A 72,089-nucleotide genomic window follows, 5' to 3' on the forward strand; every position below is an offset into this window, starting at 1 on the left:
GGGACCAAGCGCACTTTGTGCTCTTATGGGAGTTCAGTGAATCGCAGATTGTCCACTAGCTCGTGCTGGCCAATCGATTAGCATATGCCTCTGCCTCCTGTGGTGGTAGGTTTATTCGGCGGCGAAGACGGCGGTTAGATTTATTTCTGCGCCAGCGCCGCATGAGAGCTCGGCGAGCGTCCCATATGTGAAGAAAGTGTGGGTCAACGTAGGGGGCTGCGAGTGTGGGGGCAATGAGTTTGGTGTGTTTTTTATAGTTTTCATGATGGGAGGATAGTCAAGCATCAGGATTTCTGGGGTCCAGGGTGGGAGTTTCTTCGTCGCGAAACCTTGTCCAATTAGTGAGCGAAATGCGGGCTTGTGATCGCGGGTCTGACTTATGAGAGGTAAGGGAAATAAAAAGGAATGCGTGGTCGCTCCCGAGGTTTCCATGCAAGTGTTCCCACAGAGGTGTGAGAGTGCCGTAGTAAAATGTAAGGTCAGGGTCACGCTCGACAGAGTTCCTATCCTACGCTCCTATCCTACACGCGTAGGATAGGAAGTGTCGTTGAGGAGAGAGCAGCGGCCTTGGAGAAATGCGTCTACGAGCTTTCGACCCTGGGAAGTATGGATGAGTAGCCCCCCGTTGTGTGCTGACAGTTGAAGTCGCCAATGATGGGTAGTCCTGGTGAGGATAGCGAGAGCGATTTAAGAGGGATTTAAAAGGAGGGGTTTGTTTCCGAGGATTGTGGTATACGTTGCTAACTCTGAGGGTAACAGATGAGTGAATATCGGGTTTTACAATAATGGCATGAGTGTGAAAAAAGGGTGTGTTAAACTGTGAGGTGTCAAGTGCCGTGTACGTGAGGTGTTTCGCTATTAAAGTGACAAGATTAATGAAATGTGGGTCTTCAGGGTCGCCTGCGTGATTCGTGTTGTAGCCCGATGATTTGTGAGCTGTGCGGGAGGAGCTTGCATTGCGACGCCGGGGCCTAGCTGTTAGGGAACGGGCGCGTTTGTTAGGGTTGCGGAAGGTGTGGCATAGTGCCTCTTCTAAGGCGCGAACTCGCCGTTCGAGAGCATCAAATTTGGCGCTTATATAGAGAAGAGATCCTCGATGGTGGTGGGGATGGGTACAGCGTGTTGGTTAGTTGCATTTGTAACTAGAGTTGGGACAAGCGCATCGCTGTATGAAGCTGATGCAGTGATAGGTGTAGAGACAGGCTTTAGGCCTAGGGGAGGAGGGGAGGCGGAGAGTGGCTGGCTCACTGCTTGATGTGGCGGGGCCTGTGCTGCTGGTGAGTGAGCTGTGTCTAGGCGTTCGGTAGGCTTGGTCTCGTTGTGCTTCAAATTTTGTAGTTGATGTTACATTGTGACCGTAGTGCTTGGATGGCGATGACGAGACCGGTATATGGAATGGTGGTTGTCCTGTACTTGCAAAGCAGGAGGTGGTTGGTTGTCGGTTTTGCGGGTAGCGAGTCGGTGGCACTAACCTTGTTGGGTGACCCTGGCGTCGGCTTTAAGTTTCTCGGGGCACTCTGCCCAGGTGCTGGGATGAGAGCCTTTGCAGTTGTGGCAGGTGACGTAGCAGTCATTCTCCTGGCCGGGCGGAAGCTTGCTGAGGTCTTGGGAGCAAGTGTGGCTTAGCTCAGTAGAAGGGGGCAGAGAGCACACATTCTTGCGGTGGCCTATCTGATGGCACCGTTCGCAGAATTGAGCTTTCTGGCGTTCTTGGTGGCATAGGTATTCGGCCTGATAGTACAGGACGTAGCGGGGGACGAAGGATCCTTCGAAATTGATGAGGGCTGTCTCCATGCTACCCACAATGCCAGCCCCAATGATTGGAGCCCCAGTGAAGAAGAGATGGGGTAGTAGTTCGTGTGGGACGGTTGCAGGTGGGACCCCGTGAATGACACCCCGGCAGGAGTCTGTGGGAGACACTTCGTACGTTGTGACAGGGACTTCATTTGAGGCAAGGAGAAAGGAGCGAAAGGCTAGAAGCTTCTGTTCAGCTGATGGGCGGAAGATTTTGACGGTGATCAAATTTTTCTGTGGTCTTGGCTGGAGAGCTGAGTCGGTAATTTCACTTGAGGTAAGGCGGGAGGTGGCCGCAAGGGCTTGCATAAGTTCATTGGGTTTGCTCTTCCAAAGTGGGATGCCCGAAGGGCGGATTACGATTGTTGCGAGGTCTTGGCTGCGTCGACGGGACTGGTATACGGTTTGCAAGCGGCAATCGGTCTCGGAGGACATGGCTGGTTGTTCTTGGAGGGCTGGATAAGAAACGCAGGGGCACGTTACCGTTGCCACGGCGCTCGGGTTTCCCGAAGCGCCAGTTAGACCTAGCTGGCCGTGCCGGCGTGGTCGATCTTTGAGGTGAGGTTCATAAAAAATTTCACCATCTTCCCGTAGGGAAAACCTGAATAGTATGCGAAGCAGCCATGAGGTCAACTCAAGCCGACTGCGTTTATGTTGTACGCCGACATATTGCTCACCTCGTCTGTAATCACGCATTTCCCGTTGCGGAAGGCCACGCGGAAGGTGTTCAACTCGCTGGTGCTGAGGCCTCCTTCCTTGTTGGGGCCGGTGATCTTCCGAGAGAGCTTGAAAGCCGCGTGCACCGTGGTTGCTCCCAGTGCCACAGCCACCTTTCCGGCACTCGCGCAAATGACGAACGCGTTGTAGGCGGTGTTGTTGCCGGTGTTGCTGGACTGGTTGTAGAGGTCCATGGCAAGCCGGAGGACGAACGTCTTACCGCAACCGGCCGGTTCGGTGAAGAAGACCCGTAACGGAGGTGCTGACGGCCTCGTCTGCCGGGGGATGATCTCGCGCAGAAGCTCATGTGTTTCCACGTTGGTCATCCTCATCAAGTTGTAGTATTCGTCCCAGTCCATGATGTCCTGGCGCTTCCGCACGGCCGCGCACGGACTCGCGTGTTTGATCAGGCGCACCAAGTGTTGGCTCGGGATGAGGTCCGCGTCTTCGTGTTCCGTGTGGACGATCATGGCAGGAGCAGGTGCTGCTCCTTCTTCTTCTTGTTCTTCTTGTTGTGCCCTCTTCTCGGCGGCGCTGACCCTGGCGTTGACGCTCAGGGTTCCCCTACGGGAAGATGACGACGGTGGTTGAACGCGATGCTATCTCGCGATGAATTGTTTGGTTGGCCAATCTCTAGGGGCATCCTGCCACAATCTTCATCAGCGGTGCCTGGCCAGGCATGCGCAGTGGGGGTTTCGTACTCGGAGTTCCCCTACGGGAAGATAACGACGGTGGTTGAACGCGAAGCTATCTCGTGACGGATTCTTTGGTTGGCCAATCCCTAGGAGCATCCTGCCACAATCATCATCAGTGGTGCCTGGCCAGGCATGCGCAGTGGGGGTGTGGACGCCGCACAACGGTGCCCACACAACGGCGGAGAGAACAGGCGCCACCTATAAGCTGCTTCGCATCTAAAACGGGGGCTCACCGGAGGTGGAAACTTAGAGTTGAGGGACTCTGCGTGCTCCTGCTTTGGTAGTCGTGCTTGTACAGCTGCTGAGAGGTGCCGTGATAGTTGTAAAAGGAAAGAACCCCGGAGCTCAGCGGAGGTGCGAACGTCGGTCGGCGTTCGAAGAAGCACCTGCCGGAGAAAGTTGTTACAGATAGAGGGGAAAGCCACATGACCCGTAGTGACATTTATTTTCGGCGACAAAAGTTAGTAAAATAAACTAGCGTAGTAATGAACAAAATGCTTTTAGTGTTTCTATCTACGGCAGGATTCAGGCAAACTTGCAGAGACAGCCAAGGGAAACATAATGACAGATGCTCTTTAGCATCGCTCAACAACCTTTAAACGAACCGGGTCCAAAGGCCCTGTGATGCCAACTAGTTTTAGTTTAAATAGGTAAACGGGGAAATTGCCGGGCATGTTAGTACTGTGGGCTGCACGTGCATGTGGCCGAGCTATAAAGTGCATTTGACATTGTAAAATTATTTGGTACCCCACTACCTCGCTGCAACCAATTTCCACGCCAGTTTTCTATATTAGTAGAATTTTTAACGAGAAATGTTGCGCGTGAACCCGTAGAAATTTTTTTAAAGTAAATTGTACGTGACAATTTTTTTTTGTTTTAACTGGAGACTGTCTCTTTCACAGCATTCGTATTGCATATTAGAATAAATACACTTTTCTGAGCAGATCTGCAATCCAGTTGTTTGCGAAAACAACTACTTCTCGTACAAAATTTCGTAAAATGTGAGTGCGAGAAAGCAAAACTTTCGCGGTTGTTTCGTTATTTTTGAGAGGGTTAGGTTGTTCTGAGATAAGTGTTTGGCGAGTCGGCACTTGCACAGGACACGAAGCGCACTATCGAATTAAAAAGGCAGGAGTGGCAAACAAAACCTCTTCCATTTCAGCCAAGTACAAGGAGGAACAAATGCTGTGGAGTCGTAGTGAAGCACGCATCAGGTGAAAGTCGAACCAAGTAATCCAGCTAGCCGTGCAAAAGCGCTGCCCGTAATGCAATCAGAGTGACATCGATAAGCTACGTAAATGTGCTTAAATGGGAAGCTGTTTCTCGAGTTGGATGCTTCGCTTCTTTGTTCGATAGCTCTGGAATGTTTTCTCTCATTTCCCTGTCTTCTCTTCCTCCAGCTGACTCAGTAGTTGGTGGGCCTGCAGGAATCTTCGACAGCACTTGATATCACGCTGACTGCACTAATCTTATTTGTCCACCAAACACACGAGGCAACCTCTTCTCGCAACGGCTGGCCGAATGGCTGATACACAACTCGTACTTTTTCCCGCGCTTCATTCTTTTGCAATGTCCCCATTGGTATGTTTTTGTGGACAATTGGCTGCCTCCAGGGACAAATTCTGAAAGGCTTTTCAGTTCCTGAAGCACAGTTTGTTAAGATAGCTTCACGAGGCTCACTCTGGGATTGATCCAGTGTCGTATAAAGACCCTATTTGGGAATCTCAAACTCATATGTAAATGTGAAGCTCTGAGAATTTTTGCAACCTTGGTAAGGAAGGCAGATGGGCTGAGCCTACAAGCCTCTTTTACTGCCAAGACGCACAAGGAAGGCACGCCGTTCCGCGTCATCGTGTCCGAAATGGGTTCTTGGAAACGCGTTGTGGGAAAGTTTCTGCAGAGGTCGTAATCAGCTGAAACAACGACGTTTTCCTGGTCAGTAGCCCTGCGAAGATATCTGACTACCTACAACGGCAATACCCCTCTCATGTACATGGGTTGTCCTTGCACATTCAGGATCTCTACTATTCCTTGCCGCGCGCCGAGATCATGGAGGTCGTATCTGAGGGAATAGAGCACCATGGAGCCGTCTGCTTCCATAATGCCAGTGGTGTGGACGTCAACACCTTCTTGGACCTATTGGGCCTATACCTCGATGTTCTCTTCTGGAGTTCAACAGTTAGCTCTTCATTCAAAGGAAAGGTTTATGCAAAGAGTCGTGCTTGGCTCCTATGCTGAGCGACCTCCTGCTGTCCCGATAGAGCTGGCAACTGGAGGTTATGCTTCGTGCCTCCAAAACCGTGCGGGTTTTTTGCTACGTAGATGACTTTTTAGTGCTTTTCGAGTGTGACTGCGTAGTTGAACGAGCATGTACAGCGCATCATGGACATCTTCCAGAACACCCTAGCTGGCCTAACGCTTACAAGGGAACTTCCTTCAGACAATAGGCTGCGGGTTTTGGACCTCTTCCTGCATTTGAGGCAAGCCGTGTTTGTTGTGGGTGTGCGCCCCGCTCGAGGAAAAGTCTGCTTTCGTTCTCGTCTGCCCATTCCAAAATCGTGAAGCGGTGCATTGCTTTAGCCACTTTAAGGTGCTCCCTTAATTAAGAGGTGTTGCCCGCATGAAGCAGATGCCAGTTTTGATTGGCATGTTATGAGGCTTTTGTCGGCACGCTTCTCAGCTGCCTTGCTACGTGACTTAGCTGAGGTGTTGCTAAGGTGAATTCACAAGCGCAGCGAAGCTGGGTTGATGAAAAACAGGCCAGCGAAAATCGACGTCGTCCCCTATGTTCATTGTGTTAAGCACACGTTGAAAAAGTAAAGGGGACGCGAAGGGGTAGGAGTAGTGTTTTCTGCACCAAACACACTGGGTAGCTTTTGCAGGCGAGTGAGCACAAAGGAGTCAAAGGGCACCTTTTGCGTGAAAGGCCACATAGAGCCTTATGTATATTGTAGTTGCTAGGTTTTGTATGAAGTTCCGCTGTGCTGTGGGGAGTGTTATATTGGTCAGACCATGCGCTGTTTTAGTGATCGTCTCCGCGAGTATGCAAACTCACTAGAAACAGGCATTCGCAGCAACCTCGCCACATATTGTCGCAACCACGGGTGCTCGCCAAAATTCTAAGATATGCTCGGTGAACGAACATGTAAGGGTCAGCGTGACCTTGAAATCTACGAAACATATATCTTTCACAAGGAAGGTGGCGATTGCGTTAGTAAGGCTTCTGTTGAATTACGAGTTAAAATTGCCTCCAGGATTGCCTCCAGGATTGCCTTTCCTTGCCTCGCGCCTTTGACCACGTGTTAGATCGCTGCGTTGTATCAGCAATGCTCCTTTTTTCTCAATGCACTAGTATAGGTCTTGTGCTTTGTGTGTATTGTTTGATATACTTACAATTATCATGTTACCCTCTCGCCTTCCTTCCTTCATGACATTTCGCAAGCCGCGGAATAAACCAACCTCTTACTAGTCAGCGCCGTGTGTCATCATTTCTTGTCCTGTCTTTTTGCACTGTTTTAAATTTCAGTTAGTATGCACTAACTAACCTAAACCACCGTTATAACGCAGTTTATTGTTAGCGTGAGCGCAAAGCAGAGGCCGCCATCGTTAGGTGGCGCTTCGGAGGCTATGCCCCGCCCATGAACGGGTTGGGTGTGTTTCAGTGAGAAAGGGATCTCGTTTGAAACTCGGCGCTGATTTTCAATGCAGAGATGAAGTCGCTACAATCACGGGTGCTGGTGAGTGTGGTGTATTGTTCAAGGTGGCCGTGGTGCTTACTTCGTGGGCCGCACGAACCTCTTCGCTGGAACGTTCGAGAATTATAACCACCCATTTTTTTCTATCGATCGGTACATGCGGTGGCTGTGCAGTAAGCTGCCTCGCAAACTTGTGCGACGCCTTCGATGAAACTACATACGAATGCAGAATATAAATATTTTCGATGCAGTCCTGCGGTATATTTTTAATTTTGGTGCTTGGTATTTGGGATGCATTCTTTGTACATATTTTGATATAAACGCAGTCTTCTCAGTAGTTCTAATTGAGGAATTGCATGTGTTGCCTCTCATACTAAAACTTTTCAAAGATAGCTATTTTCGGGAACATTCTGTAACGCCCAAGCCCCGCCACCTTAGCGTGTGCTACCATGGCTGGTTGCGTCACCCTAATTTTTAGTGAATGGCACGTATCGCATTTTTAAGCGTTTTACTCCGACTTTGAAATAGTACCATGAGGTTACGCGGCGTTGCCATAGGTCGGCGTTGCCAGAGTTTCGCTCAAACTCGGACATTCAGGAATAGCACTCCTGGTTTCTTTTGTGCCACCCGGCAAATGCTGTAACAAGGACAGATGATAAGAACTCTTTGGAAATCAAGGCTCCATAATTGCGTTGTCCACTCCTAGCAATGTGCTTCTTGGTCACGCTGCATGCTGTAACATTAAGCAGAGTGACAGCGCCTATTAAGATGAACCCCTTTCATCTTCATCGCAGTGTTTTTGTAGTGCCTTTACGAATTCTTGGAACCCTGTCACATAAAGAATGTATGTCTCTTTGTAGTCCCCACTTCTTCACGTTCTAAATAATGGTTTGACTATCCCTTGTATACATTTAAGGGCTCGTTCCTACGTATATCTTACCCTATCAGGTATATCCTAACTGGAATTATTTCCTTCAACGTTACAAATTATTGTTTCACTTGTGTACAAATTTTATCTTATGCTCATGAATTTTGGAAACAGGAGGCTTCAATCTCTTTAGACAACTTGTCGATGTCCAGTCAGAAAGAAAAATGAAATGCGGCAAGTGGTGGCCCCTTTGTCATCTAGCATATTTTAGATTTGTGAATAATGACTCAGGCGCACTGTTGACGAAACATAATGTAGTTGTAGGGTATGAGGAGAAACTACCCAGACTACATTAGGGAGAAAATATTTGCAGTTAGGTTACTCATGCGGTCGACTAAAGACACAAGGTGTACCTGGTGGCATAGGTGCGCGAAGTCAACTTCGTTGAAAACTGTTCCCAAATAATTAATTGAAATGTCTTTTCGTCGCAGAGCATAATGATGAGCAAGTTTGAAAGATTATTGATTTATTGTAAGGCTGATTTACCAGGGAATAAATATACATATTCTCATGTATTTATTTGGACGGTGCCACTTCTCACGTACTGTTATTTATTTGAGTCTAAAGAGGGCATATAAAGATGGCCCATTCTTCTTGTCGTTAACTAATGCGACTGAAATTACCGAGCACAGTGAATATTTCTTATAATTTGTTAATTCTCCAGTTACTCATTATCTTATTGATATACGTAGCGCTACAATAAACCAGTTGCATCGCTTCAACATACTCAGACTTTTTCTGCAGACATTGTACATTCTTGTCAAGCAGAAATTGCTTTACGAGTGAAAAACCGCAGGCCACTATCTGTAGCATCGAGACGCTTCCTGAAATCAAGCGACTCCGAAGCATTGCATAGCGCGTCACAAAAACAAGGACAGTGCAGCCATACCACGCTTTTGGCTGTGATGCATTCTATACTGCGGGATTCGCTTTATTAACGCATAAAGAAGATCGCCAAGCCAGGCAATGCCTCGTCGTGTGCATTTGCTGCGACACGTTTTACAGCACGTGCTCTGCATCCTGTAAGGCAAGGATATGGGCATACGCATTGGCGTCAATGCGATTGAAAGCGCACGCTTCGTATAATTATAACGTAAAATAGCGAGCGCTGGTAGCAACGCCTGGTGCACGGGCCACACGAGTACGTTCCGTAGTACAATACAGTCTAAAGGCCATACACCATCGCCGCTTAAAAGCGCATTAAAAGCGAAGAGGGGGTCATGCCTTGCTGTGCAACCAAAACATCCCGGAGCACAACCCAGTGACATAACTCGATTCTCGAGGCTCCAAAGGGGGTTCAAGTAGACAAAATTACTTTTGTATTAACGCCTCATACGTCTTCCTAGGTTGTCCTTCGCGTACCTCTGAGTTTCTTTATATACACTATTTGCTTTGCTTGGGTGTCACATGGTACATCTGTTAAAACCAATGCCCTCGTGAGATGGTTAATAAAAGCAGCCCAGGAAATACGCACCACAACCCACAAAATCGGCAAAGATACTGCGATGTGCCAGTGAAAAAATACGGCAGTTTATTTTGTGTATAAACAGCAAATCTTCATCCGCGGAACGTTCTCACTAATCACCTTATTCATTGAAGAACGCGCATGCAGGTGCGTACACCACAACCTTTCACACGCTTCCCAGTAATACTGCTGGCCCAAACGTTTGCTACCTGATGCATTGCGCACACTAAGCACAACAAAGAATATGGCTTGAGAGTCCTAACCAAAATTATTATCAAATACATTTGTTAAAATATTAATTTTATAACTCAGGACCCGAATATCCTGAACCGCGCATCCTTGCTAACCGCTTTTTTCGGTAGTTAAAATTGTGCTTCTCAAACCATGTAATCAAGCCGACCTCTTGCTGAACACTTTCTTCGAAGAATAAGTCATCCGTTATCACCAAAGCACCAGTTATGCAGTTTAGATAAGCATTCGGAGGTTTTCCAGACATTTATCTGTGTTTATGCGCACATGTAACGCAGAAATGCACACGCTTCGTGCGGTCGTCGGAAGTGCGTTGATTAATCGAAAATACGAAGGCGACAGCGCGGGACACGCAAGGGGGATAATGCGGCTGGATCAACACTAATCTTCTGTGCTTTTTCAACTCTCCGCTTTCCCGTGTACTTCCTGCTTTTCTTATAACACACCTTCTTTGGTTATCTTTTTCTGGCTTTGGTAAGCAAAAAAACGACAATGCTCCTGGTCCGTAATTTCTGCCGTGAAGAATTCATAACGGTCAGTGCTAAACATATTAAGGAACCGTGCGTTATATCAGTACTATAAAAAACCTCCATATTGAGAGAAATAACTAATTTGCAGATTATGAGTATTATCTGCCAGTACAATTGTCACATCACCTGTCAGTAACAGTGTATCTCTCACGTCATTCCTGCTGCCTTGGCTCACATAATTGATAAAATTACTTACTCCCTGCTGTTTAATTCTACGGCTTCAGTACTCAGAATTTTCGTCGCAGTTAGCGTTTTCTGTGTGTGAAATTATGCTCAACAACCAAGACTTTTGCTGCAGCGTACGTGCGAGAGTATGTGAAACTACACAAAAGACGTGGAGATACAACTTTCCAGAAGTTTCACCCTTCTGAAATCAGGTGTAACACGTCTGCTGTTTTATTTTTCCACCCGACCAAACAAACTCGTCTTTCTCGGTATGTTTCTCCAGCGCTGTTTATTAATTTTGTCACTATGCCCTTTACCATTTGTTCAAGAACTTCCAGTCCTTTTTAGAATCATTGTTCACGTTACAAGAGAAATGACCTGCCTACATACTTTAAAAAAACTGACGTGCGGGCTCACGTTCGTGCATAGATTAAAAGACAAGCAATGATGGAAGGTTCATGCAGCTCAATTTTCCGAAAAAAATGCTTTCTATCTTGTTCAGGAGATTTGGAGAATGGCTACGCAGTGTCCGACAGATGGCAGGGGCCTGTACCCTCGCAGGCTTGATTTCATAAGACATGCTTGCTATACCATTTAGAGGGCGGTTATCTATCTGTGTTTATTATTGCAATTACCTGGCAAAACATGCAAGTGTTAGAACAAAGGAGACCCATGAGGCCGATGTTCGCGTTTTAAGACACACACTACACATTTTATTTATTCGCTGAAAGCAAATTGGGTCGTCTTTTTGTTGTAAACACCCAACAATATGCACTCAGCATGTTGCCGTAGTCATTTCCGCATTCTTTAACTACGGTGGCAGTCCTGGATGCTGAGCGCAAACAAGGCCTCTTTTCTATAACAAAGTTACGTGGACTAGGTGTAATCCATATTGGCGATTCATCTCGACTGTCGTTTCGGGTTTGATGCAGCCTAATGCTACCTCACGCGGTTGACTTTTTCATTATAAACTTGTGATTGTGCAACTTAGCTGTTTTATGTTTCACATTTTAGGGCCAAGTTTTGTACTTAATTGTATGCATCGTATTGTACACTGCAGGCTCACAATATAACCCGGGAAGGCACTTTCCTCGTAGTTCCAAGGGCCGTTCCCACTGTTCTTGAACATCCTTTATGCAAGAATATTGCAGTTCACAGGATTTCATTTCCTCCTTAGGGCCTTGAAGTTAGCTCAACGCCAGTACTCACTTCTGCACAAGGTATGCGCCCACTCCATCTTGAGAACTTCAGGGCTCAACATTTAAAGTCACTTTTAAGTGCGAATGCACTTTATAAGCGACCCCGAACCTTCCGCCGTCCGCATAGCAACAGCTGCGGGTGCGCGCGCTTTTCGTCTTCCTTAGCAACGGGGGGAGATGGGCGCGCGCTGCCTGGCCGCTGACATGGCACATACCCACGTGGGAGATTGGCCAGGAATAAGTGCGAATGCACTTCTTAAGCGAGCCTGAATCGTCGCGCTCGCATAGCGCCTCCTCTCCCCCCTCGCCTACTCTCCTAAAGCCCCTTTACTACTCTACAGCTCGCAACACCCTCTCTCGGCGCGCCAGCCAGGCCACTACACTATATAAAAGAAAAAACAGCATCCGGCGCCAGGTTTCGATCTGCGGACTTTGCGGCCGCAGCGCGACGCTCTACCGACTAGGCCACGGACGCGACGTTGATATCAGTGTTAGTAACGCGCCATATCTCTTTAACGCATTCAAACTACGTCGTCAGCGGCGTGCGTTGGCGACTCAGCGGCGTTATAGCGGCTTGATAATTGCGGGGTGTACACGTGATACTACAAACCCGCTAGTTCTGCATTCTCTCACGTGACTGTGCCTCCTCTCCCTTCACTCCGGTCGGCCCTTCGCAGCTGCGGTGCGCTGCGGTGCGGTGCGCTCCTCCTCTCGAACATACACGTTAATTCACCAAGATTTCCGCAGAGGGACAAACGAGGCGTGTTAAGCCGAACGTGATCACGAGGGGGTGTTAATGTAACTAACGGGCAAAATGCCACCAAACTTCAACAAACTCCCCCTCATAGCATCACCCCGTGCTTCGCACTTCCTCATACTCCCCTTCGGGGAAATGCGGGGGAATTTTTTTTTCTTTAATATAATAACATTGCACGAGCACGAGCACCTACGTCAACGTTCCTCGGTAGAGAATGGTATAGTAAGAACGAGAGAATGGTACACTAAGAACAAATCCATCTTCATAACATTCATCCTCACTGTCGCCTCATTAGATTGGTCACAAGATAAGCGTTACCCTCGCCTGCATTCGTTTGAACACGGTAGATAATTTTAGTGTATTGTATACCTTGTGCTTCTGGATCAACAATTTGTTCCAGAAACCTACCATTACGGCCGCCCTTCGGAACATTCACAGCTGGAAACTGCAACGTATAGGAAAGGTCAAAAGATAGAATTTAAATTTCTAATGAAAAGGGGATTACCATTGTTGCACGGTTTCGATATATTCTCTAGCGCTGTTTTAGTTCCACATGGTTGCGAGTTTAAATGGTCGCCTGCAATAGAAGCGGATAAAGTATACACCTTCGTGTGCTTACCGTACGATGATTCGACTACATCTGATCTATCGTTGCATCCATACTCTCCTGTTTCAGGATATCTCTATACGCACTCGTTTACTGCTGGGGGTTTTATTTCGGTGAAAGTGACAGACGAATAAAAGGGGCCCATGCCACTTCATTGTTTATTTGCTAAAGCGCAATTTGTATCTTTTGCATTGCTAACCTCTACAAAGCCAACCGGTTTACGTAATTAACTGGCAGCCGCGATGGTCGCGACGGCCTCAGTGGACGGCGCTCAAGCATAAATCAACGCACTGTATTAAAAAGCCACCACACAAATATTTTCCCAACGAAAAAGAATTTTTTGTATTACTGGTAAAAAGCCTTTCATTCACTTGGGTCAACCGATGCGTCATACACTACTCAAGGCAAGAAGGTTTACAATATTGGAAAGAATGAGATACCTGAAAAACTGGAAAAAAAAGGTTAGTATGCAAGAAACTACGAAAGCAAAATTCTATACCAACAACTACTCAATAAAAGACAAAAAAAAAAGACAAAGGTAGCTGAGTCATTGTTTTTTACTTTTAGCTAGAAAAAAGACAACAGGAAGGAAGTGATCAAGATCCCATGTTCGGAACGCTGACATGTATATATGGGGTAGCGACCGCCCAAAGTGTGAAACCGCATTATTTTAGGAACAAAGGTCGGCATTGATGATTTATGCCTCCATGCACTGCCCTCCCGGGCGCTGTCACGCGCGTCTCAGCAGCAGGAGCCATTACCCGCTCTTTTCACTGTCTTTTCTGGCACGGCGTGTTATCTCAGTCGCAGCGGCCCGAGCACGTTCTTTACGGTCCTTGGAAGCGTCGGCCGCAAGAGCAACGGTGCCCTTCTTGAATTTTGAAGGTGCGCTGCCGTCTGCCGGCAATCGCTTTTCGTCTTCCCTAGAGCCGCTCCTGCAGGCAGGCTATCCTCTGGAGCTTCCTTTTTCCCCAACCGAGTCCACCAACTCGGCTTCCTAGGGCGCCCCTTCCAATTGACGTCGAAGCCAACCTGAGTACTTGCTTGAATGCATACCACTATTGGCCGCGGCCTCGATCTTCAAGCAAGGAAAAGGATTAGGTAGATCTGCTCTAATGCGCGAGTGTTGCCGGTTCTACATTTTTTCAGACATATTTTTTCTTAAACTACTCTGCGCTGCATTCACACTGCCCCTCGTAAACTTCCTTACTATGGTTCCTCCTTTACTGCGAATGCCAGCCATGGCGCTGTTAAAAAGTGTAGAAACCTATGTAGCCCTGATGTTTTTGCCTTTCCATCTTCCGGACCTTGACATTTCCGCTTACATGCATACGAGGACATTCGGCAGCGTGCTGAACGACGGAAGGATGAAGCGCCTCTGTCGGTTGTTGCGCTGACATCGCGTTCATGTTTGCAGAGGCTGTAAACCAGGACTCACACAACTGAGCCGGTTGTGTACGGCATGGGGTCTGACGTTCAGTTTGGAGATGCGGGAAAACGGTGGCGGTGCGTGAGAGAAGAAAAGAAAAACAAGACAAGAAATTTTTTTTGGTGTATTGTACTGGAACGTACGAAGTTCGCCCGGAAAAGAATAAGGGCCCTTATGTTTCATCGCGGGGCCGGCTTCCCTTCTTCTGCTTTCAAAGTGTAGTCGAGCAGTTGAATAATTTTTTCGGCGCAGCGACAGAGGCTTTTCTTAAGTAGCCGCATTAGGTGGAACGCACGTTCCAAAACGAGCGCGCGTAGAACGCGGCTTAATATGTTCTTTAAGCGGTCGTCGCCCTTCCTCCGCTAGATACGTTTTGCAGACGAGCGCTAAAGCTAAACCGAAGTGCTGTCTTGCGTCTTTTTCATTATAGCACTATGGCTGTGTGTGTGCGTGTGAGTGTGTGGGTGTGGTTGCGTGCGCGTGTGCGTGCGTGTGCATAACCGATCTGCTCCAGTTTATCTGAAGAGATTAGCTAAGGACTCGTAGATGCACAATTATACAATTATGAATGTGGTTGCAGACGTTTAATTACACATATGGAGCATTTAAACATTTATTATCTACTATTTAAATATATATATATATATATATATATATGTGTGTGTGTGTGTGTGTTAGTGACAAACTTAATTGGTAATAATACTTGTAATTCAAACAATAAAAATAAGAGAAGGCTTTGCTCCTTGAACCACAATAGAACTCGCTAAATCCGCATACGTTACTGCTTCGAAACGTTGCCAAATACCGCACACACGCCAGGTACTATTCTGTGGATATGTGATACTTTCCTAAACTAAAACAGCAATTGGGGGGCGTGCGCCCTCCTGGACTTTGGTACGATTTCCACACGTAAAAACGCTAATTAGCTTGAGCCGTATTACCTGCACCAAGACATAAGCATCAACTCTGCGGTAAGCATTTCATTTCATAATCAGTTGTTGACAACGGCCCGATGCTATGTCGTAACGACCTATTATGCGCGAGGACACAGATCTCTTGAAATGGTGTAAAATTCACAAAATAAGGAAGAGATCTATGATTATTTCGATTCGCGGAGGAGCGCTGTCTTCCATGGAAGGCTATTCTAAGCACGAGCCGCAACAGCCTTCCCCTTTTTACCGTGTGGCCAAAGGAGGGGCCTAAATTTATTCGCTCACCTTCGTTGCCGCAAGCTATTGACTGTGTTTCCACCATGGTTTCCCCACGCCCCGTGATTCCTCCGCATCAAGTGCTTTCCACCCCAGGCCTCCAACGAAAGAGGAGTTGGCTCGTCGAGCAACCAAGCGCGTCACTGGTGCAGTGCTAGTTCGGTGTCCCGAGGACCACAGTGTATAGGACCAGATGCGGATGTTCTTATTCTGCCGCGGAAGCTATGACGTTGCTAAGCAACAGTATTCGAGCCAGGACCGTATCGCTATCCATGAAGTACAGCGCACAGGATACCTTCTTTGTAAAGGCAGGCTGTCGGGAAAAGCTGTTGCAGCAGAAAGAAGAGCCGACGGGTCCTCTCTCGGGCTTGCTAACGAGAACAGATCGCCGGGCCAAAAGGCAGACCCCGCTCACAATGAGCTGCTCTACGGCCTCTTATATATACAGTTTCCCCGTCTGCCTAAAAGCAAGGGGTGGGCACGCGCCACGGGCATTAAGGCACCTCGGCCAGAACCGCCCCCTTTTGGGCGCTTTTTCGCTGCCTGGCAAAAATGAAACGAAAAACTGCAGCGATGCACGCGTGTACTTACCCGGAAAAACTTCCCGAACCATCGGGAACGTCTATTCCACTCCTTCGGCCAGGCACGTTTAGTTCATTTACAAAGTTTTCCGGAAATTCTTCGTGTACTCAGAAGATGGCGCTGTGCTCAGGTAAACCCCGGATGGGAAATGCAGCTAGGGAGTTCCGCCAAAGGAACGAGGGACGCTGCATGCGCGGTCTTTTGAATGGGTTTCCGAACACTGCACAAGCTACTCGTATCAGGTTGTTGTATTCCTTTGAGAGCATCTTCACGAATATTATTCGTATTCATATTTGGGCATGTTGTAACGGGTAAAAGGGAAGGAAAACATGTTTACTTGGCCAGGAAGACCTATAGACAGCATTCCAATTGACTGTCAGAATGAGCAACAAGAACTGCCGTGCTGTCCCCTCAACATTTTCATCTTCTACTTCCTGACGTTTCTATAGTCGACACATACGCGAGCGGGGAGAATGACCTTGTGCTAAGAGCACAGAACATGACCTGCGTCAATATTTGGCACCGAGAGTTAGTCCTTGAGTGCGTTTCTCTGGAGCGCTACTCTGACCACTCATTATTATGAACAATAGTAACAGCATTTTATGTCTTTAGAAACAGTTTTTACCCTCTTATGCAAAAAAGGAACGAAGCTCACACTAACGCGTAACATTTGAAGGTAGCGAAGCTTCACGCAACCTTCACGACCATCACGAAGATTTAATCCCACGATTGCAGCCGATGTGCTTCTTCTTCACTACCTCAACAGCCTTAAGTCCATCATTGTTTCTATAAGTGTGAGCTTATTTCATTTTTTTTTGAAGTGATAATCTTTGTGCAGAACTTTGGAAGGGCATTCGCAATGGTGTGTCTTCCTCGTTCCAAGCAATTGTTACGGCGGTTCCGGCGTACGGCGAACGCTGTAGTTTTCGTGGCCAATCTTGGGCAATCTCCCTAAGTGGGTATTCTCAGCTTGACAAACGTGCACCGGGAGACGCTGAGCCATTGTCGCGGGGCACGCACGCGAAACCACTTGGCATTTTCTTGTTTATAAATGCCGGGCGATCGCCGCAATCTTGCCCAATCTCCCTAAGTGGGTATGTTGGCTCAACCAACGTGCCCATGGGACGCTGGGCGATACTTGCGAGGCACACACACACAAGCGCTAGACATTTTCTTCGTTTTATTAACTGCCGGGCAGTCGCCGCGACGCCCAAGCTCACGTGCGCATGCTCCCGCGCACGCGCTCCGTAATATCTTGATATTTTTATCTGCGGACACGAAAAAGTACCATTTGCGAAACCACTCAGCTTTGAAATAGCATTTAATGTCGCCATTTATTCTCCAAAAGGAGCGATAACTTTGTTGCGAGCTGTTGCTACGACACAGCTGTGTCCTCCAAATACCTGCCACTCTTTTGGGGTCATGGGTTCTCATTTTACAATTCCTCCGAAACAAATAACGGAAACCAGCATAATCTGTCCGGCTCCTTTTCTTGCACCAACAATTGGCAAAAGCATTCGTGAAGGACTACTCCTCACATGTCTCCGTGTTAATATTATTCGAAGCTTGCTTTCCTGCACAGCCAGACAGAGGAAGCGTCGCCGCACCTTACAGTAACCGCATGGCGCCTAGTCACTCCTGCTATGGTCGCTTTTTAGGCGTAAGCGGCAGTGTTGTGGAAAAGAATACCCGTAGGCTGTAACCGATCCCGTGTTCAGCGTTGACTTTATATGTGCTTAAAGCTCCCTGTGTCAAAACCCGTTCCCTTCGTTGTGACCGTCACCACCAATCTCTGTCTGTGGAATTGTGGCTTTTGTAGTTCACTTGCATTGTTCCTCTCACTGATTCCGCCTTGGAGTGCCTGCTTAGTCTCAGGTATTTACCTTGGGCAGTAATGACCTCTGTATGGATGAAGGTCACTAGGTGGGATCAGTGTGGCATAATTTAGCAAACCGGCTGGATCGGTCTCCTCCTGTGACTTGGAGTGTCCATCCTGAATAGTTATTGCTGCTTCACGCGTACTGTTATGCAGAAAACAATGCTTGAAAATATTTTCTACTGATCATCTAACTCTATCGGTACGCTCACCTGCTCGTTATTAGGTGTGCTAAAAGACGGGTGTTTACAGCTATAAGACGAGAAAAGGATATCAAATCCGCAGAGTGTGCTCAACCGGCGGGCAGCTTTTGACGTCTGTAGGCACCTTCTTAAGGTTTGGTGCCAGTTTGGCGCGCCACAAGTAGCCGCTGAGGTCGTGGAAGGCATGGCTTCACTCGATGCGGTGCGGGACGCTCCTGGGCAGCAAGGCTATTTGTCTAGCTCACATACCTTGCCTGACTTATTTAGTTTTGCTGATAAACGCTACGTTTTCGGAGCAACTAGTGCCGATGAGCTTATTTGCTATATGGCATGCTGTAGCGATGCAGCGAAGTCTTCCCCAGCGGAATCAGACCTTTGTGGTGAAGTTTCTTCAGGCTATTCACTGCTTTATTATCGATTTTGACACCATGACGCACACATGCCGCGCTAGAAGTTAAGCTGCCTGACGAGAGCCTTGGATGCGGCATGGAGAGGGAACCATCGCTGATTGGATCCCGTTGTGGGCGTAATCTAGCAGGCCACTTCTGCGCGCGCGCCAGCTCCAGCTGTGAGCGGCGGGCTCCAACAATCTATCTGTAAGCTTCCACAGGGGCGCAGGCAACACTTTATCCATGGCCAATCCCTCCAGTAAATACGCCAAACACTGGAGGGGCATCACCATCATCATCGCCACTAAAAAATGTGAATAAAGTTGTTCGAGCCGCAAGGTGACTGGGCGTGCGCCAATACCGACGGCGGCGGAAGTCAGCCACTGAAATCTTTGCTTGAAATGATTTCCCATAGCGTAGCTCCCTAGATTTTCTGGTGGCAGGATGAAGCCTTCGCAACAGCGCCAGTGTTGCTGAAAAGTTGGTCGTTCCAGATGGGTGCTAGGTGAAGCGGTTATGCGGCCACCTGATGCTCCTCCTGACATTATCTTTTGAAGAGAGCGTCATAAAACTGCACCGAAAGCGTGTTATGCACAGAGTTGGAAGTTAACTTGCAATTCGTTATGCCTAATGTCAGGGCTGCCAAAAGTCAATACTAAACATTTTGCCTAAACAGGGCAGTTGACCAGCGATTTCATTGGCACTAACAGATAGAAGAAGGAAAATACACAAAGAAGAAAATGTTAACCTACCAATTTAACCTAACAATGCGTATATGGTTTGGAAGATCCAATTGTGCTTAATTACTTTGACACATACTCAGAGGTGTGGTTTTCAACGCTTTATGAAAACACTAATCCACTGAAACGTTTCAGTGAGTCAGAAAGTTAAATCAATCAAAAATTACAGAACAAGCTGTAGGGCAGTCGACCGTAAGAAATTGGTTGCTGTAGTCTGGATTTCATGTGAGTCCTATGAAGCTGTCAGATGGGTGCATACCAACGATACTCGCGCATTTACTCGCTGTAATAAACAACGCTCTATGACCGGGAATGTATGCTTCCAGTGCAAACATTTCTTGGTTATGACGTCGCCAAGCCATTTGTCAATTTGTTGTGCATCTCCCAAGCAATCACAGACACCATCTCTTTGGCCCTTGTGCACCGACCGCTCCAGGTCTGTTTTTTTATTCCCTGTGAGACTCGGGCTGCGAATCTCACCTATCCTTCTTGCGTCGTTATTCGCGCTTCGCATGCATTTTGAAGATTCAGCCCTAGCAGAGTCCGGGTACTGCTTTCGCTATGAAGAAATGCCCGCACACTAATGCGGCCTAAATTAGCCTGCGTCGGGAGAAGTGCAAGACGGGGAAGCCGAACGCGAAGCCATTCGTTTTTTGTTGCGCGTAAATAAAAGAAAGGCGGTCCAGCCTCCCTGCTTCAAGTGAGACATTCTCCTCTCCAGAAAATTCCATCCGCAAGATCGACATGGAAGCGTCGCGGTGACGTCACCTCGGAGCTCTTGTTGCTGCCGGCAGAGACACCCACTGTCTGCATCTCCCTCGATGCGCTGTGCCAGCCGCCGGTTTGCGGATGCACTTCTCGATACGTAGTTCGCGCCAGAATCTGTTAAGCGGACCGGGGAAAACACAATGGTCTTGGTTACAAGACAGGTACAAGTCAGGCTCTGTCTGTGTGCGACTGCAACTAATCTTTATTTTGTGTGCCCTGGAAACCCGTAGCGCCGACATACCCCAAAAGGCACCACAGGAAAAAATCGGTGTATTTATCGAAAGACCCAGCAGAAATCTAGGCTAAGGCGACAAGAAACGACCCCATGCATGGGGTCGTTTCTGGGGATATTTAACGTGCGCCGAAATCTGGTACACACGACCGTTTTTGCTTTTCGCCTCCATTAAAAAGCGGCCGCCGCGGCCGGTAATCGAACCCGCGACATCGTGCTCAGTAGCGCAACGCCTTAGCCACTGAGACATGTCCTCCACTTCCACGGTGCTTTCCATGTTGGGTGTTAGTTCGCGCGTCTGCTTCAATATGTAGCACCGGCGACGACAGCACCTTGCCTAGGTCTTATAGGCCTAGCGGCGCTGGTAGCGTGCTAGATCCCGGAATCACTGTAACTGACCCTTGGTGTAGTCCAGAGCTGCGATGTTGGGTTCCTCGGTGTCCGTGTGATTTGGCGGTTCTCGTGGTAAGAGATTGGCAACGTGAAAAAGAATTAAACAGCAAGTGAGGGGTCCAAAAGAGGGACCGACGAGAAATAACTTCGCATCGATCTGCCCCGCAGTGGGTGTTCTCACAGATGTTAGCAGGATACTTGAGCAAGAGGTTTATATAGCCAAGACCGTTCTAAAGTCGTGGAATCACTTGCACTGGTCATAGATATCCTCTTTACTTAGAGCAAAAAAACTGCAGGCACATCTGAGGCAAAAAATTCGTTGGGTTGGTTTTAAAGGTCATCGTCATCATCATCATTGCCAGCCTATCTACGCCCACTGCCGGGCAAAGGCCTCCCCCATTATTCTCCAATTACCTCGGTCCTGTGCCAACTGTGACCAATTTATCCCCGCAAACTTCTTGATCTCATCTGCCCATCTAACTTTCTGCCGCCCCCTGCAACGCTTGCCTTCTCTAGGGATCCACTCTGTTACCCTTAACGACCAGCGGTTATCTTGCCTTCGCATTACATGCCCTGCCCACGTCCATTTCTTCTTCCTAATCTCTACTAATATGTCTTTAACACCAATTTGCTCCCTGACCCACTCCGCTCTCTTCTTGTCCCTTAATGTTACACCTATCATTTTCCGCTCCATTGCCCGCTGAGTCGTTCTCAATTTAAGTTGAACCCTCTTAGTGAGCCTCCAAGTTTCTGCCCCGTAGGTGAGTACTGGTAAGATGCAGCTGTCATACACTTTCTTCTTCAGCGACAATGGTAGGCTTCTATTCCTTATCTGAGAATGTCTGCCATATGCACCCCACCCCATTCTGATCCTTCTAATTATCGCTGCCTCATAATTGGAATCTGGGGTCACAACTTGGCCTAAGTATATATATTCGCTTACCAGTTCCACTGCACCATTTATCTCAAACTGCTGTGCTGTCCCGAGGTTATTGATCATTACTTTAGTTTTCTGCATATTAATTAAAGGTACTAAACGAAAAAAAAAGTGGCTGCCGAAGGAAACATTCGGGCCATCCCCACTAATGGGAATCCTGAGAAGGGGTGAAGCAGATAGTGTATGTAGTGAAGCATGTATGTATGTTGTGTGTGTATGTATGTAGTGAAGCATGTAGTGTAAAAGATTGTAAGTGTACTTCTTGCCGCAAGGCTTGCGCTGATTGGGTGCTGTTGTGCCAGAGCGCGTGGCCCAAATGCGTTGCACGAGGCGACGCGGCGACAGCGAGGATGAGTCACGCCTCGTCCAAACCGCGAAGGCGCCTCTCCCTTTCGTCGCGGCGGTGCGGCCGAATCCCGCTTCTGAGAGCGACCAAATAAGGGCATGTCGCTACGCCTGGAGGGGAAGTCATGAAGACGGCGCGGGTGTCGCCCTCCCTTTCACTATTGGCGACGCAGCTGACACACCACTTCGCTACCATTCGTCGGAATTCAAACTTCAGGTAGCGAGAGCCCTGATTGAGCTATTCGAACTTCTCGGGGTCACAACGAACTTCCTGGCGTATAAAACAAGCCCGGAGGCTCTCATCGTCGGCATTCCTCGGCGGCTTCTCTCCGGCGGCACTTTCGGAGGCACCAAGTGAAAGGTTGCTGTCGCCTTTGTGCGAGTCATGTAACGTTTGCTTACCCTGTACATACGGTATATAAATGTTGCTTCAACTCTTCGTCGGCTCGAGGACTTCATCGCTCTGCTCTGCGCCGCGTCTATAGCGGACGGAGCAAGGCAACGTCGCTACACCGGTGACTGCGCTCGGATGGCAAGTCGCAACAGTGGAGGCGGCGTTGAGAGGACCCAGTCCCTACTGCAGAGACAGCGTCGAGATGACTGATACCCAACCTCGGTGATGAGCTGGATGCGAGTCACAACCATGGAGGCAACGGTGGGCAGGTCATTCCCAACAGTGGTGGAAGCGGTGGGATGGTCATTCCCAACAGTGGTAGCAGCGGTGGGATGGTCATTCCCAACAGTGGTGGCAGCGGTGGGATGGTCATTTCCAACAGTGGTGGCAGCTGTGGGATGGTCATTCCCAACAGTGCTCGAGAAGCGCAGGTTAGAGGAGCAATCGCGCTTGCTGAGGCTAAGGCGCCCTCCCTTGCGTTGTACGGGATTTAAGCAATTACATGACACACACTGGCCGTAATAATGCCCACGGAGATGAAACCATTGGGGAGTAGAGGTGTACAGCTTTGCTGTAAAAGTTCCGTGTCTTTAGAGCAGGAAGTGTTCTAACGCGATCCGTTAGAAAACGAATGTCTCGGTGTTTTCTTTTAGTACGCGTTATGTTCTACCGCCTGGCGTTGCAAAATTACTCTGCCGGTGTTCCAGTACCATGACTACAGGCGGCGACGACAAGAGACATGACAGCCCGCACCCTTAAGGTGCTTCGCCTCTAAAAACAGTAGCGTTAATGATGGCGCAGATACTTTCCAGTAGGTGCGGGATGAAAACAAGCACAAACAAAACACAACTCCTGCTCGTGCTGTTACAGGCTGAAGAAGAAAAAAATGTAACAAAAGGATGCGAGCTGTCCGAGGAGAACGCCCGGGAGCGCGGAGAAAGCGGTAAAATTGAATTGCATTGAAGAAACCTCTGTTCAGTTCATCAAGAAAAAAGCGCGACTAGAAGGAGAAGAGCTTAAGGTACTGTACCAGAAAATTTAAAACAAAGCTACCCCCACAGGAATGCATGAAGCTGGCCAACAAAGAATGACAAAATAAATAATTTACAGCAACACGGAAAGGGTCACGTTGCGCTTTCAGGCTGTTGCTGCATGTCTGAGCACAACAACGATTTACAGCAACAAACGACCGCCACTGTTGAGGCTTGCACCTTCTGTGGGAAACTGACAAAAAAAATTGGCCGCGTATCTGCTCCTTTTGTTGCAAATGTCGTCAAAAGACTATAGTCTTTGTAGACATTTGCCATAAAAATGCCCCCCCCCCCCCTCCGTACCCTTTGCTTTCCCGCTCACCTTTCATGCTGTTTCTGTACCGTCGCGTTCATCTCAAGGTAAACACACTAAAGGTTTGCGCAAGGCGATTTGAATTTACCGCGTTCCACTGCTACAGGCCGGGTTCCTCGATGCCAGCGCTGTAGTAAGGCGGACCCGCGCGTGAATGGAGGCGTGAATGGAGGTTTATAGAACCGCGTGGCCGGGCTCCACGTGCGTTACAAGTAGAACGTGGAACCTAGCTAGTGGAACCTTTCGTTGCTGTTGCCGCGTGATTTTAAATGCAGAGCATTTCAGTAACTCACGATGTCACCCGCGTTGACGTCCGTAGGCGTCCGTGTCGTAGTCCGCACCCCTCCCCCTACACTATATATAAAAAAATACTATCCGGTGCCTGGTTTCGATCCCTCGACCCTGCGGGCGGAACGCCATGTACATGGTGCTCTACCCACTGCGCCACAAAGCCGACACAGAATGGGAGGCTACGAACGCGCCTTATATCCTTGACTCATTCAAATTACTGCTGACGAGCGCTCTCTCGTCAGCAGTTGCCACAAGTGCAACAACATTAACGTAACGCAAACTACTTAACGTCGTGCGCCCCCGGAAATGCTCTGCATTTGATCATGCCCCTCGCGAGGGGGATGTTTCACTGCGTCGCCATGCGAACAGTTTGCCATTATAGTTTCCGCCCGCTCCGGTCAGTGTCGCCACGGTTCAAACCACGGCAGGGGAGCTGCATGGGCGTTCGTTGATCGCGTGCGTTCCGGCGTGGTGGTTTGTTGTTGTTTGAGGTTGTGGGCGAAGCCATGTACATATGGAACTACCACGGTATTGTCTTGGAGCATATCTGTAGTGTTTCAGTTTCGGCTTCGATTCGGTTTATGTTGTCTTTTTTGTTTTATCATCGTCCTCCTGTGTCTCGTTCCTTCAGGATTCTCTTGAGTTGCCCCGATTTAACTTAAAGGGTTATGTCATTTGGCAGCAATTTGTTTGCGCGAGATAATGAGGCCGCTTTTTCGTTTGATGGAGTGCTTGCAGTAACGAGTGCACCTCAAAACGACTTTGATGGCGGTGCCTCAGACCGATTTTTAAACTGCTGCATTTACACAAGGCCGAGACATTGCGCGGTAGACAAACAGAAGAAAGCTTAAGAATCGAACGAACCTCGTAGCCTTTAGTTATCCTCTAATTCAGGTGTTTAAGCTACGGAAAGTGGGAAGCTCCTTTGTTTGCACATTACCTTAAGCTTTCCAGATCACGTTCACAGTAGACATAACTTCGAGCTCAAACAGACGACGTTCGTTCGGGGCAAAAACTTCCGCTCCCTGCTTTCTTCCTTATAATTAGATTTTCTTTGTTTTCTTCGTGCACCATGAAATAAAAGTAAAATTAAGAAAAGGAAGGCAGGGAAACTCACATACGATGAAAAATTTTCCTATGACTTCAAATCAGAATTTTTTGCAATAAACGATAATACTGGGACCAAAGGTGCCATTACTTTCTCCACGTCTCACATCTTCGGTTCCCGACCTTATAGCCTGCGAAACGTTCCTCCGCTGCTGAGAAGTCGTTGCCGCTAGGGTCTCCGTCCCAGCAGCAAGTTATCTCCTAATTTACGGTGGTTCCCCTCCAGACAGAGTAATAAAATTACAGATGCAGGAGAGAACGACCGACCAATAACGAAGGGGAAAAGATGAACAGCCTAATTTATGCATGACATTTCCCCCGGAGAAGTGCCGAACAAAACACATATATTTCATATGCCGCCAGGTTTTCTTCAGGAGATGTAGAATATCATTTTTTATCGAAAAACGAAGCATCCATGAATTTTTTTATAAAGTAACACTGTAAATACCCTTGTGTACTAATTTCCTATCTTATATTTTAATGTCTGGTTCTTGTTCAAAAAGTTGACAAATATGAACATATAAACCAGGCTTAGAAGTTTACATTTGGCTGTGAGTATATAAGACTATTGCGCAGTAAACAGTTTACTTTGGCCGGGTGGCTGAATCGAGTTACAGACAGACAGATATACAGACAGACCAAAAGTTATTGGTTTAAGTAGCCCAAGAAAGACTATCGTCTTTAAAGTCGCTGACTTGGGGTACATTCTAATTTCCCTTTAGATGGCTTCGTTGCCTTCTTCGCGGACGGTCCGCCATGTTAAGCCCCGCTCTAATCCGAACGAAGCAGTCAACGGACAGTTCTTCGAAAAGAGAGCATCAAAGTCAGCAACGATGAAGGCTGCTTTCCTGTCTGAACTACTAAGTGACGCCAGTTCCACCTTTTTTATACTAATGTTGTGACAAAAATACCTTGCGGTTTCATTTAAATACTTAGTATAATTTACTTGCGGCGAAGGTGCATTTGTTTAGTTCTTAAAGTAAATAATGTTTGTAATAATAACGGTAATGTTATTTACGAAACCTGTGTTTTGCGTGTGTCAACATTCAGAAGAAGTGCGAGCTAGGCGTGTTGGTACATGTTCATGGTGGGAAAAGCGCTACAGTAACAAGGACAAGTGAGTACACGGGACAAAGCGCTTTGTCCCGTGTACTCACTTGTCCTTGTTACTGTAGCGCTTTTCCCACCATGAACGTGTGTCAACATGTTTGCGACAAAATTTGTGTCTGCGTTGGTAAGCGTGCCACCGTTCCAAATCTGCTTCCTTTGAACATCCAATTAGACTGCTTCGTAACAACTTTACCAAGCTGTCCGCGGATCAGAACGCCGCCTTATTCTGTGGAGTGCCGAAAAATCCAATCCAGTTCTAAATTGAGGCAAACTGCCACTCTCATCAACATCTGGGTTTTACAGCTCAGTGAAGCGCCAGCTTTGTCCACAGTGAAGATGAGTGAAAAGCAGTCAGAGTCTTGGTGACAAAAAGCAGCGACTGAGTGGCGACGGGGCCACAGAACCATACCTAATTTTTGGTAATAATCTAACCGACAGTATGTGTCACAGTAAAGAGAGAATTGTACCAGTAGAAAATAAAATCGTATTGCGCGGAAGATGGCATTTTCCACTACCCCGATTGAAACAAAAAGCCTTAGCCATCCCCGCAATACATCGCTGGAAGGACATCAATGACGTTTTCGCTTTCACCTAAAAAACGTCACGTCAATAGCAGCAACGGGGACATATGAGACAAGACAGGGCGGTATCATATCTTCGGATCTTCGCGTACAATAAAAATTGCCCGCATCTTCCTTTTATTGCTGTAAATGTGGAAAGACGGTTGCCTCGTGCAACCCCTGCCACGTAGCTTCCTGCCTTTTCCCCCTGGCCCCCTCGTCCCACTTGGCTTTTACTCGCTGGCTTGATGTACGCATTTGTGCAGTTTGTTCAATTCAAATCAATTTTCCGTGTCTGCACTCCTCGTGCTCCATCTATCTACACAGCGCGTCCTTATTATTCTTTTGTTTGTTTTGTTTTGCTTCCAACCGCACGAAGTCGAAATCTTTCAACTGTTAACTTTTATTTTATTTCCCTTCGAATCCGCTTTCTAAAGGGCGAAGTGTGTGTTCTTTTTTTTATTTCGAACCAATCCATCTTGAAATCTTAATTAAGTGAACGCTGGTACTCTCGAATACGTACTTGTAGGTTTATTAAAATATGTCTGAGGTTTCATTTCCGCTGAGTAATGGAGACATGTATGCGACACGACAGCAGCTGAAGTAGCTTGGAAAGCCCAAGCCTATATATAAATCGGTTTTTAGAATTGTTCCCATTCGGCCAGCCGGATGAATTGAATGACTGACAGTCAAACAGGCTAAAGGACCTAACAATTCCCGTTAAGGTTGTCAGATAAGGACCGAAGTCTTACAATGATCCCAAATAGGGCCGCTTGAGCAAAATATGCCGTTTGTTTGTGACAGATGTGGGCGTTGGTTTCGATCAGTTGTGCAAAAAATGGTTAATAAATCTCTATGTGCTATTTTACAGACTCATTTTGATGTAAGCTGTTGCAACGATTATTTGACACTCATTTGCTTGACGGCTCGCGGCGCGGGTTGCCGTATACGTGTTTCCATCATAATTTCCCATTCTCTTTATGTGTCTATTACCACGCGAGCGTGGTCTTCTCAATTTCGCAGTACCGAAACTTTTTCAAGTGTTTTCGAAGTTGGTTATCGGTATGACCATTTGTCAGTCGATGTTAATAGCAGCCCTTCTAATGTTCTTGCGTAGGGCATGTTGTCCCTCCAAGAAGCCAGATTTCGAATGGTTTTCCTAATTTTGTGTCTGTGTCAATAATTTTTTGGTGATAGAAAGTAACCTATAGTCCGCTCATTTTATACTGGGCGTAGTGAAAATATCTCAGTGAGCAAATAATAGTTATCCATTATTATGCATTCATAATATACGACACCTCTACCTGGGACAGGCCAGTGGGAAGGAGTTTGAAGATTCGTATTGGCGCAGTTCCTTTTATTCAGTGCTACACTATTTCCGATATACTTAACCTAACAAAATGACAGTTTATATTTTATAATAATGTGATGCACCTTCCTTTATGTAATAGGAAAATCAAGAGTAATTTCGAATACTCCAGACTCTGGTAGCCTCGTTTACTCTGAGATGTATTTTGCAGAACCTTCGGAAGTGGTAAATTATTGGGAAGTTAGGAGCAGTTGATTTGTAAATGACTTCATTTTGAGTCGACAAGGCTTTTCGCTTGACATAACTCTCAACAATCATAAACTTTTTGGTGTGCGTGCATGCGTGCGTGCGTGTGTGCGTTTTTTGATGGGTGTGCACATTGGACTTTCCAGGCACGCAAAAAGCGACGGATGAGCTCTTCAAAAGACGTGCGACGCATAACGCCAAAAGCGCATGGATATTCGGAGTTTCCACTTATTAACGGACGGAGTGGCTCTTCGTATAATGGCAACGCTCGAAATGCCACGGTTGGCACATGGTCAGTCGGTACTGCAGCGCAATCAATCAAACGTTTTGCCGCGACTGCCGCTTGGGAATCATCGTATCGTCCTTAGAATTCATAGTTTTTCTTGAGCTTGTATGTTTGTGAAGGTTTTATCTCCCTTCTTGACGTAACGTTTGAGAGAGACAGCGTCCTCTTGTCCTTTTTTTGTTCGTTTGTGTTAATCGCGCGATGGCACTGGATGATGGAGAGCTTTGTGATGTTAGTGTATAGTATTTATATAATTAATGTTTTAGTTATGGTATATTTTTAGGTATTCGCCTGAGGATGATGGATGGCAGGTTTTTTTGCGAACGTTTGTTAATTGGCAGTTTACGTGTTTTAATTCATATATTTATTTTCCCGCCCGTTAGTCAACATTTATATGCTTTAAAATATATTGTTATCGTTTTTTAGTTTACTGGAAAAAACAGTTGATAGTCAAACCTGGATGTAACGAAGTTGATAAAAATTCACAATTTCTTGTTACATGCAGGTTTCCAGTTAAGGCTCCCGTAAAGGAAGCAGAAACTAACTCAAAAAGCTAGACATCATATATTGTGAGGTCTCCCTTCAAGAATTTATTTCAGAGTTAAAAAATGTGGGCTTTGCGCCACCTTATTTCATACAAAGTTAGTCAGTACAGGGTGCTCCCAAGAATCAAGGGCGCTTAGTCCTGTATTCGCAAACGTAACATAAGTATCAATTTTTTCTTTTGGCACTGTTGGGTGCCTTGACAAGTTTCAATCCCCAAAGGTATGCTGAAAGGGCGCCTTTGCGGGAACTTGATGCTCTTTGCCGCACTCAAACGTTTTCAGGGGGCTCGAAGCTGCGATACTGTACCAGACTACAACGTTCATCTTTCTTGCTGGCGTAGACGGCACCTCGAATTACGAGCTTGTCTTGAAAAGACAAAACTTTTTATTTTCTGGCAGCAGAACTCATCACCGACGAACCTATACTTCAGAAAGCAGTGGAGACGCGTGACTACACATCAACAGGTGGGGGCATCACTTAACCGGCACAGAGCTCACACATGAAGACGCCCGGTAGTTTGCAGTAAGGGCGAAATTAGCTAAATTAGAGTAGTGAATTCGTTACATCAAGGTTAACCGTCAGAACGCCTTCGTTGCATACAGGTCGCAAACGCATGGGATCGAATAAGAATGAAAATGGGGAATCGAAGTACCTTGTTAAATCCCGGAATTCGTAACATTCAGGTTTCTTACATCCAGGTTTAACCGTACCTTTAATCAGCCCCAAGGGAATGTTTGTACCCGAGGAAGCAGAAAACTCCCAGGCTGCTGCTGGCTACACAAACAATCATCCAAGGCTACCAGTGGCTTCTGGGTACACCCCTGGCTACATAAACAAACTGCTGGCACCTCCAAGGATCGGGCCTGGGCCAGCATGGAGAAGAGGAGCGATACCCCGCCGTCCTTACGACTGAGCAAAGCCCACATGTGGACACCGAGGAGGTAGACGGTAGTTTGGATTCAGCATTTAGGGGGGGGGGGGGGGGGTGTGGAAAACACTCTTTGGCGTCGAAGCATTGAACAAGAGTGAGGGGGAAACAGTGAGAGAGTTTACGCCAAAGACGAGCGTGTCAACCTCCCTATCACCGTTGCAAAAACACTAAAAGTGTCCGCTCAGGGCGCGTTCTCAACAGCGCAGTAAGGCGCCGGCACGTGCGACATGAACGCAAGCAAAAAGAGAACAAAACTCCTGTTCGCGCAGGGCAGACAGGAGGCATGCTGGCAGTGCGAAGGCGGGAAATTTGAATTTCACTCTGTGCACATCCGTTCAGTTGATCAAAAGCGGAGTGAGACATGGAGGCGAAGAGCGTGATGGGTGGTAGCAGGGAGCGGATGACACGTGGGTAAATTCAAGTGACGCCGCATGGGTAATCGTAGTGGGTGTCGTTTACAGCTTGGTAGTCGAACCACCTTCACTGCGTAAATTGGGGCCATTTCTTATTTTTTTTTATGTGTCCTATTGCTTTCTTACGTGCGCGGATGGCTGTGTGCGGTGTATCAGTGTGCCTGTGTGCACGTGGGGAGGGGGCTTCCTGCATTTAAAACGTCACTGAAAGTGATCTCTGTACAGGCTTTGTGGCTGTAATGTGCAGGTAATTACAGTTAATTTGTTACTTGACAGTTTAGTACAAGTATACAGCGTTAATTTACTGGCGACTTCCGGAAGAGCGAAAAGAGTTATGCGCCGTTCCTGGACGCACACCAATACCATAACGCCGTCACACCGGTTTTCAGTATACATACATGCGTTCTAAAATTGGATTCTTAGGCATTTTAGGAGCAAAACAGTAATTGTAGTAGTTCCCGTAAATGTTTTACTAGTTACAATAGCCAGGAGTTCTTAACACCTAGCTCTCTGTACTGCCGCATGCGACATCATAGGCAACGCCAGCTAATCGCCGGGGTGGGGATGGGGGAGTGATTCGACGGAGATGGCCATTTCAAACGTACATACTTCGTTAGAACCTTGTGCAAAGAGCCTAAACAATAAGAACTTTGTCTAACCACATTACCTTTTATTTCTGGCAGGAGCAGAAGAAAAGCCTTTATTAGGCGACATTGGGCATCCAGAACGTCGTGTGTCAGATTAATCAACGCCAACTGGTTCATCAGATGGTCCTAGGCTAGCCTAGTCCACCATTTTGAAGGTGGAGGGTGTTGGATTGGATTGGATTGAAACAAACTTTATTTGTGCCCGGTGATGGGCTGCAAAGCAAAGAAAGCAGAGTCTGAAGCATGGGCGGGAAACAAACTTTGAGAGGCACTTAACGACCGGAAATCGAAAATAAAGGTTGCCAAAAACAATTACTTGATCCAAATAATCTCGGAATTCTAAAACAGCTCTCCTAGAAAGTTTTGGAACTACATAAGCCCCAAAAAGTCCGAAAAAAGGTGAAAAACCCAACAGAAAATATTCTGAAACTGGAGGTGTGCTGGAGAATACATAGATGACCAATAAAACGACCTCCGTTAAAAGCAACGATGTGGTCTGTACGCGGGGCTTAATAAACCGGGGTTCGCTGGTGTGGTGGGATGCGGTTGGTGAGGATCGGTTGCAGAGTATTATATTTCCGGTTGCAAGATAAGACATAAAAGTTTCGTATTACCAGTACCATGCAACGCGTTTTGGCGAGTTCTCTTTGGACATCGCCATGCAGCAGCCGACAAACAACATCTTCAGTTCATCGTTGGCTCTGTTTACACAGGATGAAACTAGACGTTTTTTGCGTACTTCAATTGTACAGTCAGTTATTTTGTAGTTTATGCGTATGAATAACTTCTGTTATTTTTAGCTCTGGTGAGAGGAATCTAATGAACCTTCACGGCTTACATACCATAAAAACAAGCCGCTAGGCAGGGAAGTCGAGGTGGTGTAGGAGCCGGCCCACACCTTTCTAGAGGGCGATGATCAAGACCGCTTTAAGGCGTGGCGAGATTCTTTTTTTTTTTTTTTGACGAGGCCGCGGAGGACTCAGTCGAACCTTAACCCCTAATACCCGGGAAGAAAATTACTCATCATTACAAACTCAGCCGGCGAACACTTCCGTTGCCCTCTTCTCAACCCCCCCCCCCCCCCCTAACTAACGAAAACCCAAGAAACCGCGCTGAGACTTGTGCAAACCAACACGTATTGCCACCCAACACTGATGCACCTGATGTTTCCAACTAAACACGAACCCCAATGCAAACTCGGTGCTCAGTCAGGAACACTCGGGCAACTAGCATTGAATGCTCCCAGAGCTCTTATTGGCCCCATCTGCCCGCTCCCCATTCCTCCAAAAAGTGGGAGAAGCTGCTGTTCAGCTCCTCCTTTCCAATGAGCTCCTTGTGGTTTAGAAAGTGGTGGCGTGAAGGACGGCACAAGGCTACCACATAAAAAGGTTTTACTCCCACAGGACTTTGCTAAATAAAGAATGTTTTATGATGACGGTTTGTATTTATTGGCGCAAGACCAGCTAGGACAATATAAAGAAGTTTTACTGTCTCTCTCTCTCTTCACTTCTGGTTATAAGCATCTAGGTTTTCTAGGATGCAATAGAAGAATAAAATGACCGCATTAAACTGGCCGCATTATTCATCGTGCTTTCCTTGTAGCCAGCATTTTATATTTACTGATTTATATGACTAGTTGCATACACAATGAGAACTAGAAATAAATTAGCTTAACCATTTGATGAAATCAATAAACGACATACTTTTGTACTCTTGTTAAAACCTCGGGTCTTCTTACAGAGCTAAGGACAGCGTAAAGACCCTATCAAGTAGCCGCCGTCGTGAAAATACCCCTCAAAAACAACTATGAACAAGTACTTTTCGGAAGCGTCGTAGTGGGAGTTCTAGCGTTGATCTCAAATGGTCACTGTACACGGCTGTGGTGATATATGTGGCATCGAAGTATTTTGAACATGCTGAGCGAATTGTGACTGTTTACGAATGGTTTGTTTTATCGGTGCCTGTAATTCCCACTTGTGCTCCGAGGAACCCTTGATCCTGGCGAGAGGAAGGGCAGGTGTGAAGCGCTTTTGAACAGTCTGCGATGGCAGCATCAGCAGCCTAAAGTGAAAAGTGACACCGCTCAAGAACAGAGCACGCTAAACGTCACCGACCGCGTGTGGGCGAAGCTACAGCGCCGTTTTGCACGTACGTCTGGAAAAGAGGACGATGAATGCGAGCAGCGCTCCAGAAACAAATTTGCTATAAACAGAATAATTGAGTTCATTAACGGTGGCTGTCATCTAAGGCCGATGAGATGTGCCATTGAGCTTCTCTTTGTTTCGCATACTTCACTGTGAAAAAGAAGCTACCATCCTGTGTAGCTTCAACACACAATTGTGTATTTTTTTGATCTCGTTAACATAAACGCCCTGCAGGTACCTAAAATACGGCATCAGAAAGTGGGGCTGTTTTTTCAGATTTTTATCCAGCCTCCTCGTGTAGATAAAATGAACATCTGAAAATTCACCGGGTACCAACGTTCAAGCGCTGTCTTTGTGGGGTTGGGTGGGTATCCGTAATTTGGATGCGTAGTTACCTACCGAGCACACTGCTTCCTCGCTGAGCACTGTTGAGTGCCTTTGTCCCTCCTTAGCGGCATAAAATCTTGAGGAATACACAATGCGACTGCCCCTTAAATTATATTCAACGTTAGAAACAGCGGTTTGAGACATGGAACAGCTTCGTGCGTTGAATAGCAAATAAGCTGGCTCCGTACAAGCGAGCCATGGCAGGTTGCCGTGTACTTCGCAACGCTGAACATATATATTACGTGCGGGGGTTCTGGCAACAACCTTGCGCGAGAAAGTGGGACAACGACGAAAGTGATATACGAATATAGCCGCAGATTTATTGTTAGCGCCGCGCTCTGAAAGTTTGCAGCTCGGACGGGACCAAAGAGGGGTACTGATGGGGTCTACGGCCATGGCAGAGAAGATCAATAAATGTGTTTTGTTCGGCACTTCTCCGGGGGAAATGTCATGCATAGATTAGGCTGTTCATCTTTTCCCCTTCGTTATTGGTCGGTCGTTCTCTCCTGCATCTGTAATTTTATTACTCTGTCTGGAAGGGAACCACCGTAAATTAGCAGATAACTTGCTGCTAGGAGGGAGACCCTGGCGGCAACGACTTCTCAGCAGCGGAGGAACGTTTGGCAGGCTATAAGGTCGGAAACCGAAGATGTGAGACGGGGAGAAAGTAATGGCACCTTTGGTCCCAGTATTATCGTTTATTGGAAAAAATTCTGATTTGAAGTCATAGGAAAATGTTTCCTCGTATGTGAGTTTCCCTGCCTTCCTTTTCTTAATTTTACTTTTAGTTCATGGTGCACGAAGAAAACAAAGAAAATCTCATTATAAGGAAGAAAGCAGGGAGCGGAAGTTTTTGCCCGGAACGAACGTCGTCTGTTTGAGCTCCAAATTATGTCTACTGTGAACGTGATCTGCAAAGCTCAAGGTAATGTGCAAACAAAGGAGCTTCCCACTTTCCGTAGCTTAAACGCCTGAATTAGAGGATAACTAAAGGCTACGAGGTTCGTTCGATTCTTAAGCTTTCTTCTGTTTGTCTAGCGCGCAATGTCTCGGCCTTGTGTAAATGCAGCAGTTCTAAAATCGGTCTGACGCGCCGCCATCAAAGTCGTTTTTAAGGTGCACTCGTTACTGCAAGCACTCCATCAAACGCAAAAGCGGCCTCATTATCTCGCGCAAACAAATTGGTGCCCAATGACATGGCCCTTTAAGTTAAATCGGGGCAACTCAAAGAATCCTGAAGGAACGAGATACAGGAGGATGATGATAAGAAAAAAACAGTAAAGCCACACGCTATTTCCTTCCTCATCCCTCATTCTGTCATGGTGTGATAAAGCGTTTCCGAAAACTCCGTGCTGCCGCTCAGTTAGCCTAATTAAGCGGGGGGTTGGAAGAGGAAGAGCGAGCTGTTGTATCGCCTCCTGGTCCATCGGCTTCGCAATTTTTGTTACGTTACACCCGGTCTACGAGGTGGGTGCTTGTTCACGTGTGTGACGGGCGTCCGCCATAACAATGGAGAAAATGCGTCAAAAATTGTTTTACGTTTAAAAAATTCCCCGCATTTCCCCGAGGGGAAGAATGTGAAAGTGCGAATGCACGAGTTGAATTTGCGCGGTTCGGTAATGTTCGCGAAAGAGAGATCACACACACACACACACAACTACAAAGAAAGAAAGATGCATTTATTCACAGACACATATTTTTGTTGTCGTTGTACTTGATTGCTAGAGCGGATCTCAGCTTTGAAATTTCGTGTCAGTACTCCTTTAAGCAGGTGCATTAGCCCTTCTCACGCCTGATTCTTGGCCAATCCCCCACGTGGGTATGTGCCATGTCAGCGGCCAGGCAGCGCGCGCCCATCTCCCCCCGTTGCCAAGGAAGACGAGGAGATTCCTGGCCAATCCCCCACGTGGGTATGTGCCATGTGCATTCGCACGAGCGCGGACATCACCGGTGGACGCAGGTTCAAGGTCGCTTAAGAAGTGCATTCGCACTTAAAAGGCCTCTCAACGTCTCAGGGAGCGCCCTGTTTACACTAAAGTGCAGTGTTGGTAGTGCAGCGCGTGCCCTTACTTGAGGTGGCCAATCCGTTCTACATGGGTTCGTTGTAAGTGGGCTGATCCCTCCAACGGAGACTTCATCTGAGATCCGTAAAAGGTGTGTATTTTGTGTTAGGAAGTAAGGATTTAAATGTCATTTTAAATTACAGCCTCGGTTAATTAATATTGTAATGAGCATCGGAGAGGACAAATGCGTGAGGAAGGAATTAGTGAGGACGCAGCTGAACTCGCCAATAATTTAAAGCAAGGAAATACTAATTAATATTACAAATGGCCACGTGATACTGTCCAGACAAATCCACACACAGAACATTACCGAAAATGACGCTCAAAATTTACAAGGCACATAATCTGAATATTTATGTCGCGGATTAGTTCGAAAATTGCGAGGCACTATAATGTAGAGCAACAGCGGGCCCGCTTACACAGAGTATGCGTTTTCATTTATGCGATACAACTAAACGGCCCCCCACGTCAGCTGCTTTGCGCAGACAAAACATTTAGTGTTTAAAAACTGGACCGCATCCGTTTTCAGAATAATTGTGTGGAACATGGTAGTACGCACTGCTTTCTGGGGAGTGCTTCCGTTAGGACAGGTTAATTTCTTCCCACTACCTGCTTTGGCCAGAGAAAATGTGACTGCAAGAACATGGCATTTAATTTGATGATTTTGAAGTCACAGCCAATAACTTGCCTGTATTCAATGCAATTTTCAGCACACTGGGAAAGGCGTTTCTTACCATCTATTTAGGACCTTTATTATGTTATTTAAAAAAAATGTGAATAGGTTTTACTGCCTGTATCATTTCGATATGCGCATGCTTTATGTGTGGGCTCAGTGGAAATTTTTATATAAATATTCGCTCACATAGTCTAACCACAGCGAACTAACACCAATCTTTTCAGCTATGTTACAATAAAACAGGCGTGATTTATTAAACTTGATTTTTTTATTATCTAGGCAGAGCAAAATATTCGGCCCAAATAGGTGCACCACGCCCACAAATAGAAACGTAGGGCCTAAAGCGGCCCTGCAACACTTCCGATAAACCCTTTATTCCTTCTTATCATTGTCTTGAAGCATCGTCAAAGCTATAGTTATCAATATCACGGAGCGGCACTGCGTGGTTTACCTGTCGTAGCAGAACTATGCTTCTTCCGTTTTTGCTTTGTTGGTGGTTTTTTTCTGAAGTGGCTATCGAATGAGTTTATTCTTCCAGCTGAAAAGAAGTGGCGAAAAGACGCTACATTTCTGTTGTGACGTAATTTGAGCGCTCAAAGAACGCCAAGACTCGGGAAAGAGAGATAAAATTGAGCATATTTCCAAGTCACCTCATGGCCGTAGAGCAGTAGCGTTTCGCTGAATTACTTTGTGACTCCCTATTCTGACTACTGGATGTGTTTGCTGACTGTGTTCTGAAAGCATTTAGATTTCGTAAAAAATTGAAGAAGTCTCGCCGGGCCCCTTTAAATACCGTAATTTTGCTGGGTTTCAGTAGGAGGCAGTTGACCATGCGTGGTAATCTTTGAACTGTCCGTAAATTAGGAAACCGTTCTGTAATTATTTTGACATGTCTTCTACATGCCAAGCTTTAGGCACATCAAGGCGTGTTACTCTTCGAGGTCAGAAACGTAGAGATCTTGATAATGCTGGCCTGCAGACAATAAAAGATACGTTCAAAAACTCGTTTAATATTCGCGAAAATACGTCTTAAACACTTTTTCGCGCATTTCTTGAAAGGGTGGGAATGGCATCACGGCATTTCTGTCAGTAGATTGACCACAGGCTGCTATGTCATATTGGAAGTAAACAGTTTCTTCATAACGTTTAATTAGTGACATTTCAGTTTATTGTTCGGCATATTAGGATTTCATTTAATTATAGTATGTAATTTTAGTTATATAGTTAGCACATATAATTGCAGCGGTTAAGTCACAACGTTTGCCAGTTAGTCACCTTAATTTACTATATGATGCAAATTCGTGCGCTAATTTCTTACTCAACAAGTTTACATAAAATAAGCAGTGCTGTTCAGAAATGATTCAGTGTTGGAATTGGTCCCTCTGTAAACAAACATTCTGGCAGAAGTCATCGCACCGGTTGTCGGTCACCTGGGAGAGCATTGTGTATAAGCTTCAAGACAACATTTTATTGAATAAACCTAATTCAGCTGTTCCATCGGTGTCTTCTATCGTTGTGAAATGGTCGATGTCACTGCTTTTCTGCTAAAATGAACCACCGTGCCAAGATATCATCATCATCATCATCATCAGCCTATCTACGCCCACTGCAGGGCAAAGGCCTCTCTCATTATTCTCCAATTACCTCGGTCCTTTGCCAACTGTGACCAATTTATCCCCGCAAACTTCTTGATCTCATCTGCCCATCTAACTTTCTACCTCCCCCTTCAACGCTTGCCTTCTCTAGGAATCCACCCTGTTACCCTTAATGACCAGCGGTTATCTTGCCTTCGCATTACATGCCCTGCCCACGTCCATTTCTTTTTCTTAATCTCTACTAATCTGTCTTTAACACATGTTTGTTCCCTGACCCACTCCGCTCTCTTCTTGTCCCTTAATGTTACACCTAACATTTTCAGCTCCATTGCACGCTGAGTCGTTCTCAATTTGAGTTGAACCCTCTCAGTGAGCCTTCAGGTTTCTGCCCCGTAGGTAAGTACCGGTAAGATGCAGCGGTCATACACTTTCTTCTTCAGCGACAATGGTAGGCTTCTATTCCTTATCTGAGAATGTCTGCCATATGCACCCCACCCCATTCTGATCCTTCTAATTATCGCTGCCTCATAATTGGAATCTGGGGTCACAACTTGGCCTAAGTATATATATTCGCTTACCAGTTCCACTGCACCATTTATCTCAAACTGCTGTGCTGTCCCGAGGTTATTTATCGTTACTTTAGTTTTCTGCATATTAATTTTCTGGCCCACGGTTCTACTCTGTTCGTCCAGTGCGGAAAGCATGCTTTGCAATTCGTCCGCCCAGTTACTTAGCAAGGCAACATAATCAGCAAATCTGAGGTTACTGAGGTATTCTCCATTAACCCTTATTAACCCTTACTCCCACCTGTTCCCAATCCAACGTTCTGAATACTTCTTGTAAAAATGCTGTGAATAACATTGGAGAGATTGTGTGTCCTTGTCTGACACCCTTCCTTAAAGGTATTTTACTGCTCTCCTTATGGAGGATGATGCTAGCTTTGGACCCATTGTAGATATCCTGCAGTATTCTTACATAATGCTCCTCTGCCCCCTGGTTCCGTAATGCCTGAATGACGGCTAGGGTTTCGACCGAGTCAAATGCTTTCTCATAATCTATGAAGGGTATATATAGGGGTTCGGTATACTCAGCGCCCTTCTCTATCTCCTGATTGATCGTGTGAATGTGGTCCATTGTTGAATAACCTTTACGGAACCTGTTTGTTCTTTAGGTTGACTGAAATCTAAGGTTGCAGAAATTCTGTTGGAGATTACCTTGCTAAGTGCCTTGTAGACGACTGACCGTAAGCTGATCGGCCTGTAATTTTTCAATTGCTTCATGTCGTCTTTCTTATGGATTAGGATGATGTTCGCGTTCTTTCAAGACTCCGGTACACTTGCGGTCATTACGCATTGCGTATACAGGTCTGCCAGTTTTTCAAGTACAATTTCTCCGCCATCCTTCAAGAGGTCTGCTGTTATCTGATCCTCACCAGGTGTTTTGCCCCCTTTCATTTCTTTCAAAGCCTTCCTTACTTCTTCGGTCGTTACTGGTGGGATGTCTATCTCCTCTGAACTACTGTCTCGTTGGGCATTATCCTGGATGTCCCGGCTACTTTACAGGTCCCTATAGAACTCCTCGGCCACTGTGACTATTTTATCCGTATTTGTGATGACATTGCCTTGCTTATATTTAAGTGCATACATCTGATTTTTCCCCGTGCCAAGACGCCTCTTCACTGCTTTCAGGCTACCTCAGTTCTTTACAGCATTATCGATCCTCTCCATATTATACTTTTGTATGTCAGCTGTGTTACGCTTATTGATTAACTTCGAAAGCTCCGCTAGTTCTATTCTGTCAGCTGCGGTAGAGATTGTCATGGTTTGCCGTTTCCTAAATAGATCTTTCGTCTCCTGCGAAAGTTTACCAGTATCATGTTTAGCCATCGCGCCCCCGACTTCTACTGCACACTCCGTAATAATGCGTGTAAGGTTGTCGCCGGCTTCTTGTGGTGTAAACTCTGCTTTCTCGGTAAGAGGTGAATATGGGTTCTGCACCGTGATCCTGAATTCTTCTACTTTGCCTCTTACTGTTAGCTCATTAATCGGCTTCTTTCGTACTAGCTTGTGGCGGTCCCTCCTCGAATCTAGCCTAATTCGGGATGTTACCATACGGTGGTCACTACACCTCACCCTACCGAGCACTTCCACATCCTGCACGACGCCAGGGTTATCGCATAATATGAAGTCCATTTCACTTTTATGCTCCCCATTCGGGCTCCTCCAGCTCCACTTCCGACTCTCCCGTTTACAGAAAAAAGTATTCATTATGCGTAGGTTATTCCGTTCTGCAAACTCAACTAGTAGGTCCGCCCTGCTATTTCTACAGCCCAGACCATAGTTTCCAACTGCATTGTCTCCAGCCTGATTCTTGCCTACTTTAGCTTTGAAATCCCCCATAACTACGGTATACTGTGTTTTTACTTTAGCCATTTCCCATTCCACATCTTCATAGAAGCGTTCCACTACTAGACCGTCGTGGCCAATATATAGTCAACCCTTAATTCATGCATGCTTGCGATCTTCTAGTATTCTCCGAGGTGGATTATTTGCATCCAGACCAACGGTCTTCATGAACGGTTGACGACGAAATCACTCGCATCAGCCTGACCACAATGAGCTACTTCGAAGCTTGTCCCGAGTGATTGGTAATTGCATTGAAGCAAACACAAAGCGTTGGGTACTTGTACTCCCTATACGTACGGCGCAGGTTTAGCTCATTGTACCGGAGCGAATAGAATTAAAACCCCATCTAACGAAGTCATGGGGAAGGAAGAAACATTTTGTTAGGTCGGGAACTTCATAAAATTAGGCTGTCATTTTTTAAGCAGTTGATTTCATAAACTCGGTGTTTAGAGGGAGGCGCATCCAAGCAGCTACCATGACATCGTAATTCCGCCGTCCACGGCGCTCGCCTACCGACGATTTAGCAGTGTGCTAAAAGTCGGCGAGGAACCAATGTCAATAACACTTTCGAAGTTTTTGTAGAAACAAATTTATTTCCTTGCAAAAGGCGTGTGATTTTCGTCTGCTCGCGCTTCGTCGCACTGGGTTGACCGACTTTTCCTACCACGGCGTTCAGCGCGTCTTTGGTATCTTTGTGAGCACCAGCAAGGAGGCTGGGCACGTCATTGGCATCTATCACTTGGCCGGGAGTGGGCACAGGAGCTTCAGCATTTTCTTGGTCGTAAGCATTCTCTGACACGTCTTGTAACCTGAACCTTGCTGTTCGATTTGTTCTTTGTTCAAAACCTCCGCCGTTTCGGTGTCTACTTCCGCGCTAAGGTAGTCCGCTGCCACCTTGTTAAAGGAGAGCAAGCTGTTCCCAGGAACAGGGTGGGATTTTTTTTTCCTTGCTCGTGTTGAGGTCTCGCGAAACTTGATACAGCCTCGGCAGGGGATGGCACGAAGGCGGCATTATTGAAGGAGTCGACGATGGCGGAGGGCCCGGTGACAATCCACGCTGTCGCAACTTTGTAAAATCGGGAATTGCGCTGAATCTATTTCGTTTGTTTCAGTTGATAAAAGAATCGAGCCGCATAAATGCCTGCGGGGGAATCCGAAGGTGTGCGTTATATAGGAAAATTTGTTACATTTCGTTAAATCAAGTTTTCACTGTATTTCGTTTAATGGGGGTGTTATTGCGATAGAGTTCTCACTGCCACTCACGGCGCACTTGTGGTAAGCGAGTTAGCTTCTGTTGTTAAGTAGACAGATCGGCCAGAAGGCGTAGAGTGATGGAGATACAAGTGCCATCAAAAGTAATTAGAACACGGCCTTGGAAATGTACTGGAAGTTCCGCTTCCGAAACATTGATTTGGGTGAAGAGATTGTTACCACGTGATGACATAAATTCACGATATACTCCCGCAGTTGTAGTCAGGGGGTATCGAGACCGGTGCTGGGAGAAAGTTCCGAAGGCAGGGAACGACACGTGAAGTGCTTAATGCATATTTACAGTAATTGTTATTACTCTGCTGTGCGCATGACGCGGGGCTTGAAAATGTAAAAATACTCTATAAATAGAACCGCCCGACTTACTGACTGAATTACTGACTCACTGACTTGACTTCGGCTTGACTTGACTTGACTTGGCTAGATATGCTGACTGACTGGCTGGCTGGCTGACTGACTGACTGACTGACTGACTGACTGACTGATTCACTCACTCACTCACTCACTCACTCACTCACTCACTCACTCACTCACTCACTCACTCACTCACTCACTCACTCACTCACTCACTCACTCACTCACTCACTCAGTCACTCACTCACTCACTCACTCACTCACTCACTCACTCACTCACTCACTCACTCACTCACTCACTCATCAACGCCTAGCCAAAACAGCCACGCCTAGACAATCGCAATTGCGGGAGTACATTCTTGTCAAGACGAAGGTGATCAGTAAGACGAGATTTTCCGGAATTACGCTCCAAAGCTAGGAAGAGGTGGAATTGTGTTTCCGTGAATTCCTCATTTTGCCCTTTACCCGTTCATATCTCCCCGTGCTTGCTCACATGTGTAGCCGTCACAAATACGTAAAGAGTATTTTTGCAGTTTTTCCCTATCGAATAATAATGGGTGGATTGTGCCGTTTGTAACAAAATGGGCGTTCTAAGATATTTTCCTATCAATGTTTCACTGATTGTTTTATCCAATTGTTTTTTTTTCTAATAAATGTTACTGATACAAACACACAAAACCAATTTTTAGGATTTCGCCCTGCGATGCAGAGAAAAGAGCGAAAAACGTTCTTTTAACTCACACGCCTGACCAGCGGAAAAGGCTAACGAGTCATATCAACGCCTAGCCAAACTGCTCATTCCAGCGGCTTCAAATTTCATCAGCACAGTATGGTTTTAGTGTAGGAGCCGAATAATGCGGAAACTCTTAATAACTTCTCCTGTGACTGAGGCAAGAGTGCTTAAATAGTTTTTCATATATTGATTTTTTATCGCAGGCAGTTGAGATATTCCACTGGTTTTTGGGGATATATATAACTTATAGAGGTATCTGGACGCTGTTTTAGAACCTTTTCCATAACACCCAGCTAATACAGACAATCAAGATTTTGAGAAAATTACGTATTTTAAGAAATTACTGAATAACTAAACAACCGGTTGGTGTATCCAATTCAGTTTTGCTTACAAATGGTGCCAATACAGGTGTCAAAAAATGTATTTCAGGATTTTTCCTAACATGCGTATAGAGATGCTAGCGGGATTTCATAACTTAAACATCACTGGAGGTGGAATTCAGTTCAATTTTTCCGCCTTCGCATAACTCTTGCCATCTCTTGGGAGTTTGTGCAACCACTCGCCTCCTTGTACCGCCCATGTTATTTATCACAAAACTGGGACTCACGAGCACCCTTCATACCTACTGAGATAACACTTCCGATGGGCAAGTAGCGGTTTGAGCGAACCATCTTGGTACAATTTGTTTCTGGAGATTTCCAGTAAAACACGAGTTCCGGCCTTTTCCTATTAACACACGCCTCCAGTACTAGACCACGTATTGAGGGCACGTGGGCGTTCCTAATTCTGTACGACTTCGCGGTAAAGTGCCTTATTATGACACAAAAGAGCGGAACAGGTGTTATGGCCTTTAGTGTCTTTAGTACAGTGGTCTATCCAGGCATCGCCGGACACTACCACTAGTGGTTATATAAAGACGCCCATGCGGCTCTGGGAAATGACTGCGCCGATAAGGGGATAATAAAACGATAACGCAAGAAGACACCCACTTGCTCCGGGTTGCTTGCAAACCGGCTCAGGTCCCTAGACGAATGAAAATCCCGGTTCATTTAGCGTAACGTAAAAGCTAGGAAAGGTCGAAGCTTGCAATGTGTAAGAGTATTTTTGGCGCTTTGGCGTTTTTGCCCGCGGAGATGAAACCCTAACGTCAAATCTGAGGAGGGACGAAGCCTGCATTTTATAACGGTATTCTTGGCGCCTTAGCGCTTTTAACCACGGAGATGAAACCCTTGTGGAGTAGATGTATACATCTTGGCTGTACGTCTCGTGTCTTTGAAGCACGAAGCGTGCTAGCGCAAGGCGTAGGAAAACGAGTATCTCTGTGAGTTATTTCAGACGTGTTTTTCTCACTAAGGTGGAACGTCCTAGTGGGGGGCGTTGGAAAATGGTTGTCGCAGTATGTTTTTTCAAGACGATAATCTTTCTTGGGCTGCTTAAGCCCAGAAATTTTGTTCTGTCTGTCTGTCTGTCTGTCTGTGACTCAATTCAGAGCCACCCTGCCCAAGTTAAACAAAATCTGCGCAATTCTCTTTTATACTCACAACCAAATCTAAACTTCTACGTCCGGTGTTAATGTTCATACTTATCGACATTGTTGAACAAGAACAAGATATTACGCAAAATATAAGGCAGCAAATCAATATTTTCAGTGTTCCTTTATTACAAAATTCATGTATGCTTGGTTTTTGCGATAAAAAATGAAATACTATATAAACGGCCGAAAACCAGCGCCTGATGTTGCCCGTGCCACCTCCTGGTGGTATTTAGAAAGCAAAGGTCAAAAGCAATGAAAGGTTCCACATATAGGAACCGCGTTGCGCTTGGAACGCTCGCGGAATAGGGCAACTTTGTTCTATAAAGGTTGAAGTAGGGCTCCTCGATTCACGCGCGTCTCCACCGTACGGCAGCGCTGGCATCAAAACACCCAGAATAGTACAGTGGAACGCGGTAAATTTAAATTGAGTTTACCAATCTTGAAGCATGTTTACCTTGGGACGTGTGCGACGGAAGACGAACAGCATGAGAGGTGACCTGGAAAGGAAAGAAAGCCACTTACTTGTCAAATGTCGACAAAGACTATCGTCTTCTGTCCACAGTTGCAACATAAGGAGCAGACACGTGGCCAATTTTTAGTACGCGTTACGTTCCATTGCGAGGCGTTGGAGAACGAGTGTCCCGGTATTTTAGTAATGTGACCACATGATACTACAACGACATGAGACGACGATAGCTCGAGCCCCTAATGGGCTTTCCCTCTAAACCCCATCTACACTGCGCGCCTTTTATAACCACCCCGCGTTGGATGATACAGCGAGCACACAATTGTCCAATAGGTTCACTTCGCTCCGCGCCGGGCTGAGAGGAAGAAGCTACAGCATCCCTGTAGCATCATAGGTCGTGCGATTTGCACTGTTCTGAGTTGCGTTTGCCCTCTTCGTCCGCCGGGGCCATGAAGGCCGCAAGCCTGCAAGAAGAACACCCACTTGCGGTTAACTTCCCCCTCTCCCGACGCTGCAGTCGCTCGCGCTGGCGCAACGCTCTGAGTACTCTGCGAGTAACACCATCGACAACCTCTGAAGCTTCGCCGTAAAACAATGCAATTTTCGTTGTATAATATAAACAGTAATGCTAATACGTCTCATATAAACAGTGCTCTGCGGTATTTCGCAGTCAACATTGGAAAGTTTTGTGTTCATAATATTCGTTTTTCCGGCCGCTTCTGTGAACCGCTTCTGTGAATTCTGTGAAACGCTTACTGTCCCGTATACTACCCGCCAAAACCCCACAATAACACAGCAAGAACCCACGCCCCCTAATCTAATGACGTTCGAACGTTGAAGGACGTGCACGCACAATAGACAGACCGTTGTACCAACAGGCATCAAGTTGGCGTGCTGGGAAGTTTTTCAGTTAGGAACAGCCTGCTCGTCTAGGGATCTTCTTGTAGTTGAAGGGAAGTTGTGCCCCGTAGGTCGACCCCAATAATTGTACTACCCGAAATGCCAAAATGGCAATGTTCAATTTAAAAAAAATTTCATTAGCAGGTCTCCCACTTCTGCACATAAAATTTGTGCCGAGCGCTCTCTATGATTTGGCAAAAGCAGTTTGAAAGGAAAACGTGCTGCTCTTTCTTTATACAGCTACACTTTGTGTGAAAGCCTTCGTGGTTGCATAGGGACGAGGGGTAGTCGAGGAATAAGTGTGGTGTGCTGGACAACGCTGTTATACCGAAGTATCAATTACATGATGTGCGCATGAAAAAGTGATCCCAGCGTATTACTGTCATTGGGAATAATGGCTGAATCGCGATTGCCCCGAGCGGCACCCGGAAAAACGTCCAGCATGTCCTCTTCCAAAAACAATTCACCATGACTTTTTCGAAGTGCACGAGAGTTCAAATTCGGGGAATAACTGTACCTGATTATTCCATCTCCACAGGGACTTAGCCCAATTGAGAGGTTCTGCATTTATCGCCTGTTGTCTCGGCCCAGATTATTTTTTTGGGTAAAATATTTTGCAGCTGTCTTCACCTTTCAATGCTTGTGGTTACGTGGTCTCTTTTGCTGGCCATTTTACAACATTCGATGAGGGAAACTTCTGAAGTGTGCTTGGTGTCTGACAGCTCAGATGATTTTTTTCCCTAATCACCTAACCTGGTCTGACGAGCGTTATTCTTCATAAAATTCGTCCCGGTTCGGATGCTCTGCTTTTATAAACTTTTTTGAGCCTCAAAGCATTAAAATGTTTGTAATCGCCAAAGAAAGTTCCCAGAATACACATTAACAACGAAGTACTAAAAACTACTCGCTTTGCTGCGAGTATTCTTATCTCCCTGATAATGGCAAACACAGTGCGGCAGTTAAGCCCTTCCATGACACGAGCAGTCGCGACGAAATGGGGCCGAGATACTTGCGCCTTGTCTAGTCAATAAAGTTTTTCTCCCTAAACCCTGATGATGTAAGCGCTCCAGAATCTCCCTCCATCGTATAAACTTGACCAGGCTCAATTTCCTATTCCCCTACCACGCAGGAACAAAGACCTGTCCGTTCGTGCCCGCTTATCGTGGTTCTGGTACTTAAAACACGAAACGCGCCTAATTTACTTAAGTCCATGGTGGATAGCGAACGAGTTTCGGAGCCAACAGCTAGCAACCGTCTACCGATATCCTGACCGCCTTTAGCTCTGAAGACTAAAACTACGCCGCCCGAAAGATACTAGCTGCCAGAAGCCGCGAAGCCTCGTTCGAACGACTAGATGAGGCTGGCGGGTGGAGGCTCCGGACCTATCGCGTTGTCCGTATCGGATACCGCAAGCTAATTTGTTTTGTACGTGAACACTGGGAGCTTACTGCGGTGAACAAACTAAAAATATAGTCACCAACAGTGGCGAAGAATAATGCATTGCAACGGCATTCCCAAGGTAACGGTATGCAGGCAGGGGACAACCTCTTTGTTTTCTCTCAAACTAATTTATTCTCATTTTTGCATTTTGTTCCATTTAAATCTCGCTCCGTATTTCGATTTTACGTTAAGCTCTCCCGCTGATGTAGGGAAGCCGTTTTTATACGTCTACATTTTCAAGAGTGCCTTTCTATCATTCCTTGGACTTCTACCCCAGTATTGATCCGGGTTTTATAACGTTGTCTTTTTCTGCAAGTCTTTCAGCGGGTATACGAATCGCCGCGTAAGAAAAGAACGCCTTCATACCCCGAGGCAGTTAGGAGGACTTTATTATCAAAACTTTTTATCTCGCTCCTCTATAGCCTTACTTTTCTTCGGTATTTACTCTGCTCGCATGTTCCATTTATTCTCTCCGCACTTCCAAAATTGAGATGGTAATAAGTCTTTCAGCTATGCGAATAATGTATTATTTTGTATTGTTGTGTATCTTTTGTGTGCTGATTTTCTTTTCTTCACTTTCAAAGATTACGTACAGTGGTTTCAGTAGTGTAAACAAACAGAGGAGATCAGGAGCGGGTAGTCGTATTAGGGGAGGCGCACCACACACAAATGGACTGTCGCTACATTTGCGAGTACGTGACAGTCGTCCGTTTATGTCGCAATTTAAACATTAGCAGAGTAGAGGAACCTAAAATGAGCGAGCGAAAATTGACCGCTCTTTTAGTGAAAAATTTACCTACGTTTGGTGACCTCCGGTATTTTCTTTCGAAGCAGTTTCAGGCGAAAAAACGAAAACGTCTTCTCCCCTGGACCCCCCTGGGACGCCAGGAAAAGAAACAAAGTGAGAGACTGAAAGGGAAGCCGCTCCGTGGGGGGCCGTCCCGTCTAAACTGTGGCCAGTCGCGGAGAGAACTGCCACTTTTCATGCGACTCTAATATATGAAATCAACTTTTTTTTTCCATTCTGCGCTAACTCTCGAACCGTGATAGCCCGTACTAAAGCCTACCTCTTCTCCTTTTTCGCGTAGCTTCGCGCAGTGAGTCTTATTTTAGAAATGTCGTTTTTGTTCGTGTTTCCAAGGGCACTTTTTATTTTTGAAAAGTTTTTTTATTTTATTGTTGTTCTTTCAGGCCGTTTGGGAGTGCCTACTAAGGGAGACGACACGGAAGTGCAAAGTGCAAAGTCTCCTGGCACGTTCGTTGTGCTTAGGCAGACAGGTTGCATAACCTGGTCGTCGATTTCTTCTTTCCCTCCTTAGCGAGCAAAAGGCGAGAAGTCCTAGAAATACCCTCATGTCAAGAAGCGAGACCGAAACTGGCCGTGCGCTGCCGGGCGAGGTCTAACAGATATGACGATATGTCAAGCTCCAACTTTCTTGGTGGTCCCTGCACTTCTAGCGTGGCAACCAACTCGCAATGAGGATTTTTTTCTTTGGCCCTGCCTGCATACCTGAGCACCCGCGAGACCGCGGGAAAAGGAAAATAGACGTTTGCGCGGCGAATTTTCTGAAAAACGTGCACTCAGGGTATGGTGTGTTAGTGGCAGCGAACTTTTAACGCGGCCCGTCTTAAACAAATACGAGGGTAAAGAGAGATGGCGACATTTTATGTTCGTAGAATGGCCCCTGTGCGCATCTCAGTTTTGAGCTAGAAATAAATGGAAAACAGACGCGACGTCTCTCACTGTTACCCAACCAATCCCGAGATGGAGAAAATATTTCAGTTTGCTTACACACAAGTTAGAGGCCGACATGTCAGTCCCTGAGTGCAACAGATATGGTCAGTACGTATAGCTTTCCTCGGTGAATTCAACTAATTTCTAGAATGACACCCATCATATTCACTTGCGTGTTACTCCACGGTTCTGAAAGATACCGTAAGCATAGCTTTTCTTGTGGAATTTCACTGACTTCGACCATGAGAAGAAATGCCTTAAAGAGAACAAGCGAGAAATAGGAAAATGCTTGTACTTCGTTCGGGAGCCTCGTGAAGTCACGAGAAGACGTAATAAGAGCTACCTGGGCTGCTTTTGCTTAGCAGTGATTAAACACATTGTTTAAGGACGCTTTCCACACAAATCGGGTACATCGCGGAAGAGCCGCGATGTACCCGAGCAAACAGGAGGCGGAGAAGAGACGAAGAGAGGGTAATACAGCGGAGAGGAGAATAGACGACGGCAGTAGTGTAGAGAGAGCGAAGAGGAAAACAGGGCAATGTGTGTGACAAAAATTGACAGCGTGTCTGCTGCTTTGCTTGCAAATGTCGACGAAAGCCAATAGTAGACTGGCCCCTGGCAAGTAAATGCTTTCCTTCTCTGTCGCGCTAAGCTATCTCTCTTTCCTCTCAGGGTAACGCGCTAGAGGTTTGCTCAAGTCAATTTAAATTTACCGCGTTCCACTGCTCCACGCTGAGTGCCTCGATGCCAGCCAAAGCTGCCATACGGCGGAAACGCACGTGAATCAAGGCACAATACTACACTTTTTATAGAACCGCGTTGCCCTGTTTCACGAGCATTTCAAACGAAACACAAAACCTTTCCAGTGGAACCTTTCCTTCTTGTCGCAGTTTTATTTTTTTTTAAATCCCGCCAGGTAGCGCGGGCAACAGCAGGGGACCGTCTTCTGCCGTTGACGCAGTATTTTATTCGCTATTAAAAAACCTAGCATTCGTGAATTGTTTTAATATAGAGCACTGCAATTATCACTCATGTATTGATTTTTGCCTGATATTTGCGTAATGCCTCGTTCTTGATCAATAATATTGACAAGCATGATGATTAACAACGGATTGATACGTTCACATTTGGCTGTGGTTATATAAGACTATTGCGCAGTTTCTGTTTCACTTTGGCCGGGTGCCTGAATCGAGTTACAGACAGACAGGCAGACAAACAGGCAGACAGACAGACATACCAAATTTTCTGCGTTTAAGTTTCCAAAAAAAGACTATCGTCTTTAAAAGGTTCTAAACTCAGGTTTCGAATGTCTGTTCCGGCACTGACCTATGGTGGTGCCTGCAGTGCTAATGGATAGAAGAGGAAAAGAACAAACGCGGAGGTCACCGCAAATTGAATATCGGTGACACCGAACAAGCGCAATGAGCAAAGCAATGGAAGGTATAGTGGAAGCATGAGTAAGCAATGAGGGTAGTAGGGCTAAATTTTTAGAGCACAGCTGTCACGCACCTGTTCATGCATAGATTAACCGCGGCGTCGGTTTCATTTTTAAGGTAAGCGGTGAACGCGTCCACCGATATCATAATGGGAGACAATGCGATGCATCCGTGGAGCGCGTTTGCGCCGTGTAAGAGAACGGCTTAGTTGTCTGTAAATGTACCTTCGTGCATGTCTTTTCTAAACTTTTTTGCCTTGGTGTATCGCAACGAGAGAACATAAAACAGCTGCTCTGAAATTTGCATTAGTGTGTACTGTAGCATTGGTGGTGTGTTGCTTAGCAACAAAGTATTTTTATCACGTTTTTTGCACATGCTAGTGCCAACTATATTGACGAGATAGGTGTTAGGCACTATGGCAGCCACCCTTTCAGGAAAAATTGAAGTGTGCTTTCTGCGCGTGGCAAGCATTTTCCATTACAAAAGTCTTCGAAAGCTTTCAACCTCCACAACTTTTTTTCTGCTACCACCCGTCCACAGTTTCTTTGTCATGCGTCTGTAAGGAGTGATGACCATCGCACCTGCTCGAGATCCACACAAAAAAGCCTAATAAGAAGGATTAAGCTTGCACCATTATTGCCTGGTCTCTTGCGGCGTTCTTTTCTCGGGAAGGTGTTCGCGTTACAGACCTGGGGCTATGTGATACCGTTAGGAGCTAATTTAGGCTTGTCGGATTGTACATCTCGTTACAAATCAAAGACAGTGAGCCATAGTCCGGGCAGGTGTCTCCTGCAAGTGGAGCCCCCACCAGATGGCGGCTTGTTGGCGCCAAATAGAATTCATGTTCGTAGAGAAATCACCTCGATAATGAGGCGCATCGTGAACTCTAAATTGGGCATAATCACATGGCACCGAGGTGGCTCTCTACGTTTTCCTTTTCCGGGAAAATGCTACAAGAGCTGCAAATGGAGCGGCGGTGCTCCATGGAGTAGCTGAACTAATTCAAGGCTGATAAAAGGTCATAATTTATATTGGGAGCATTTCGATAGATACTGTCAATGCTTACGACATTACTGTGAATAAAGTATGACGGCGAAAGTGTAAATATATGAAATGATATATAAAAGTAGGATGAATTCAACCAATCTGGTGGACATACCTCATTATAACACGCCTCAACCGTATGAAATCCACACAAACAATGTGACATCGAGCGCATCGAGGTAGTGCAAAAGAAAGCCGTCCGGTTTATCTGCCGCAGATACGACCGCAACGTTTCCCCAACCGCAGCCGTGCCATTACTTGGCGTAAAAACACTGTCTGCCCGCCGACACATCGATTCCCTAAATTTTTTTCACCGCGTCGTTCATTCTACGCATCGCTTGTCAACTTCTAAGTATATCACCCTGGCCAAGCCTTCGACAACAAGAAGCAGAACCCCCCTGAACATTCCCCCTTATCACCCACGCATCAACCCGTTTAAATTTAGCTTTTTGTTCCCCGCACCATAGAACCATAAATTTCATTGCCATACAGCGTCTGTTCCCTTCAATCACACAACGTTTTGGCAGCAGTAGAAAATGGGTTGTCTATGCCTTGCTAATAATTTTTTGTGTTTGTTTTCTTTTGCGAACTTTGTGTATCAGTGCATCGGTGTAAAAACATTCTATTTGTAGCGCACGTTGATGTGCGCACGACATACTTGTGTTTTTCGTGTTATACATACTCTCCCAATATGTACACATGTGACCTCGCCCATTATAGGTTTTCTTTACTGTTGCGTTCTTTCCGCGTCCTGATCTGCCTGTATGGCAAATATTCTGCATAATTTATTCATGTATGGCTGTATCCTGGTTTTCCTAATTCGATATTTTGTACCTAACCCCACTTCTGCAACAGCCCCAAAGGGGCTGTAGTATGTTAAAAAAAATAAATATAAATTAGAATCAAGCAGGGCTCTACACGATGTGTCAGCATGGTTGTAATTGTCGCAAGGGTTATTTATTTCTGGGTATGAACTGAGACTGTAATTTTAATTGAGTATATTTCAGGTGGTAGCAAGTGACGGATAGCAAGTGTGTATAGCTCTAGATTGAGCCTTGCGGGCTTAAAGTCGAATGCGGTCTCCGGACTTGAAGTAAGAGTGTTCACAAGCGGACTAGGTATTGCGCATAATTTTGTGCAATACATATGACTGATATAAAATTTCCTTTCCAAATGTTACTCCTTCAAAACAACCAGAACCAGGGACAATAAAACCAACCACATGAAGAGTTTAGAAAAGGCAATCCTACAGTTTCAAGCCCCGAAGCAACTTTTGTTTTGAAGAAAAGCTGAGAGACCACTTCTTCAGAATAAAACTTGATGTTTACAGATAAAAATGTACTTCAAGTTGTGCTTGTATTGTGCCATATAAATTACATTCAGTTGGAGCCCATTCATTCAGGACAGTGAACTCATTCAAAATACAAACTGATACATTTCAGTAGTGTGGGAACATTTGACCAACTTGCAAATATAAACTATACTAAAATGTTACCTATAATAATTGTTACCTATAATAATGTTACCTTTACTTACCTATACTATAACTATACTAAAATGTTAAAATGTCTTGAACAAGAGTTCAGTGACCATGGTATTACATATTTCACCGTGTTTTTTCTTCAAAATTGCAATGCACAAGCCGCAGAGCACCTGTCATTGCTTAGCTCCTAAGCTACCGTAAAAACGTACACTCTTGTTGTTAGGGCCCCCAAGCAGAGACGTTCTCACCAAAAAAAGCTGTGGTTCCTAAACATTTGCTTTTGACCTAACGTACAGCTCAGACAAAAAGCTACAATATTTTCCTTTGTACGTTAAGTTAAACTCTGCTTTAGAAAAGCAATTCGTGTGAAATAGTCACTAAGCAATGGAAAGCATTCTACCAATAATGTCTTACACCAACATCATGTCTTCTGTAGGGGCACAGATACAAGCTATTCTATGATTGTCCATCCTTACAGCACGTGAAGCTCTTCTGAATACATGTAAAACCACAATTGGTATCCCCGACAAAGTAAAAAAAATTGAAGTGGTAATTATATGTGCAGACCACAATTTCTTGATCGCGCATAGTACATTCACATAACGTGCTCCTGGAAAATTTACAAATGGTGTACATAACAGCACTTTTCTATTTTCCAGGCAATAATGAGGACTTCACAGCTTTCACGGTGTCGCTGACGACGGCGACGTTCAAAGTCGGTAAGTGAACATTTTTTACTGCCTCGATGGTCAGTTGTCACAATAGTCGCCTGTGTTCTCAACGTTGTGGGATTTTGTTCAAAGAAGCAGACCGATTGATGAGACAAAACGAACGGTGCACTGTGTGTTCGCAATTTCAAATACGTTGCATAAAAGAGCCCGAAATGGCGGGCTCATGAAGCGTGTCCGGGTCACCTTGGTGCTGATCTATGTGGAATTGGGATTCATGATGAATTTTAAACACAAATAATTGCCTTTGCAACTTTCCTTATAGACAATGGGGCAGTAGGGCACCCATGCGAGGTGGTTCAATGCGGTGAGAATAGAAGGAAAGATGAGGACACTGACTATCATGAAATACCGACCGCCCATATTTATATGTCCGTACCTTTTGCGTAATTTATACCTGGCTTTACGTCTGCTTTGTCGATGACGATGAAGCGTTTTGCTACTTCGTTGAACCATGAAGACAATATTGAGGAGACCTCTACTCCTCCAGAAGTGGACGGCTAGCGAAGCTGTTGGGAACAGCGCCATTCAGTAACTATTGACTGTGTTCAACAGCACAAAAAAAGTGTTTCTACAAGCCTTTTCAGCTAGAGTGAGAGCTACCTTGAAGGTTAGTGGATGTGGCATACAGCGGAATTTGCGTCCAGACTAATCTCGAACGCCAAGGATCTTTTCCTGTTCGTTCTTCGTGCAACACATGCTGCTGCGTTGCTGCCCCATTCATTTGAATATAGATGTTTATTTGAATAAAACGTTTGCATTATTTTTGACTAAAATTATATTGACTTGTTATCTTCTGATGCACAATAATATTTTTTTCGACTGGGCCGCTATTGATCATATCAGCCGAAATACGCAAGCTGATTGGAAAAGCGAAGTATTTATGCTCATGACGAATTAGCAAGATTAATTAAAAATCATTATAACGTATAAATGCATTATACGGAAATCTTGTCTAACATTTATCCAATGTCAGTGCAGACCGGATGGGTAAAAGGTGTCTTCGCAGGTTGAAATGTCGTTCCTGCAAACAAGGCCGATGACGTTAGTTGCCTGTTCAACAACTGGCCCATTTCTTTAAAATTAATCCTGAACAAATCAGAGGGGTACGTCATTTATGCGCACATTGTAATTAGCTGATGTGTAGTATAATGTTTGAGTCCATGAATACGGTTTTGAAAAAAAAATTATTCTTGTAAAATTGTCTTGCCGGCTTTTTTTTCTTATTTTTCCAAGTTTTAGCATCACTAATTTGAAATGGGTATATTTCATTTAGATCTGTGAAGGCTTTCACTGTGGCTCAATAATTTCTGCTTCCCAAACCCCGCAGTGACAACGACCCCCATTCTGTATTCTGATGAATCATTCTTGAGAGATTGTACCCTGCACTTATATGTGCACAAAAATAACTTTAGAATTTTCCTCTTGAAATGAAGTGTCCTGTAGGAAGTTGTTTATATACCCATAGAGAATTTTCTGATAGTTTTGTACCAGCCATAGCCCTGCTAGATTATAAAGCTGAGCGCGTAAACATAGTAACATTCGTACAACTTTGACGGCTGTACCACTGAAAATAACCTCCATCACGTAAGTGCCTGAGGCGTTGTGCGGCTAATAAACAAAATGTCACAAAATCTAATCTGATGCAAAGTCGCCAGTCAAGTGATAACGCTAGCCTCTTTGTATATAAGATCATCGGTTCCCTGCTTGGCTCTGTTAATACGGACAGGTACTTCAGCGTCACCATGACCAAGGAATTTTCCAACCACACACATATTGTGCACATTTTGTGGCGGCCAAGAGCATGCAAGCTTGATTCCTCGCATCTTTTAATCCGCCCACATTTCCTTAAAACATTTCTTTGATATACCCTACTCCTAAGAAAATTTTGGGCGCTCTACTTGTTTAAGGAGTGAATCATCTTTAATGATATAGAGTTCTTTAGGTGTCTAACAAAAATAGAGCAGCTGCAAATTCCCCAACATGGCGAATATGTTCTAGCTGTACGCTCAGAAACTCGAATGATGAGTTCGGAAACCGTAACAACGCCAGCGCAAAGTTGAACTTTTCTCAGGACACATACCAGATGAACACGTGCCATTAAAATAAACTCGGGTGTTTTCGCATCTCAGAAGCCATCCGTGGTGCAAGCACGTCTACATGACCCCGTTTTAGGGGTCATGGCTGTTCTATATTGTTTAATTGTCAATGTAAGTGCGTGCAAATCTGAAGCGGACACAGCGGGCTTTCGACCAAACTCGGCCAACATCCGTCATGCTGCAGCGGACCGGGGTTGTTTCTTGCAGGAGGTCCGCGTGTGTCGTTAGTCGGGAAACGGTCCGAACCCCTGCAAGGGGAGGCCGTAATTGGTAATCAAAAGCGCAGCTCGCGCCCCGCAGGTCGATGCGCGGATCCCCGTCTCCACTCCAGCAAAGTAGCCGAGTGCAAGGTGCCTTCTTTAGCAAGCAGTGTCTGCCTCGTCGCGCATCAAAACTCTGTGCTGACAGATGAACGCGACGGAAGTTTTTATACACCGGCGTTTGAATGAATGTTACTGCGTCGATTGGAAAGTACTTTCTGAAATGACGAACATATGATTGAAACTACGAATCAGAGTCCAGTTAGAGAACCACTGCTAAGGAGTGTTGAAGCTTCTTTCGGATGGGCGCTTACACCTGACCTAAGTATTTGAAAGTTGACAGGGAATGGATTCTTACCTTAAAAGCTGCAAAAGAGCACTAGTAGGTAAGCGAATACGCCTACATTAGGCGAGACATATTTTCTGGCCTCGACATCAGCGTCGGGGTATGGCATAAACATTTCACAATAAAATTCATAAACTTTGTATGGCAGATTTTACTTTGGTATCATTAAAAGCTTTGAATGGTCATTGCGTAGTAGCTTTCCAATAAACCAAAAATAAGAAAAGTTTGTACATTGTAATTTTACAGACAATTCATAGAATACAAAGGTAGCACCAAGCTTAAGCACTTCGGCTAAAATGGTGCAACGTGCCCGCCCTTTTATGAAGAGAACAACGTCAAGCACAGACCAAGTCCGCTGGGCACGCTGGAAGGCGCAGTAAAGTGTTTCGAAGTGTGATGCGATCTCCTTTATACAATGCACATGGCCTTGCAAAGTAGGCAAAAGGTGGTCAAGGCTCTGTGACGCAACAATTTAGGTCCTTTTTCGGATTCTCTGTCTTAGTTTTGATCAAATATTGTACCTCCATGATGCAATAAATATACCTCAACTTTCACTTCAACATCAATAGCTGCCACTGGTGATAAAGTTCACCTGATATTTACACTTTGTGAAGTGCATGTTTGACCACTGGTATTCCCTTCAAGGCTGTTGGAACTGACTGCATCCCGTGCTGCCTACATGTCAGAAAGTTTGAAACCTCACCATAATTTACCTAATAAACGCTCAGGTTTGCCGACAAGGTTTTCTTTCACCGTTACCAAAAATGCCGAAACGCCACGCAAACTGTCAAAGAAAACGTCGCCGTACTGTAAAAGATATCTTTGCAAAACAGTTGAATGAATTGAGCTCACCAAGCTTTTTTTTTTGTCGCGTTTAAGGGATGGTTCTACAATATTTTAGATGGATATAAGCCATCAGGCAAAACTCTATATGCAGCGACATAGATAAATATTTGCTAAAATCTCATAATACCTGTCTTTATATATTTTCCTTACGCTCACATGGTAAGTTAGGCTCACTCAATACAAAACAGCCCCAGACATCACCCATGCTATTCGAAATGCGTTTGCCCTGATGGTTAACTGCACAGTATACGTACAACAGTTTCAGTTTGCTTCCTGACCGTAAAAACAAGCATTATAATCCGGTAGGTACTACTCCAGTTGCCCTGGGAATCAGCTGGATAGAAAAACCATACGTGCTACCTTACGGGCACTCAATAATATGGTAGATAGAATTGAAAGTTAATGGGGTACTTATTAAAAGAATCAATGCCTCCCCGTATGCTTTAAATGGATCCCCGTATACCCAAGAGCGGGAGAACAGACAGAAGATAACATCTTCAGAAAGGACGCCGATTACGGAACTCTGCCAAATCCTGCGAAGCGTCCAAAATGTCACAGCTCACCGCGTGATAAATGAAACATTTGTGTTGAAGCTAAGATTAGCTTCAAGTGAATATTTCAAGTTGACGCGAAAAAATTTTCACATGAGGCCGGGTAATAACATAAGCAATCAATCTGTCACCCTTTAATTTAGAACCCAAGTAGCCGCAGGCAGTCATCGTACTGGCGCACTTTCCAAGAAGAAAAAAGTTGCAGCAAACCGCTGTTCCAATACAGGAACAAAACACCCATGAGGCCCACAAGACTGTAGAAAAATGCCGCTAATTCCTACGAAGTAAGGTACTGTGGGAACAAAAACACCAAAAACATGAATAAAGGGGCCACTCACTGGAAGCAAAAAAACACATTTTGAATGAGAATGCTAGGCCAGTGAGAGTACAAAGGTTACGTCTGCAAATTACTAGTACGCACATTAGTATAAAAATCTAAGCAAATGCACCAAGAAATAACGGAGATGATTTCCCCGAAAATACCGAAACCTAACACTGCTAACATAGGGTGTTTCAACCGTTTCGAAAATAGACCAAGGAAATACGGTGGCGAATAACCTACATAAATGCGGAAGCGTAACACTTGTAGCATGCCGGATTTCAACAAAAAAAATGTGTAGATCCTGAAACATGAAAACTACATATTCTTTGACAATAGCGTCAAAGATTACCAAAAATTGTTAGATGGCAATTTATTATGTCAAATATTTCCTCTAGTGCAACGTTAACTGTCGTCTTCATAAACGTCGTATTTCTAACGCGAGGGAACTGCGTTCGATTATGATTACGGGAAGTGTTTTAATATTTCGTCACTTCCACGATCATCGCCACCTTCAAAGGAAGTTGGAATTGCAGTACGGTTTGGTGGACAACAGACAACGTCAGTGAGAGGTTGAAAGCTATGCATCAATAATCCCTAGGTGATGTGCTCGATATGCCAAATCATCATTAATGCAGCGTTTAAAAAATAGTACAAAAATAAAGCATCGAGAAGTGAATTGATTTTAGTTCCTAAACAGCCAGACAGGTTAATGATAATAGGAGTAAGAATAGTTGTCATATAGGTAGTGTCGGAGAATTCGTTCGTTCATTCGTTGTACATTAAAACAGGGGGAATTCCTCGACAACTACTATTACCACCGCGGGTTTGGCATGGCGGATCTGCAGTGCAAAGAAATATAAGGCTAGATTCAAAATATCTGCTCAGAGCGACTTCCCATTCATGCACACCCACTGAAAAAACTGAAAAGGAGTTACGTGCCGCCTATTGTATTTCAATTATGGGAGAGGTCAACGTGCAAGCCCATTGTGCTGAATGGCCCCTCAAAACAAACTACCATTTTCTCTGGCAAAGATCAGGGTTACCAATTTATACCTGACACAAATATAACAAGTCAGACTGACACAAGTGGTGGATCTCTATTATTTCGATCATGTTTAAATATTGTACCGGATAACTTTAAACACAACAACATTGTAACGTAAACAAGCCGCACTTTATATTTATTTCAATGTGTTCGTTCATGGTGGTACTAAATTTCTCCCGCCGAACATCGCGCAGAAGGCAAATATGATGTCCTGTTCTCGCTTGTTGAAACCAGAAAAATCATCCATGCATAGAAACCAAGCTAAAATTTCTGCAGAAATTCATTGAATTATCTTCTACAGGGTAGCATTCTTGAGTGTGAGTTTTTACAGCCAAATGTTTGTGGTTTTACCTAATTCCTGTCGGACCAATTATCTCCATTTACGCTATTAACATGATTCGAATGGAATCATCGGCGAAAGCTTTATTGTAGTGGAAATAGAGAGCGTTATACCACTTGCCATTTTCCGGTATTGTTTTTTTTTTAGTTTTTCAAAATTTTATGCCACCAATTATCTCCAATGGTGCTGTTATATCGATGAAATTTGAAAATTTGGCGAAATCTGCATCTGCATTCTTGTGGCATTGCAGGGGGTTACACTTGTTCGAGATGTTCCTTTTTTTATTTTTTTATTTTTTGAGTCAACTTTTTTTGTACAAATTATCCTATTTATGCTGATATAATAAATATAGGTGGAACTTCGGCAAAATTTGCATTATTGTGGAAACGCAGGGAGTTACATGGTTCACATTTTCCTAAATATTTTATGTTTATCTTGTTTTTTTTTTAATTTCCAAAATTTCCTTCAAACAATTGTCTCCGCTTTCGCTATTACGATTACAAGTGGAACTGTCGCGAAATCTGCATCATTGTGGAAATGCAGGTGCTACAGTTCACCCTTTTCAATAAATATTTTTTTATTTTTGTTATTCTTTTAATTTAAAAATTTTATTCCTCCAATTGCCCTCATTTTATAACGATTTCACTTGGTACTGTTGGAGATCTGCATAATATTGAAATGGCATGTGTTATACATTTTGCCATTTGCAGTAATTTTTCCTATTTTTCTTATTTTTTGTTTTTCGAAAATTTTTCCGACAAATTACCTCCATTTACGGTATTACAAGAACTACTTTTGGAACTTTCCCAAACTGGGCATAATTGTGGAAATTCCGGGGCGTTACACGGTTGACCAGTTCCCGTAATTATTTCATATTTTTCTTATTTTCCCAGTTTTTCACAATTTCATCCCAGAAATTATCTCCGTTCACGCCATTATAGCAATTAGAAGTGGAAATTTCGCAAAATTTACATTATTTTGGACATACAAGGCGTTGCAGGTTTTGCTGGGCTCCCTAATTTTTGTATTTTTCTTATTCTTCATGGTTTCCAAACTCTTGTGCGACAAGTTATCTCCATTTACGCTATTTTAGCGATTACAGGTGGAACTTCCGCGATATCTGCATTTTTGCGGAAATGCAGGGCGTTATACAGTTCTGGCTGTGGTTGTATACAGCTATGAATGCTACGCATTAATATGTGTTTCTCAATTTACCCAAGGAATGCATATGGGGCCTTCCAAGTTTTTCTAAGGTGTATTTCTTGTGTGACTATAAACTATCTAGTGTGATAGTTGTGACTATAGTGTGACTATAGTGTGACTATAAACTATCCTCTAGGTGACTATAAATGTGTGACTATAAACTAGTGTGACTATAAACTAGTGTGACTATAAACTATCCTCTGGGTGCGTCTGCGCATTTGTCGAGACCCTGTACGTGATTCAGTACCACCTGTAATTTCTCTTAGCTCCTATTCATTATTTCCAAGGATTAAGCTTGCCGCATTTTACATTCGCATATGTGCAGTTCATGCATGCCACCTGCAAAGATCCTTCAAATCAAAATACTTCTCGGTTACGGTGGTCACCTTCCCGTAGCTTATTGCCACAATTTAGTCAAACAGCATTTGTACTTTTTTATTACAAAATACCAGATGAATGATTTCAACTCTTGAAACAGTGATCCCGTTATATATTTCGCATAGGTTCTTAGAATGTTTGTAAATCACCAGAAGTGCCTTATGTTTCGCAAGAGGCGTAAAAAAGGGACTCAAGTAACATTTTATACACCCGTTTGATTAAAAATTAGGATTTTATGAATAAGAAGTAGCAGCTGTCTGCAACCCTCGTCACGCTCAATCTTAATATTTAGACAGTCACTATTTTTTAAATAGCAATCCAGCGAAGTTGCAGAAACCGCAATTTAGCCAGCTGCTAGTGGGGGAACATGTGCCTAAAAAATGGGGGAATGTGCGTACGGTATTTTTTTTTGTTATTAAACTCCGTGTAGCTAACTGCTACCCAAATAATTTTGTCAGGAAAAGGTGTTGATGAGATATCTTCTTTCCCCATCCAGCTGTCTGCGTTATTTTGCGGCAGCGTTGAAAAGAAACGCTGGAACTTTCGTTCGACGTGATTGAACATTGCACCTCGGTCCTAGCGTTGTTATACGCGCGCAAAATAATTGAGAACTTTCCGGTTATTACTCGGGCGAGGTTTCTGTCGTGGAGCTGCGAGTTGTTCGTCGAGTGACTTGTAGCGTCAGTCTATGCCACGCTGCGCCGAATTAATACGACACTGTGCATTGGCCCCAGCGGGCGTTTCTGGGCAAGTCCCCAATCGTTCCATCCCACGGGTCTGCCCTTTCCCCTTAATTGCAACCGCATCCGAGGCAGTCTCTGGTCCTCCCTCTCGCTCTCCTGTTGGCTGGACGCCATCGCCTCCTATTTGGTGCCGCTTCCATACAGCAATCTCCTCAGGCTGTATACGCTCCCCAGGCACCAAGGGAGGCGAAGAATTCCACCAAGCATCGATTTATTCCTATCTCCCTTTCCCTTCGCGCGTCGTCTTATCTCTCCGGTCTCGCGGAGGGTGGGAGCTCCACCACCCTAAAGAGCGCCTATTCAGAGACTCTTTAGTGCGTCGATGCCGGTGCACTAGCCTGGAGAGAGGAAATTTGCATTGTGTCTTCACATGGTTGTATACATTCTCACACCCATTCCCTTGGTCTCCCACACATTCTTTGGCTTCTCGGTTGAATTGAAGAAGTGAAGCGGCTCTTTTAATAAAGCGCCGGCGGGGCTTGGCTTTTATCGGCAATAACAAGAACCGATGACAACCCTCTACGGGGTTGGCACTTCCTAGCCAGGAATAGTTTGTCATTGGGACAGCGGTCGTAAAAATTTGTCGACATGGTTTCCGCTTGTTGTTTTTATCTTATAGGGAGTACATTGGGCACCGACCGGCACCAAACCGATTCGTATGATGAATGCAATGTTGCGAGGCCGCAGCTGAACTGTGGTACAGGCTGGGATTCCGCAAGCTCCACAACGGCAAAAAGGGTTCACCTCATCAGCAGTATACACGGAGGAGTCTATTAGGCTTCGCACAGCGCAAGCGTTCAACAGCAACGTAGATAAAACGCGTTTGCGAACACCGAATTGGTGTTGGGAGTAGTGAATTTTCAGGGGATGTATTCTATATGAGAATCTTTTTTGAATGTCCTCCGAACGTTCATTTTGCGTCTACGGAGCCGACGGTATAGCGCCTGCGAATAACTCTTTTATGTTGTTCGGGTTACAGCGTGTTATTTCTACCATATAAATTCTACCTTTCCTTTGAATGACCTCTAAGAAAGGAGAACGGGACCTTCTGAGACGCCATTGGAAATCAATTTGTCTAGATTTATACTACCAGCGTGTGTAACTGCAGAAGTGGGCTCCCTTTATGATCCGCCTATTTAAAGTAAATAGCTGTAATGCATGTGGCGCCTAGATTCTATGTGCAACGTAACAACCACAGAAGCAATACCGGAGCCAAGGCTGCCTGTTGCAGGGCTGGTGACGTTATTGACAAGGGTCTAAACCATGGTGCTCGTGGTCACTGATTACGCAGAATGAGCGGGAGATTAGACACAATCCCACGCGCGCAACGTTTACGTCCGCTACCGAGCATACAGCGTCCTTCAGGGTACAAGCAGCGTCCCTCATTGTTCTGACACAAGCATTGCAGCACAAACCGAATTTTTGGTAATTGGAGGGCTTCAGCTGGAACCGCGTAACGATCCCTTGGCTCAGTACTCCTCTACCACGTTCCTTATCGCACGATAACCCCGAGGTTCCCCGTTAGGTTGAGCAGCAGCTTGGATACCTTGTTTCGTTAGAGGCTGAAGCGCCGCTAATGGTGCGCTTCAGACTTGCCTGTGCTGAGTTGCGCTTTCTCTCACGAGCACGGATTGTTTAAACGTAGTTTGTAACCACGAGGGTCACGTTTCTTCCCCGAATGGCGAGAGCACTCCTTTTCTCAACAGACCGATACGTCTATATAGGTGTCTTGCGAGCACAGCGAGACAGTGGCAGAAGACAGTATCCTAAGGTTTCAAGAAAGTCAGCAGACATGGGCATGCACCGTAAGCTTATGTTTCACCGCTTCAACGAATGAGCATATCTCTCACTGACTGATCACATCTGTCACTGTTGCCCAAGACAGAATCGGTACGACAAATGAGCAATATGTCCACAATTCTCAAACTTTAGTTTTCAATTCATGAGGTCAATCTGGGGAAAGCTGTCGGGAAGTGCTGCCTCCTTTTTTCTCCAGCGGTGCATGCTCCGCCTTCCAGCCTTCAGTACCGCCTGAAGTTGCCAAAGCAAAGCGAATGACAACGAACCTCGGTGTCTAATCCAAGTTCTTGCAACGTTTGTAGGCACTTACGCTTGAACCTGCTGCACTGAAGGTGGTGTGTGAGAACTTTCAATTTTTCTGTGTTGCCGTTGGCTTGTTGTAGCGACTCTAGCGGCGTTTCTACATCAGCCTTTCTTCTCCCTCGGGTTTTGTTTGAGTCTTCCCTCATTCTGACAAGTTTATTTTTCTCGTGGGTTTCGGCTGACAATATGGCTCTGCGGCTTCTTGAGCACATCTCGCTGTTTCTTGGGACTGAGGAGAAGTGCACAGAAAGGTTTTTTATGTGGCTCCAATTTCAGTTCAGTGATTCGTGCATGACTGCAACCTCCTTCAATACTTCGACGGTTTGAGTTGGTCGGGTCTTAATAAGTTATGGTCAGGACTCGCCATTTCTGTAGTCTGAGACGAAGATGCACTCGAAAACGTGCTGCATAGGCTCTATGTCATCTTTGACGTTCTTCATTTCATGCGTTCCGTCGTCTACTTGGACAGGAACCGCTGAGTCGTACTTCTGAGCGCCTGTCGTAGCCTTGCGCTCTTGACGCTAGTCTGTCATCGGGACGCGCGATGCTACCTCATAGCTGGCTACAACCTTGTCAATATCTGACACATTCGTGTGGCTGTGGTGTGTTCCCCGACGCGGTACCAAAACCCCTTGCACCCACGTACCTCACCATTAAATGTTTAAACCTGCACCATCGGTATGCCAACTGCCCGAGTTGTACGTGAGCCCCAGTGAGTAGGGTCGTCTGGATGGGTTCCTGGCCGAGCACCGTTGCACACGATGGTCATTGGTCGAGGGTAATTTGGCTTGCCCCCAGTGCCTTTGGCAGTGACTCTCTTGCCGGGTGTCTTTCGAGAGTTCATGGCCTAGTGCAGGCTGTTAGAGGCACGATATATGGTTCCTCGGTAAGCCAATGCGTCAAAGTAATCTCGTTCAAGTTCATCATGGTCCACAAGCCCGAATATTTTCTTTTCTACTTCGTAAAGTGAGGTGCCCTTCGGTCGCTCGTCACTTGGCGGCCGAAGCCAGCCATGCTACCCTAAGGCTTGAAGGCAAAGAGAAAAAATTCAGCGGATTGCTAATAATATTTGACAATAATCTGGCAAAGTGTGAATATGGGGAACAATGCAGCTGGAAGCGATCAATTTTCTGTCCTCGTCTCGCCGTCAAACACTATTTAAGGTCAAAACTGGCGTGTCGGCTTCTAGATTTTTAGTGACATGGGGGTTCTGATGACGTGTTGGGGGCGCATAACACAGCCCCGCGGGCAACATTCGGCCCGCGGGCTGTAGGTTGCCGACCCCTGCAGTAGATATAACCAAAAGAGTCAGTGACGATCGCATGTAAATATTTGGGCCGTGCAACGTGGGCTGTGTTATGTTATGTAAATATAGAATTACACACCTCTGCAATAACGGACATGCGATTTGGTGCTTGTGTTGTGTCTTTTAATTGCGGTTAATTTGTTTATTTGACGCTATTGCCTCACCTACTCGCTAGTATACATATACCCTGCCGTTCGTAAATCGTATGGAGTAAAATGCTAAGCAAGAATCATTTACTTTGCGAAAATACAATAAAATTTCGACTCGTTTTCAAGGTGGTTCCAGGCCAGCAGTGTCCGCTGAGTCGCCTTCGCTTCTCGTGTCGTCTTGAGTATGCCAGAATTCTGTGTTTACGATATACTTAAGAACTGTTTTGTCAACACTACGCAAGAAGAAAGAACGATAAGGATTGTCAGGAAATTAGACCACCCGACTCGGGGATACTGTCCCACGTCACTAACATCGCGACAGCTCGCTCAAAAGAAAGCCGTTAAATTGGCTTGTTTTAGCGGATATTATTTTTTTTAGCCTCTGCAACTACCTTTAGAGGATTTTATTCAGCATGCAGTCACTTAAACGCACTACAGTGTGATTAAATTAGGTACAACCAGCTTTCTCTCTGGCTTGTAATTGAAAACACATGGAGTACGGTGAGGGTCGTCTGCTTTTGTACGACACAGAGGCGTTGGCCACTAGCGGCGCTGTAGGTTACGGAACCTCCAGCGCCGGAGCTCTATTGACATCAGCTCCGTATTGCAAGAGACCTAGGTTTTATGCCGGCCGGGGGATGCGGTGACTTCTTCGAAGCCTCTGTTGGGTGCGCGACGCTGCGTGAATATGGTGGCTAGATACCTTGACCCCGGACAACCTACGACGGTAAGCCGGTCCCCTAAGGTGCTCCGCACTTCCAAAACCATTTCAATAACGCGGCAAAAATTACATATAATGTTCAATGCAGTGCAAGCTTAAATTATTGTTTCACTCTATGCCCTCCTCTTCTCTCCTACTGAACTTCTTCTTAGAGATACACCAAAGTGAGTCGTAAGGAATCGGATTACTATATGAATTGCTACAACGCGGTAGAGATGTTATAAGTTTTCGTGTGGATTTACCCGCGTTTTAGCAAGACAAGTGCATTGAAAGGGCTGTTGAGGAAAAAAAACGTGAAAATTGTGAAAAAGGCGTGGGCGGTGGCGAGGAGGCGGGAAAGGGAGCTGTCAAGTAAAGCCGCTACAACGGAATGCGAACTTGGGGATTAGACATAATTTGAGGCACCTTGAATGTAGCGCACGTAGAAGCGGACACTAGGAAAAGAGCCGACAGACCACAGCGCTGACTCATAATTGATTTTGTTTAAAACAGACACACGTTTAAATACAAGCTAAACCCGTGTGACTACGCATCATACTTACGTCACAATCCAGCGTGTTATTTCTAAAACGTGACACGCATGAAGAAACTCTGTGTATGAAGGCCCGCGTTATATATTTACGTTCCAGACCGATTTCAAAATTCAAAATGTCTCTCATGTAAATGAATAAACGGCACACTAAAGCACCACTCCCCCGTTTTTTTTAATGTGTGTCTGTTCTACTAAAAATTCGTTGTCAGTCAGCGCTGTAGTTTGTCCCATCTTTTCCTAGTGTCCGTGTCCAAGTGCGGTACCTTCAAGATGTTCCAAATGCATTACCAACTAGCCAAGTTGTCCCTTCTACAGATTAGACGTATGCAGCTTCGCTGTAATACTATTACTTTTGAACGCACACAGTTCGGCCTCTGCAAAACTTTGAATATTTGAAGCTATTGCCATGGGCATCATGTAGTTCACAGTAACGTGGAAACACATTCGTGGTTCGTACTGAGCTACATGAGAATCAGTTTCTGTCTTATGTAGCTAGTTAATACTAGAAATTGTAATCAAAGGTGCGCAACTTCGTTTAATACAACGCAGCTGCAATCATCCGATAAATGAGGAGCACGTCGTTGCCAGTTCCTAGCTCGATCCGTGTTAACTTCATGCTCTCACGATTATCTGCTGCGCGCCACAATAAACCCAAACCATCTAATTCTATTTTTCAGGAAAAAGTACATCTGCGAAAATAACACCACAAAAGCAACGCATCAATTACAAAACTTCAAGTGTTCGAAAAACAACCTAAAAAACGGGCAGGGATGGTCATATTCGGATATAATATACTAAACACAAGCGCAAAAAACATCCAAAGACACGGAATTAAGATTTAGCCCGCTATTGCATCGGGGGGATTTAATGCGCCAGCTCATTCACCCTTCCTTCTTCGCCTGGTGTTTTGGTCGGCCAGACGATAAATCACAGATGGAAGACATCCCGACGGAGTGCACACCACGATAAAAAGTGTTTGTCTCCTCCGGTTCCTCTCAATGAGATGTATTCATAGAAGAGATTGACGACCAAAAAGACATCCTTCCGTGTCCTGCCGTACGTTTGTCTTCTCCCGTCTCGGTCTTGATAAGAGCGGAAACATGACTGCACATACGGCAAGCTGATGGGAAACCTTGAACTTAATGCCGACCTTGCTTGTGAGAAAGAAAGAGAGGAGGTGTGCGTGATCTCCATCACGCTTACTCTTCGCACCTCGCTGGCATTCGTCGTTTCTGTCCAACGAAAGCCCAAATAAACGCTAACCGCGCGGAAAATTTCCCAGGAGCAAGTCCGCCGCATACTTAGGGGATGTGCGGTGGTGGGCTCCGATCGGAAGTGTTATTGTGTGTACACAGAGGACGCGCTCACACGGCATCCGCGGTTGTACTCTTCCAATCGTCCCCATGAAAGATGAACGTCCCGTCTGCCTGGGTGAGCTACGAGCTGAGCAGTCTCGAGAGACAGATGCTCCTACCCGAAAGGAGGAAAAGCCATCAAAAGAAAAAAGACGGTGAGGAGAAAAGATGGGAGATAAAACTGCGTAGATTGAAAGCTGCGCCTTCTATAAGCTCATCATTAGGATCTGTGAGGATCAGGTTTAAGAGGGATGTTATGAAGAAGTTTGGAACGGCTTAGACAACTCCCAGGAAAGAAAACCGAAATCAGGGAAAATCGTGTCAGGTATATTCACAACGTCCTTTCAGGTCGCGGGTGTTTTTAGACTGAAAGGGGAAAAAGGGAGTGGCGGCGCCCGGCAAAGGCGAAGCTCTTCTTACGCTGCACGTCGCTTGGCTGTCAGCGCCTCCCGGTATCGTCATTTTCGTTGTCAGGCCGGGCACGCGCTCGCGCGCATGCGTCTCTGTAATCGTTGGCACCGAGTCGTTGACAAACGATGCTCGAAGATGGATGCGGGCAGCTCAGATTTCCCTTGGCTGCGGGGGTCACCACGCGTGCCATTCTTTTCGGGACACTCCGGCGGAAGAAAAATGATGGGAATGGCTTCACTTTTTCTGGCTTCACAATCTGGCTTCACTTTTTCCGCCCCCTTTTACTACTTCCGCTGACTTCCGTGTCCGTCCCAATCATGGTCGAGAGACTCCTACACGTCCTTTCCGACTTAGCGGCTGCCGTACGAACCTGGTGCCCCCGTGGGCTTTAATATAGCCTAAAAAAATTAATGAAGACATTCCCTTTTGGTTTGTACGGTTGTGAAGGCGGAAATGGCAGTGTACATTTTGGGATGTCCATGGCATTCCCGAACGTGATTTTGCTGGGGATGGATGTCCTGATGCGAGAATGAATTCTTGAAAGGCTATAACAGTAGCACACTTGGAGATTCTGGTTCCTTTAAAATTTTACCACATCGTAACCAAAAACTTGGGCAAAAACAACAGAAGTCATTGCTTTGTGCATTGGTCTGTGTGCGCACGACCAGCTTTATTTCTTTTGCGTGTCATTTCAACGTAATGTATTGTTGTCTGGCGTTATTTTTTGCCATGTAGTTTTAGTTTCTTAATTTTTACCTATGTACAGATTCTTTGCCGTTATGTTCTGCCGGATAAATGTACTCTATTTTGGCTGTAACGCCAAACAATCTCTTCCTATGTAGTGCCCACACGAGCATTTACGCTAAATAAATAAATACAAAATGACCGTGTACCTGCTCACTTCACTCCAAATGTAGCCGAAAGCCGGTAGTTTTCTGCCGCATAAATACACCTCTCCTCTTCTCTCCCCGGCCCACTCCTCCTTCTCATGGCCTCAGGTCTCGATGCTCCCAGAAAGAACGTGGTGGAGGTTCGCTCAAGTTAATTCAATTTTCCCGTGTTCTACTGCTCGCTCACCATATATGTGAACATTTATTTGCGGTTGGACGTCGAATTCCGCAATCAGGTATAGGCTTGGGCTGGATCACTTTTTGAACTTTAGGGTCCCAATATTTCTTTTCCACTAGTGTTATTTTCTTTGCTCTCGCAAATCTCAAGCCCGCATCGATTTTCAATTGTAATAACACTACCTAGTGCCAGTCATGTATTTATATGTTGCTTCAAATAAGTCTAACATTTTTCAATTTGTCAACTATGTTGACGCGAATGAAGGGTGTTCCCAGATTTCGGGGTTGAGAAAGGTTTTTTCTACATAAACTTCTTTCAAAATTATTCTACGCGCCGTCCGGGTGGCTGAATCGAGTGAAAAAAAAACAGAAAGACAGACCGAAAATCCTGAGTTCACGTAGCCCAAGCAAGTCTATCGTCACTGAAATAAAAAAAATCTGCCCTATAACGCCATCGTGTAAGTAAACTAAAAAGTAAAACCCACACCGCGCGTGCACGGAGGAGCAGCGGTACACACTCTATCATTTTCCCACTCAGTTTCGTAAAGCAGAGACCAAAAACTGACTATGAAGTTACCGCCGCTCTCGCGCTGACATTAAAGATAGCGTCATAAACTGTTTATAAAACCTAAATTGCAGCCAATAGTTGTGGTAGATGGGTTAGGGCCTCCCGTGCGAGGACTACGCAGAACAGAGGAGCTCCTCTGCAGGGAATGGTATCATGCTTCTCGACGAGTATACGTTGCAAAGGCGGGAAGGAAATCAAAATCCCCTTCGTCTAACGACAACGATGGTTGCAACGCTCAGCTTTCTGGTGAAGGATTGGTTCGCTGTTGTTCGGGTTGTAGAGCTTCCGAGTGTTTCGGTGACGAGACCGTGGTCACTAAAAAACCAAGACAGCTTCGCTTTAAACTCAAACTGGTTCGACCATTTCGGAATGGCGCAGTCGCATAGACGTCGGCTTCATAACGCGAGGGACCACGGGAAGTATCTTTTTCTTTAGGCGCTTGATGTGTGTAAAGTTGCGTACGTGGAGCGAGGTTTGGTGATGGGACGGGGCACGATTAGTGAAGCATACAGAACTTCGCTTCACAGTGCTATGGCACCCACAAAGTCCGGCCTCTTCTTTTGTGTAACTTCGGCTCAGTAGCTATGGTGCGGTGCTGCTGTGCCAAAGGACGTGGGTTTGATCCCGTTCGTGGTGTCAGAATTGCTGATGGAGGCGAAAAGCGAAAACGCTGTTGTCGAGATTTCCGCTCTCGTGAAGGATCCCCAGGTGGTCAACATTAATCCGAAGACCTCCATTCCGGCGCGCCTCATAGCCTGTGTAGCAATGAAACATGGCAACAGCGCAGCTAAGGGCTAGTCCTGGGTCTTTCTGTCTTTGTGTCCTGTCCTTAGATGCGTGGATTTTACGATGTTTCATTACTCCAACCAACTTGCCCACATTCAAGCATTGGCCTGTGTAGTGTCGACGCGTTAAACCCCACAATAAATCAACCTGTTGTGTGACGTCATCGTTTTCTGCAATGCATTGTGAAATGCGTGCTCAGCACACGAATGACTAGATTACTTTTGCTCCTCTAATCCCACATTGACGCATGTACAGGTCAGTTGAATTTTAAACGAAGCCTTAATGCCACAAGTTTCTTGTTTAGAAGTCATAAAATTATGGAATACTGGGCGTTGAAAATCGGGCTCCATGTCACCTTGGGTTGAAAGTGGTAGATGTTTTTGTTTATTGATATCACATCTCCGCTTTCCCCAAGGACTATTCCTCTTTGCCCGCACTCGATTCGCATTCCCAGCATATCGCCGGAATGGCCTTTCTTCAGGCGCCCGCGTATTCGTGACCGTGCCAAGCCAGGTATATCGCGCGTCTTCAGCTGCGCTCACCGTTATGCCTTTATCTTGGTGCCAGTCACGTGTTGGGAACGTTCAACCGTTCCCGACAGGCTGCATATCATGTGGTCCTGTGCGCATCCATGTCTGCTGACGTGGGGGCGTGAGGTGGCCATGCGAGGAAGCGCGCAAAGCATTACCGGAAGGCCACACGTGGGGATGGGTGCGGAGTCGCATTGCTTGGGGTTTATGTATGTTACGAGCCCAACGCCCATCTTTCTGCGTAGAAACAAGCCAGTACAGGCGCGGAGGTGACCTTAGCGTTACTGGTTACACGCGCCGCAGATTCAGCACGTACAGGAGGAAAGACGAGGAAAGCTTTTTTCGCGCATTGTTCGCGGATGAAAACCAAACCAGAAAGCGATGGTGGCAGTGTTGAAGCAACTTAGAGAGCAACAAAGGTGAAGTAAAAGTGCCGACAACAAAAACGTAAGACGGTAAGAGCAACACAAAAAATTGTCAGATGCGTGACGGCGGTGGGATAGAATGAAGGTTGCTTTGCCTCTTCTCTGGAAGCGCTACTCAATCGGGGTATTCGTTTGTACACGTGCTGTTGTCACGTTTCTGCGCCGATGCGGTGTATTGAGATGGTGAGCATGCCAATTCTATGCGAGAGACAACGCGTGGACGCCATACAATGGCATTAAGACCCCGGAGCTACTGAACGAGTCAGCGATCCCCGGCTCGATTTTCCGCTGGGTAAGCTCCCGTGCGGAAACCTCCTCGACCGTAGCCGGGCGCTCCAAGCCCGGGATATCTTGCTTTGTTTGGGCGCAGCTGCTGGCACGTGTACAATGGGGAGGTTGATGCTTGTATTGTGCGTTGAATGGGGCAAGCGAAATAACGAAATCACCTATCTGCGTCCTGAGTTTCCCAGAGTTCAAGATTTTTGATTAAGCGCGTTACACAATTTTCCAGAGTTTAAGATTTC

The sequence above is a fragment of the Haemaphysalis longicornis genome, unplaced genomic scaffold, assembly GCF_048455015.1.
Source record: "Haemaphysalis longicornis isolate Haplotype H1 unplaced genomic scaffold, Haemaphysalis longicornis Haplotype H1 scaffold_4, whole genome shotgun sequence".
Classification (NCBI taxonomy): domain Eukaryota; kingdom Metazoa; phylum Arthropoda; class Arachnida; order Ixodida; family Ixodidae; genus Haemaphysalis; species Haemaphysalis longicornis.